Source organism: Chinchilla lanigera, unplaced genomic scaffold (assembly GCF_000276665.1).
Source record: "Chinchilla lanigera isolate Chin_1 unplaced genomic scaffold, ChiLan1.0 scaffold00076, whole genome shotgun sequence".
In the NCBI taxonomy this organism is placed as follows: Eukaryota; Metazoa; Chordata; class Mammalia; order Rodentia; family Chinchillidae; genus Chinchilla; species Chinchilla lanigera.
In genome coordinates, this window is record NW_004955477.1 from 9,948,226 (window position 1) to 10,017,272 (window position 69,047).

The window sequence follows — 69,047 nt, forward strand, 5'->3', positions numbered from 1 at the left end:
AGCCGGGGCGGAGCCGAGGACAGGGCGGGGTCAGGACGGGGCGGGGCGGGGCCCCGAGCGGCGCTAGCGCCGGGATTGGGGGAGGAAGAGGGGTCTGGGCCGCGCGCGAGTGAGGGTTGTAGCGCCGACTAGGCTGTGGGGACTATAGCGAGAAAGGTCGGGCGCTGATCTCCCGCCTCCGCCGCCCTTCCCGGAAGCCCCGAAAGGCTGAGCTCCCGAAGGCAGGGACGGCTCTACCAACCACTGTGGCGGAGACCTGGCTCACCCACCGGAGTGTTGTGACCCGCGGTGACTAGGGGGTTCCCTTGGGCCTTACCACTCCCACTGCCTTCGTGGAAAAAAGACTTGCGGACTTCTGCCAGCCGATTCGCAAACTTCGGCCTGCGGCTGTGCACTTTGCGAGGCCAGTCTCGGGATCCGAGATAAGGACGGCGGGAAGCGGCAGCGCGGGTCCGTTCCAGGGCTTGGGTTTGGACGCCCAGCCACGCGCAGCACTCCAGTCGATCCTCTCCGGTGACAGCAGACGGCGCCCGAGCGCTGCTCCCCGGCGGGTGGGGGCGGGGCGGACGCGGAGCCTGGCGCGCTCTCGCACTGGGGCTCGTGGCAACGCTGAGCTTTTGTGTCATTTTCAGGTCTCTGGACATGGTCTTTAGTCATCTCCCAACGTGGCACCCCGGGCACCTGATCCCCCCAGGCCTGCCCTGGAATCACATGCCCAAGTCGTGCAGGGTGCTCTGATCTTAACGAGATCCTGCAGGGGCCTTGTCGCTAACAGCTGGATTCTGCGCGCGGCCTTTGCTTGTACTCGGGAGGCTAGGGGGCGATTTAACTTCCATGTACTTCTGCCCCTCACAAGGTCAACAAATGACCAAAGGAATAAAGCGCTCAGCATTTGAGGCACAGCTCTTCGCGTAGTGGCTGGCTTCCCAGGCCTAATTATTTTCTCACTGAAGAATCATTTTTTAGTTATCTTTTCGAGGCATCTGCTTCTTGAGGTTCTGTCCTGTGGTCAGGCAACAAGGCCGGCCGTTCCAACTCATGACCTCCCAGAGGGGTGTTGCTGTTGCTGCTGCTGCCGCCACCAACGAGGAAGAACAGGTCCCCTGGCTGACTTACAGGCTGCCCTACTGGTCCCTCCTCTGCACAGGCGTACAGCCTTCAGCCACCATGAGCTCTGCCCTCGCTACCACCTTGGAAATTTAATGAGGCACCCTAACGTGCTTGACCAATGACGAGTGACATGTCCTTTCTGGGTCGACATTTTAGGGGCTAGAAGGCAACTGGCCATCTATAGCTCCTTGGCTAAGGGGGAACCCATCTCTTGGGAAGGTCAGTGAATGCAGCCACCTGCCAACCCTCTTGGACACAGATCAAGGAAGACAGCAGTAGAACCTAAGTTGGCCTTACCGACCATGTACCACAAGCCTGACTGCCCTGCACGCAGAGATAGGTTGCTGGCCTTTTTCTAGTGAGCGCTTAACAATTGTCATTGCCACTCTGAAGGGTTTGAAGGAACCAGGTGCAATGCCTGCCCTAAGAAGGTTCTCTGAGTATCTCACACAGAGCCAGTGGAGGAATATTTGGGATGGGGTGAGGAGGCAAAACAGCTCCTCCCTAGCACATGGGAAATCTCAGGGGCTTCCCCCAGGACAGCAGCAGCTTCTGACTACTTTACCACTCAGACCTCTGAAAATGACTGAAAAAGAATAAAAGGTACAAATACCCCACACACCATTGCACACAAAAAGACACAGAGAGAACAGGAGAAGAAAACTTCATGTTGACAGAGTAAAGAAACTGGCTGCAAATGTCACAGTGAAGGTTGAGAGGCTGAGGACTTGCAGTTAAGAGGGACACTAGGGAGAGCAGTTACCAGAGGAGGACTGATACATCTGTTATGGCTTGTGTCTAATGTCCACCCAAAGCCTCATGCAGTCATAGATGGGACTTTTTCACAAGTGGCTAAATCTACAGTGTGTGATTGATTCATGGGGCAGTGCTAGGATTAAGGGTGCTGGAATTAAGGATGGGTGATTACTAAACCAGTCCACTGATTGGCTTGGCATCGCCCTTATCCCTGCAGTTTGGATACAATATAAGAGACAGAAAGAGGCTGGTCTTGTCCCTTGCTTGCTTGCTTTTGCTGTCTTCTGCCTGTGATGAACTCTTTTTTTCTCTGTGATGTCCCTCTTCCAAGCCACCCTACCTTGGAACCATCCAGTTATGGACTGAAACCTCTACAAACTGTGAGCTCAATAAACCTTTACCCTTTTAACTTGCGCGTGTCAGGTATTTTGTCTCAGCAATGAGAAAAGTAACTAAAACAATGTCTGAATAAAGAGCAACAGAATCCCAAAGCGCCCTACCATGTCCCTGAACTGGGGTATTTGGGTTTTGTTAGTCCTCTATATAGACAGACCAGAAGGGCTCCTGACACAGGAACACCAGGTGCAGCAGAAGACAGAGTGAGGAGCCTGGAGGGATTCATGGGGATACCTGTATGCTGAGCTAGGAGACCCTCCATCCTCACCCCTGCTAGAGCCCTAAACCCAAGTCAGATGCCTGCCCCCAAGTGAGGAAATAGAATCTTCTGTAGGTAAATAGAAGCTCCCAAAGCTTCCTTTGACAACTCCCAAAGGAAAACTGGGTCCTAAGATTTGTCAATCCTCTGCAGGCTCCAGGATGAAAGGACAGCTGGCAGTGGAGCCCTACATCTGGCCAGTCCACTCAGGGCATAATTCTCTGTCTGGGTGTCCCCATACCAGGCTGAGTAGACACAAGACAAGAGCTGCTGCACCCAGAAGCATTCCATGCCCAGCATCCTACAGTGCAGGCCTGGAAGTTCTGGGGTGTTAGGAGGGACTGACACTGGAGCTAGGGCTAACCGTGAATGGAAAAAGGACATCAAGGCCAACAGACGGCTATTGTGCTCCTCGGCCTCCTGGAGGGTCTCAGTCTTGACAGCATGAACTCTTAAGTTCAAAATCTCATCTGAATATTTTCAGCTCTAAAGTCCCACAGCTCATGATTGAATCAGGTATAGTTGTCTTCCCTCATCTGCAGTTCTACTTTCTATGGTCTCAGTTACCCTCAGTAAATTGCTCTCTGAAAATATCAAATAGAAAATTCCAGAAATAAACAATATGTTTGAAATTGTACACCATTCTGAGTAGTGTGAAGTTTCTCACTGTCTCCCTCTAACCTGCCCAGGACTTTAATCAGCCCTTTGTCCAGTGTTTCCATGCTATGCTTCCCACCCTTTAGTCACCTACTAGCTGTCTCAGTTACTGGATTAACTGTAGAGGATCACAGTGTTTGTGTTCAAAATGTTCTGATTTTACTTAATAATGACCCCAAAGTGCAAGAGTGGTGATGCTGGCAATTTGGATATGCCAAAAAGAAATTGTAAAGTGCTGCCTTTAATTGAAAAGGTGAAAGTTCTCAACTTAATGAGAAAAAATTGTATGCTGAGATTGCTAAGATCTATGTTTGTGAACAAATCTATCTGTAAAATAGAGGAAAAAAAATCTGTGCTAGTTTTGCTGTTGCACCTCAAACTGAAAAGCTTACTACCACAGTGTGTGTTAAGTGCTTAGTTAAGAAGAAAAAGCATTAAATGTATGTATGTAGTTAGGTACTGTCCTCAATTTCAGGCATCCACTGGAGGGCAGTGTCTTGTGACATATTCCCCTTAGATAAGGGATGACCATATGTTTATTTATTTATTTTTGGGGGTGGGGTTGGTTTTCTCCGGTACCAGGAATTGAACTCATGACCTTGTGCTTGCCAAGCAGGCACTGTGCCACTGAGCTAAATCCCCAGCCACAGGGACGACCATATGAATGAGATTCTGGGTCTCACCCATCCTGAGGCAAAATCCCTCTTCATCAAAAGTCTGTCTTCATCTATAGACCTGGAAACTAGAACAAGGTATCTGCTTCCAAGCTACAAGGGTAGAAGAGGCACAGACCAGACATTTCCATCCCAAAGGGGGAAATAGTATGAAATAAAGAAGCTGCCTGTCCCAGGCAAGTTCAAATGCAGCAAGGAAAATTCCACTGGGTCTCAAGCCTGGCAAGACTCCTCTGTGCTCCATGCCCTACCCTCTGGACCCATGGAGCCCCCAGTGGCATGGACCTTCCTCAGAGCCATTCTCCCTTTTTCTTAAAGAGTAGTACACATGTGCCGCAGAGTAGTTCCAGCCATTTTCCTACTTAAAGAATTTTGAAACTCTGACAGCCCTCCTCACTTTGTCCTGAATCTGTTTCTTTCAGTCCAGACTGATCCCATTCATGCAGATTCAACTTTCTCAAAAACTTTGTGAGTCTCCTATGCAAGTGAGGAGGGTCCTCCTTAGTTCTTCCTGGACACAGCATCCCTACTTCAGTCTTCTGCAAAAGCAAATGAGTGGATTCATGACTCATTCTAACATCTTCAGCAAAAGATTGTCCAGGCACACACTCACCCTCTATTTAGGATGTGTTTTTCCAAAATGGACTTCCTAATTTTATCATCCTTTGTTACCTCAGTAGCTCAAGAACCTCCCAAATAATTAGTGCTAGTTTGTTTTGCTAAACAAATATTCCTTTCTTTATCTCTTTCCTCTCACATTTTATGATAAGCAGCAAGAAGACAACAGCCTAGAACTTTAGCACTTTGCTTAGAAATCTCTTCAGTCAAATACCCTGCTCCTCACAAGTTCCGCCTCCCACTTAACAGCAGAACATAATTCAGTCTTGTTTTCTGACACTTTATAACAGGGCAACTTTTCTTCCAGTTTCTAATAATGCATTCCTCATTTCTACCTGTATCCTCACCAGAAGAACATGTATAGCCCATATTTCTCCTAACCATCTTTTCTGGCCATTCAACTGTTTGGATGACATCCACCTGGATTATCAAGGATCATGTCTTTCTCTTAAAGTCCACTGGTTATAGGTGTTAGCCATTCCTACAATACTTTGATTTGTGTTTAACTAAGCAACTCCTTGAGAATTTGCCTAAAACCAGCCACTACCTGTTAAAGGAACAATATGCATGGGGAGAGAAGATTAGCCTGTGATTCAGATGGAGGCATTTGGGAGGACACAGGTGAGGCCAAGAACTTTGAGCCCTCAGTCTCCCTTGCCACAGAAGCATCTTCCAAGGGAAGTGGCCAACCTCTGCATCAAGCTTTACCCTCAACGTCCTCATCCTTCCAGACCATGAGAATGTCACGTGGTTAGACGTCAAGAAAGCATGGATGCACAAGAACAACCTGCTCTGAGAGGAGACAGCCTTTATTCAGAAATATGGCAAATCTCACCTGTCATATACAAGGACAAGTATAGAAGTAGATTCTAGTTGCCTTGATACAAGAAAAGGGCCAAGTCCATTGCCATGGGCACACAAACCAGCATCTAGTATATTAACTTGGGCATTGGAAGGGGCATTAATCATGGGGCAGTCTGCTTATGGGAAGTCTGGATTCATTGGGAGGCATCAGTTTATGAGGTGGAGATATCAGAAACTCCTAGGCCACTGAAGCCTGGCTCCTCAATGAGTGGTCCCATTGTTCCCTAAGAACGTCTTCAAAAAGCAGAATCTCAGACTGGTCCTTATACCTAAGAAGTCAGAATATGCATTTTCAAAGATCCTTAGGTGATTGTTTGCATATTAAGTTTGGAAAGCATGCCAAAAGAAGTAGGCTAAGGTTCAGGGAGATGGGAACTGAGGAATGGACCAATCCCAGGCCTGCCCTCCCTCCCAGAATGAGGACACACTCCCATTGCCTCATCCGTAACATCCCTGGGAAGGTGCTCTCCAGCATTCTCTGTAGACTAGAAATGACCATGGGGTACTGCAGTGGATAACAGGAGTAGTGAGTGATGCCCAAGGGGATGGATAAGATGGAAGCTCCTAACTGACAGCAACATGCCTCCACCATAAGACTAGAACGAGACCCGATCAGATACTTGCCTCACAGGGATCTGTGAGAACTCCTGATGGACCAGAGGGTCCCTAGAAATGGGCCTGACAATAGTCCTGCTGGTGGAAAACTAACTTAAAGCATTGTAGGAACATTCACAGCCTCCTACCTTATTCCCAGCAGGTTGAAGCCAGTTCATAGCTTGAGCTCTCTTAGTTGTAGGGCCAACAGGTACTTCTGAGGAAGGGCCCACAATGCAACCAAGGCAAACATCATAAAAACCTCAACCAGAGGGACCTTCATCCATTTGCCCAGTGAGCCGGACTACAGGTTTTAGATACAGATTTTGAGCTGTTTCCCAGAGAACCAACACGCTCCTGTGGGCCTCAGAGTCAGGGCTTTTAGAGATCAGGTGAGAGTTCAAGTCCATCTCACAGTGAGTGTAGTGGGACCACACACCCTCCCTTGGCTACCCCTCCCCATCTCAGAGTAAACATGCTTAGTAACTGCCAGACTCCCACATGTGGAAAATGATGGAAGGAGGGTGGAAATGCGGTCCCCATAACTAAAGCCTCCCTTGCCCTAGATGGTTGGCAGCTCCTAGGCACTGCCGCCTGCCTTTAAAATCTCTCTTTGAAATTCCTGCTCTCAATATGCCATCCATTTCCTGCTGCTGATGTGCCACCCACCATCCACTTTGTGAAGGGCCCACAGGGCCTTCAGCACTGAGATAAAGCCCGGGATACCAGAATCTGCAGGATCCCATGAGACATGGTATAGAGTGCTGTATCCTTGGAGTATAGATGACAGTGGCAGGCCTGTCTTAAGAGTGGTATGAGAAACCATCCCCAGGAGGATCCCTAAGAGGATGCCAGTGAGCCAACTTGTGGTGTGGGCTCCAACTCCATTCTGCTTTGGTACATCAACTTAAGACCGTCAATGAAAAAAGTGTTCATGCTAGTGTACATCCAGTTGGGTAAAGCAGGCCTGCTAGCAGTCAGGAGCTTCCTGACCACTTGCTGAAGCCCAGCCCAGCCTGGCAGTTTGGGTATGGTGCTGACCAACAGGAACTCCTCAATGGAGGAAATGTAACATCTTGACTGTAAGCCCTGGAGAGAGCTGAGAGAGACTCTTTTATGGGCTAACAAGGACACTATCATACAGACCCCACAGACATTTACTGAGCACCTAGTACATGACAGGTGCAGTGCTAGACATTATTCAGTGCTAGATAATTTGCTATGAGCCACTCAATGAGAGAGATGAACATTCAGCAAAAAATGGCCAGCCTAATGTGAGTCAGCAAAGGGGGACTGCCATGGGTTATGGGACACAAGGAAGGGAAGCCATCCTGAAGCAGGGATATCAGAGGTGACATATAGAAGGTGGCCAGAGGAAGACAGGGGACTTGCTTCCAGGTGGAACAAATATAATGCTTTTAAAGAACTGAAAGAAAGGCCTAAGTGGTTAAGCTGGAGAGATTGGGGAAGGAAGTGGCAAACAATGAGGTTAAGTAGTTGGTGGGGGCAGGTATGGGAGGACAGCCTCTATATCTCCATGCGAGGATCCAGCTCTGGCTTGCTGAAAGATTGCTGACAAGGGGACCATTAACAAAGGCAGTGAACTTTGCTTCGCCTTCATCTGTCCCACAAGAGTTCCAAGGCAGAGTTTGTTTTTCCTGTCCACCTGGAGATATCCGATATAACCAAACTTCTCCAGGTGGTGAGTCAGCTGTGCGGAACCTGCCAAGCAGCAGATTGTGTCTCCATGTGATGTCATGGCCAGCATGGTAGGGTCCTGCCTCACATTGCTCCCCATCTTTCTCTCTCTGCCCTTTCCCTCACTTTACTGACCTGGGATTATACATTCCACACAAAGCTCTTTATCTTTAATGAAAGCTAATTTTTCCAGGGAATCAGGGCCCAACTAGTTATAGTTTTGTATACACCATGTTTCTAGAACAGGATGTTCTACTTGAAGTCTTTCCATCTTTAGAGGCACCAATGGGTGGCTGAAAGACTTTTATGGGCTTCGGTTCATTCCATCTCCTGAATACATAAGTGAAAGTTGAAAAGGGAAAACATAATTTCTTTGCAGAGAATTGTAGAACACTTGATGCTTTCCCATCAGACCATGCAGTTATTTCTCCTTAACACAAGCTAAGTGACAAAAGATTTTTTTTCTTTTTAAGAAAACCGCTTAGAGAGGTTGAGCTGTATCTCTGGAATTTGTGGCATAAGTAAGATATTTCCAGTCGCAAACCTGAAAAGTCTTTAAGGTGAGATTTCTACTTCCAGTTAAAATGCAGAAAAATGTGAAAAAGTTTTGCTTTTGTGGTAATTAGAATTAACCAAATACAACAAAAAGCTATACTTTTCCATGGGTCATCAAATAATGATGGATGTATTAAAACCTAATAAATTGAATTCTGGAGAATGATGAGGAGCTTTTCCTGGGTAGGCAGAGCTAAGGCTCCTGTTGCCCTGGGCAAAGATGCAGGAGAAGAAGACTTGCCTAGGTCAGGGCCTGCAGGAGCTGAGACATGTGGTCTATGATGAAAGTGTGGGCAGTCTGGGCAAAGTGGGTCTGTCTGAAAGGGACCTAAATTCAAAAACATGGAAGCAGAGAAAATGACAAGAGATATTTGTATAGTCTTGGTCATTTGGAGCTTAGATTCTGAGACCCATGAATCAAAAAATGAGCCAAAATTGAAGTAAAACTGTGACCCATGTTCCTTCCAGCTCAAATTTTGAACCCATGGATTCCAAGTTGGGTGAATGGAAGGTGAACTCAATCTATTGGAGCGCAGTAAGCCTCAGACCAGCTGACCTTAGGATACATCTAAATCGCTTACCCTTTTTTTCAACAGCACAAAGAAACTCTCCTTAAAAAAAAAAAAAACAGCTATGTATTATGCTTCACACCTGGTGCCCTTTTAAAACAATGCCCAGAATAACATAAAAATTATGAAGTATGTGCTAAAACAGAAAAATGTGAAAAAGAAGATCACTAGAAGCAGAATTCCAGATTGTCCAGATACTGGGATTAGAGAAGGAGTTTACCAATTACAACAATGTCAGAAGATTTATAAAAAAAGATGCACATAATCTTCATATCTCTTATCGTATAATCTTCATATCACATAAGTGAAGAGATAAGTAATTTCAGGTGAGAAAGGGAGAATCTAAAACCAAATCAAATGAAGATTTTTCCTGAAGTGAAAAATATGATTTCTGAAAAAAAATGACATACTTCAATATTATATTGGCCAAAGTAGACAAAAGAGTCAGTGAACTTGCAGACAGATAAACAGAAGTGACCAACCATGTATATAGAAAAGTTAAAATAATAAGAGTTCTTGAAAAGTGTAAAACATGGCAGCTGACATTTTATTAGAAGAAATAGAAGCCAGGGGACAATGGAACAATGTAGGAAAGTGCTAAATATTAGCATAAGTAATGATGGAGCAACACACTAACTGTACAACAACTGTGGAAAAACTGTCATACTGTACTTAAAGAGAATGCCCTTAAAAAAGAAATGAATGTAAAGACATTGTGAAGTAAACAAAGCTCAGAGAATTTGTCACCAACACCTTAAGAAATGCTAAAGAAAGTTCTTCAAGATAAATAGAAATTGCTGAGCATGGTAATGCACACCTGTAATCCCAGTAATTGGGAGGCTGAGGCAGGCACAAAATGAGCTCAAGGCCAGCCTGAACTGCACAGTGATGAGACCTTGTCTCAAAAAGACAAAAAAAACTATTATAATCCCAAATGCATACACATTCAATAAGAAAATTTGACATACAGCAAAACTTGAGAGCCCAAGAGAAATAATATATAAATCTACAATTACAATGAGATTATAATATTAATATCTCAGGAATGGACAGGACATATCAACACATACAAAGTTATCAATTTTTACAGGTTTGGAAAATATCATTAACCAACGACCTAACTGATATCTATAGACCATTATAACTGTATAACATAGCGTTTTCAAGTACACAAGGAATATTCACGAACGTAAGTCATATCCTGAGACCAAATGCAACAGTAGGAGCAGCGACAAACTTCAGTAAATATCAAAGGATTAAAATCATACATAATATGTTGTCTGAAATTAAGTTAGACACCAATAATAGAAGATAACCCAATGTTTAAAAATTAAGCAACAAACTTCTAAATAATTTATTGATCAATAATAAGTCACAAGGAAATTCAGATATCTTTTTAAATTGAATGCTTATAAAAACTAATATAATAAAATGTGTAGGATACAGCTAGGTTTAAAAGGTTATGTGAGCCTGGAATGGTGGCATATTCCTATAATCCCAGCACTCAGGAGACTGAGGCAGGAGAATCACTGTGAGTTTGAGGGTGAGGCTGGCCTGGGCTGCATAAGCGAGTTCAAGGCCAGCCTAAACTGCATAGTGAAATCTTGTCTCAAAAAAAAAAAAAAAAGGTTATGTAAGAAAAATAAGGGTTTAAAATCAGTAATTAAGTTTTGTCTTCAGATTTAAAAGGAAAATACCTTTCCACAATGTATACATAGCTCAAAACATCTTGTTTTACACCAAAATATATACAACTTGTTATTTTAAAATAAAGGAAACAATAATAAATACATTTTCAAAAGAAGTTATTGGCTTTAAAAATCATTACTATAAGCCAATATAGCAGGGATAGGAAGTTACATTCAAGGGAGAAAAGAATAAAGATGAGCTAAATTTTTTTCAAAAGAAAGAATCTAAATAAAGAATAAATTCAATGTAAAATAGACACCAGCACAAATATATTAAATATAACATAACAAATGATAGAAAAAAAACCAACAAAGTAAATCATGGTCCTTTAAAAAAAAATCAACTAAAATTATAAACCCAAGCATTACAGAGTAAGAAAAAAAGAGAAAGAAATGCTGATATCAAATTAAGAAAAAGATAGTACTACAGAGCCTAAAGATAGTTGAAAGAATAAAGGAATATTATGAAAATTTTATAACAATAAATTCACAACTCAGATAAGATAGACAAATACAATTCAAATAAGACAGAAAAATACAATTCATCAAAACTGACAAAATAGGGGCTGGGGATTTAGCTCAGCAGCAGAGCGCCTGCCTAGCAAGCGCGAGGTCGTGAGTTCGATTCCTGGTACTGGAAAAAAAAACAAACAAAATTGACAAAATAAGAATTATAAATATCTGTAAAAAAAAAAAAATTTGAATTGTAACCAAAAACTTCCCCAAAGAAAACTGAAAATCCTGAGACAACTGAATATTCATATGAAAACAATAAATTTCATAAACAACATTTAAAATGGTTCAGAAATCTTGATATAGGAGCTAACACTGTAAAACTTCTAGAAGAAAGAAGGGGTATATCTCCACAATTGAGGGTTAGGCAAAAATTCTTAGATATGACACCAAATACATGAGGCATTTTTAAAAACCCTCATATATTGATCTTTTTTTTTCATCTATTGCTCTTAATAAATATTAGAAACTTTAATACTGCAAAAGATACCATTAAGAAAACAAAAAGAGCCTTGGCACATGTCTGTAATCGCAATGGGACAGGGAAGATAACTCTCAACCTGTTAGATGTGCCAAATCTGTGTCTCATGATGTTGAAGGAGGAACTCAAAGACAAAGTAGGTAAAGAATAGGAAAACTTTATTAATAGAAAGATCCTGAGAGGCAGGCGGGTCTTGAAAGTGGGTTGCCCTGAGGCTCTTTGTCTAGAGGTTGTTTTATACATTAAAACCACATTACAGGGGCTGGGGATTTAGCTCAGCAGCAAAGCGCCTGCCTGGCAAGCGCAAGGTCATGAGTTTGGTTCCCGGTACCGGAGAAAAACCAAAAAATAAAAATAAAAAATAAAAAATAAAAAATAAAACCACATTACAGGCTACCTTGAGTCTAGCTGAAGACATATAAATGATTGCAACATACATAAAAATGTGATCAACATTGTTAATCATTAGGCAAGTAAAAACTTAAAACCATAATGACACATCTCCTTATACTGACTAGAAAGACAATAATAAAAAGGAGAGATAATACCAAGCATTGGATGTGGCAGATCTTGGACTCACATTTTTGTCGACAGAAATGTAAGATGACACAACCACTCTGGGAATCAATTACACATGATTTCTTGAAAACATAAGCATAAACTTACCATACAACTCAATAATTCCCCCCTGGAAATATAAATTCTATGGCAATCAAAGATATGTATGCACATATTCATAGCAATATTATTTTGTAATTAAATTGTGTATAGTCCAAATACCAGTCCTCTGATGGCTGGAATAACAACTAGCGTACCCATACCACAGAATACAATTCAGCAATAAAGAGCCATGAAATACTGGTACCTGCTACAGTATGGAAAGACCTCAAAATTGTTACACTAAAACAACAAAGCTGTATGAAAAGGCAGTATACTGTAGGATTCCATTTATGTGAAATACACAGTGGGAAGAATAATCCTCTGAACACTAGCCAGAACAACACCATTTTGTTTAGTTGGTTGGTGGGCCCCCACCAAGTGCTAAAGCTGTGTTTCTGACTGCAGTTTGACAAGGCTTGCTGAGACATGTAGAATTCCCGGTATGGATGTGAGGGAACCAAGCTCACACAACTATCTTAAGGACTCTCATCTTTTCCTCCTGGCTTTTTTTTCTGTTTATCTTAAAGTCCTTATAAAACAAGTAGCTCAGTAGCTTAGGCAGTTGGTAACTTCATTAGTATTACAAGTGATGAGCCATCCACTACTCTGGAAATAACTCCTAATAAACTCATTTACTGACCAAGCTGGACTTGTCCAAATCACTCTTTGGACTATCAGGGCCTCTCAATTTGAAGGCAGGTATTTCTTTTACATCTCCCCAGCAAATTCACTGAACATGTACAGACGAGGTGAATGTACAGTGACAAACAGGAGATCAAAGCCTGCCAGGGCTGGGGTGGGAAGGGGAGTGACTGCAGACAGTCTACAGGGCATTAGGGCTTGTGGAGACACTCTGAGTCTGGAGTATGCTAACAGAAGCACTCTACAAACGTGCTAGGAATCACAGAATTGAATCTTTAGAGTGGGTTGTGACCAAGGATCCTTTCCTCCCTTTTGTTTGTCATCTTTATCAAAGTATAATTTATATACTATAAAAACCAGCCACTGTACCTAAAGGCTAATTTTGTAACAGATTACAGTCTAGAGGGTGAGTGAAGTAGTTCTGCTGGCAGGGAGAAGTCACACATTTGCCCTGCCTTGTTGGAGACACCCTAGAGGGAACTGGCCCTGGGTCATCTTGGACATTGTCCTGAGGGTTATGCAGAGGCAAACTGACACAGTATCAGTTGGCTAGTCCCACAATATAACAAACCACCCCAAATTGTAACAGCAAGCATTACTGCTCATACTAAAAGTGACTGATTTCACTGATCTCAGTGATCTTGTCATGCTTGGATTCACTTCAGGTTTGTTGTGTGGATCTCTTATTCTTCTGGGACCAGCAGGCCACCATGTGTTTCCTCTGCAATTACAAGGTGCAAGGAGTCACAGTGAAGGACATCAGGAACTCAGTCTGCTGGCACTGCCCTACTCAAAATCCCACTGACCAATCAGGACTCACCCTGATGGCAGCTGCCTGACACAGAGATGAAAAGGCCAAGGAGTACTAGCAGCTATAGAAACACAAAGCAGGGAGGTCCCAGTGACAGCTGATTGCCACTGCATATGACAGCCCCATCCACAGAAACTCAACAGGCTGTTCACTCTCAGAGCTTGTGTCTCAGCCATTCAGCTCGACTGGAGGGAACAAAGGAAGATGGAAGTATAACAGGGCAAATGTATAGCTGTGAAGCAAGTCAGGCACCTGAGGTGGCCCAGCAGTTGGATCAAGGGTGAATGTAGAGCCATGAATCATCTACCTGCCATGTGGATAAAACTGTGTCTGTTTTATGGTGCAGTTCTTGCATTCTTATACTCTGGGCTGGCTGAATTTCTAGATCTTTTTCTTTGCCAGGTTTTTAAAGTACCCTGTGTTGGGACTTCAGATGTTTCAGTGACCAACGATTGAGACACAGTGTAGCTCTGTAATTTAATAGCTCTGTGACCTTGGAAAGTCTCTTAACTTCTCTGAGCCTGATTTTCTGCATCAGTAGTAATATGAGGGCAGCACTAGGTAAGCACCCCAAGGGGCAGAAAAACAAGGTCTAAAGTGTATTGTTAATAGCCAAGTAGCACAGCGCTTACCTGCCACTTACCCATTACCCTTTTAAAAATACTTCTTTTACAAGCTTTCTTACCTCTGATCTGATTGAGGTTTGCCTGGATAATTTAATGTCTCCTAACAACAAGAATAGAAAATGAATGTAGCAGGTGCCTCCAGTGCATCAGGCTTTCCACATATGTCCTCATTTATTTATTCCTTGCCTTACTGCTGCTATTCTTATTTGTTTTATTAGTTGCCAGTTGGGAAGTTCAGGTTTAAATAGTGTCTGGTACATTGATATGTGGCCACGAGGTGTCAAACTGGCTGAGGACATGGCTCACCATAGCATGCAAGTATGTGTTGCTGGAAGCAGGACAAGCTCTCCTAGTTAGCAAAGGCTGCCCCTCTCTAGGGTCCCCTCAAACATATCTGCATGCAGCATCATTCAGGCTCCTCAGCAGTGAGGAATCATGCCATCATCATCACCCATCCAAAAACAAATCCTGATTTAAACTCATCCGCCCACATTTTCCTTGGGTGTCTGCTGCATCAGAGATCTTAGTGTTAAGCAATGGTACCCTTTCCAGAAACCTGGTCAGTGTGGGGCTATCCAAACCACGATTCCGACCAAGCCTTAGCTGGTACCTCTGCCAGGCAGCCTCAGAGAGCCAGGTGAATCTCCATCCCCACTCGGTGGCTGTGACATAGCAGAAACCACCAGATGGTCTTCTGCAGGCACTGTCCTCTCAAAAACACCAACTAATACTTTAAATCTGCCTCACTAGCTCTTCAGGGGTGAAATGTGGACAGAAGAGGTTTGAGGAAACAATCTTTCCACTTCCTCTCTACATCCACTCCCACTCTTGCTTCTGAGGCAGTTCTATACAAATACTCCCAAAGGCTTCAGAAAAAGGGTCAAGCTGATTTTCTGCATCCTCTAGATTTGGTAGTCTCTAATCCTCTTTTCAAAATAGCCTTATAGATTTCGTATATATCTTATTTATTTTTGAAGATATGAAACTATGGCAAGTTTTGCAACACAATATCAGTCTTAGGAGGTGGGTATCAGAACTATCCAGGGGCTGGGGATTTAGCTTAGTGGCACAGCGCCTGCCTGGGAAGCGCAAGGTCATAAGTTCGATTTCCAGTACCGGAAAAAAAAAAAAAAAAAAAAAAAAAAGAACTATCCAGTTGGGTAAAGACATTTGCCTTTCCTGGGGATTCCCCAGCAGAAGCTTGTGTGAAGAGGTTTAGGACTATTCCCCTGGTATATTTGCTATCCTAGACTTCCTCAGAGAGGCAGTATCATCATGCCTCCCAAGCTGAGGTCAGTCCCCACAAGAGCTAGTCACTTGATGTCTCAAATGTATACACCTCAGCACCCAACAACATGTGGGAAGGTGCCCAGCAAGGCCAGTGAGACTCAGCTCTGGGCCTGCCCAGGACAGAGGCACATGTCAGGAATGGAAACAAGGACCTCAGTAATACTGTTATGCAAGTTCAAACCTGGCCTTTGGTGCTCATGACCACCCGGTGGCGTCATTGTTACTAGCTGAGTTCTCTTAGTCTTATGAGCCTCATCGCTTCTATAACACCAGAAAGAACCCCATAGATAAATCACTTCTTCATTTTAAATTCTTAATTTCCTGTACCTAGAAGAAGCAGGCTGCCTGGATGCTGCACACAGACTCCAGGGCTCAGAACTTGGTCAAATCCCTGAGCTCCTCTCTTACTTACCAGTGAGCACCACAGTTCACCTGTGACTGAACTGCCTCTTAGTTTCTTTCATGTAAAATCAGGGTAACAATCTTGGCTTTCCAGCATCAGTGAGTCGATTAAATGATGTTTGCTGGCCTATCAGGCACTGGTGCTCTACCCATATCACTCACTCAGTGCTCACAGCCATCTTACAAAACACTTTATGAACAGTGTGAGTGATAATGAACTGAAATTAGCTCAATACTTTGGCTCATTTGAAAAATGCAAAGATTCATCACACTCCTCTCTGAAGCATCAAGATACATCTCCCACTCTTTCACAGTAGCCCAGGTCCTTTGATCTTTGCATTTCATCCCAAGTGTTCCTAACATGCATGACCCATTCTTGTGCTGTGCTCTCAGAGGATGAGAAACACAGGCCATCTTTTCTGTGTAGTCCTCTTTTCAAGAAAGGGAGATGTGTATTTCAGCTGTCTGTTTGATTATGGTCATAACAGGCACAGCAGAGGTGCTCAGGGGCATTATGAACATCTTCTAAGAAATAATTTTAGGCCATGTTGAAATCTCTGAAACTTATCTAGAGATGTTTATTGTTCTTATGTTCAATTTTCTATAAAGTAGATTTGAAGTTTCTATTAGTTGTTTTTCTGTTGATACAGAATATTAATTACTGGGAAAATATCAAATATAACTTACAGGAGTTTCCTAAGAAGGTATAAAACAGGAAAAACTAAAACAGTAGCTTTTATTTTCCTTTATTGAAAAACATTAAGTTGCTCTGAGCAAGGTGTAAGTTCAACCTTAGAAGTCCTGATATGATCGTCTCCACTCATGGCTATAATAGATAATTTTTAAAGATAAAATTTAAAAACCAGTAAATGCGGCGGTACATGTCTGTAATCTGAGGTACTCAGGAGATTGAAGCAGCAGGATCATAAGTTTAAGGCCACTCTGGGCACCTCATTGAAACTGTCTTGCAATGAAAAAATATCACAAAAACAAACACACAAAACCAAGCCATAGACCAAAAGTGAGCCAGAAACATAAAACAGAATGGAAGAGCCAGGCATGTGGCGCACTGGGGAGTAGGCACTGAAGCAAGAGGTTCTCTATGAGTTCAAGGCCATCCTGGGCTACATAGTAAGTTCAAGGCCAGTCTGAACAAGCAAGACACTGTCTCAAAAAAACACAAAAAACGAACACACAAAGCGAGAATGGAGGACCAAGACTTTGGGCTTACAGGACTCTTCCCAAAAACAGGCAAAAGTGGCTTAGAAATGCTGTCCCTAAAGAGTAAGGGGATAAAGTGCCCCAAGAGGAGCCAGGAACAACAGCCAAAAGGATTCCTTAAAGCCAGAGCTGGAACAAGCCTCCCACCTCTAGGAAAGGAAGCTCAGAAACAAAACAAAACAAAACAAAAACAAAACTTCTGCAATTGCCTCAGAATCAAGCAGCGGAAGGTCCTTAGCTCAGCCCCTGGCTGGCACCATGGCTGGGGGTGGGAATCCTGAGCATTCACTGTAACCCTGCAAGGCACCTGCAGGACCATGGTACAAGACAGAGTGAGCCCAGGAAGAAAGCAACATAGTTCAGTCTTCAGGTGGACCTGAAGGCCTCTATTCCAGAACACCTAAAGCTGGAAAAATAGGTAACAGTGTCACTGATTATCAGATGGATCCAGCCAGATGTGATGAGAATGGAACAGTCTGGTAATTAAAACAACTATGTTTAAAGCAATTATGTTTAGGATTCTTGCTGTGGATAAAGAGAAAATATCCATGAATATTAAAGAGATCATAGAACAACACTGGGTGGAATGAAATAAGAACAAGTGGATATAAAAAAGAAAGAATTGCAAAATGAGGTCATTTATAAAAACAACAGAAGCAGCAGCTCAGTGGTAAAATACTCATCTAGATGTTGGTGGCCTGGGTTTTAATTCCAAGGGATGCAAAACAAGCACACAAACAAATAAAAAACATGAATACATGGAACTCTAACTGGACATCAGTTAAGACAGATTTAGTGAACTGGAAGATCGTCCACCCAGAACTCAGAACACAGACATACAAACCTTAGGAAGGGCTATTCTGAGACATGGAAAACAGATTAAACGAGTTCTACCAATATGAGAATCAAGAAGAGGGTGCAGAAATGCTATAGGATGAGAGGAAGGTTGGGAAGGGCTAGAATCAAGGACACAGTTCTCAGGAGGCACACATCAAGTGCTAGGCAACATAACTGTGTATCAGTCAGCATTCAGAAATACTGTAGTGAAATTTCAGAACGAGGACACAGAAGAGAGAGATTTTTTTCACTCAAACGGCAGTTAGATTGGCAGCAACCTGCTCAGCAGCAGCCAGTGAGTAATGTCTTAAAAACTGTAATAAAAAATCGCTGTCAACAAGGAACTCTGCACTGCAACTAAACAATCATTCAAAAATCCACTCAAAATAAATACTAAGTATATTCATACTTGTTAGAAAGAATTGTCCAAAAACACTTGCCAAAAGAACCACCAAAGGAGACATTTTAGCTGAATAAAAAATGAGCGCTGGAAAACGACAAAATATGTTCAGACATACAATTAACTGTGGTCGACAAAAATTAGTCTTTTAAAAAGTGAAACAAAAACTTGAGGCAATGATAAGTAAGAGGAAATGGGATCAAATGGTTAGAAAATGTTGCTTTGTTAGAAATGCAGAATTGTGCTGACTCTTCCACTTCACTCAGAGCCACTGTTCACCCTGTTGCCTTGCCTTGGCCGGGGAGGCCCACTTCAGCTCTGCCTCCCCTGGGCCTGGTTACAACACCAGCACTACTGTTCTTTGGAGTGACTCCACGCCTTCTCTACACTGTGTGAATGTCCCCAGTTAAACAATGTAAAGGCTACAAACTTACATTGCCTTTTTAGATAAGGCAATCTGACTCATAGGAAGGAGCCAGAATAATAATTCCAAGGCCTTGAGCTCTAATGAAGATCTTCCAACATGTATCTTGGTAGACTTCAGTGACTCCACTGGGCCTATTTTCTGCCTTTTGACAAGGAATTTCTATCGCAACCACACTGCTTTTGTTGCTGTTCTGCAGATCACCTAGAAGTTGCATGTGCAACTTCCAAATATCCTAGTTGCACGTGCATTACAAATGCCCTGCAAGTGCCTCTTGGCTGTTGTGCCAACCTATAACCAAACAGAAAAGTACTGGGAGAAACAGAGTTGGTAACACCTAGGTAATGCAGATGGGATACAGGAAAGAAGCGTTGTTCATGATTAGTTGATCAGAGGCCACTCAGCCACATGCACATTAGATTTGCTCACTAAGTCCATATGTCTCTTTTGAGTTTTCTAGACTTCATCTCTTGCTTATTTGAGGGTATTTTCTTCTGACCTACTTTCCATTCCCTCCCTCACTTCTAAGTAATTTGCTAGTTAACCAATCTGGTTATTTTTTGTTGTTTTTCTGTTCCAGACTTCCACTTTGGTTCTTTTTTTAGTGCCAGTGCTATTCTTGCTTTTATTGCCTTAAACATGCTCAGTATAATTATCTTAAGGCTCATGCTTGTTGATTTCATTATCTGGACTTCCCATGGGCTGGTATTTGGTTTCCATGGTCTTTTTCTGCCCACCCCCCCCCAGTACTGGGGACTGAACCCAAGGCTTTCATGCTGTGCTACATCCCCAGATCTTTTTTGTTTTTTATTTTGAGACAGGGACTCACTAAGTCACTAAGTTTTCCAGACTGGGCTTGAACTTAGAATCTTCCTGCCTCAGTCTCCCAGAGTGCTGGTTCCACAGGTATGCACCATTATGCCCAGCCTGTGGTTTCCTTTGAGTCATGTGTTCATTGATGTTGTCCCTTGTATGACACATTATACATTAGGAAAGTGTGCCTCACTTAAGACCTCAGGTGAGGCCCCAGCCAGCCCGGTGGGCCAGGCGCAGCACGGTGACCCTCAGAAGCGCTATGAACGTGGCGTTGCAAGAGGCCGGGAGCGTGCGCGCCGAGGCCCGAAGCCCATGTGCAGCCTCGATGCCTCCACGCCCTGCCCAATTCTGCCCTGGCAGCTGTGCGTGGGCGCGCGGTCTCTGCACATCGGACCGACTTTGCTCGCGGTGCGTAAAATTACAGACAAACACGAATGGATAACAACAGAAAATGGCGCTGGAACAGTGGGAATCAGCAACTTTGCACAGGAAGCTTCGGGAGATGTTATGTACCGCAGTCTGCCTGAAATTGGGACACAACTGAAAAAGCACGATGAGTTTGGTGCTTTGGAAAGCGTGAAAGCTGCCAGTGAACGCTATCTTCCTGTCAGACGTAACAGAAATTAATGAAGCACTTGCAGGGTTCATCAACAGATCTTCTTATGAAGATGGCTGGCTGATCAAGATAACAGTGAGTGAGCCTTCTGAACTAGATGAGCTCATGGGTGAATAATCGTATAAGAAATACGTGAAATCGATTGAGGAATGAAGTGGCACCCAAAATAAACTAGTGTGAAGTGACTTCTTCAGCACAGTTGTCTGCAGTTAATGGCAGACAAAAGACTTGAGATAACAACTTTTAGCAGCACTGTAATGATGGAAAAGAAACCACTCTCATCGCTGCTCCTGGAGGAAAATACCCCTTAACTCCCTAGTGATTGCAGATAAACACAATGTGTATCTTTTTATATATACCTTCTGATTTTTAGACAAGGCTGTAGGTTCAGATATTCAGAATTCATTAAATTATCCATGGTAAAAACTAGTTATAAGAATTATCTAATTCAAGGATAATACTGTTATCATAAGCCTTATGTAATACTGTAACTTGCTTACACTTCTCCCTGGATTTGGGTGGAAATACTTAAACAGGGTGTGTGTCAGTTATACAATGTCCAACAAAGAACGACTTTAATTTTACAATAGACTGAATAATCTGGGGCTGTTTTTACACAGTGAAGCAACAGCTTTGCAGCACAGTAAGAAATAAAATATTCAACCTTAAAAAGAAAAAGATCACAGATGATATATCCTTCCTCTTCCATAAAGCAGTGAGGCAACATTGCAGCATTTCAATGCAATCAAGATCTGGTAATATTTGCAGCTGAGCTTCTGTCCCCACAAAGTCTAGTCTTTCTTCCAGCTCACCCTTTACCTAGAGTCCAGTGTTTCAGGCCCCTACTTCACCCCCGGGTTTGCCAGCTTCTCCCTCTCCTTGGCAGTCTCAGAATAAAAATTTTCCCTGTGGCCATTGGTCTGTTGAGAGCTTTGCTCAGTTGCTTAGCCTTCCAATGCTTCTTCTAGATGGGCAGATACTCATGGGGGAAACATGACATCATAACAGAGCTTGCCTTTCTGGAATTCCTTTGTTCTTGACCCCATTATTGACTCCTTTGTTAGCTACAATACCGTTTAATCCTTCTCCCCTCTTTTCTTTTCCTTTTTGTTTGTTTTGCAGTAATGGGGTTCAAACACTAGGTCTCCCACATGGTGAGTAAAGTGCTCTACCGTGGAGCTGTATCCCAAGGCCAGTGCTTGTGTTTTTTGTGTGTTCAGCCTTTCCAATTTCAGTGAAAGGGTTTGTCTGACAGGGCTTGCTTGCCCTTACAGAGAAAAACAGTGATCTTACCCATCAGTGGCTCATGTGGCTAATACATTTCGTTATCTGCTCAGGACTCCTTTTCTTTCAGGTATTGTGTGGCTTCAGGATGCGTCACCGCATTGCACCATGCTCCCAAGACCCCCTGCCCTGCCTGCTAACTGGGTGTACAGACGTCCTGTTGAGATACGAGAGCACCAGTGGCAGCTCTGGTCAGTGCTGGGTACCGGGCCGCTGCAGCAGATATCCACGCGGCCCCGCGCGGGCGCTGGAGTGGCGAGTGGCGGGCTGGAGGAGTCCCGCCTGGCAGCCTCGCGGAACGGTGGGTGACAGACGCACCCGGCCGAAGGGACCTGCGGAAGGGCACTGTCTCACACGAAGGGCACAGGGCACGTGTTAGAGGGACGGCTGCCCTGCGGCCTTAGGAAGACGGGCCACCTGCGAAGGGCAGCGACACACCACGGGGAAGATCGGCGGGACCGAACCGGGGCAAAGCGTCGGACGCCGCGAGCCCCCCGCCGTGGCCGCGCTCGGCCGGTGCGCGGACCGCCTGCTGCCGCGCCCGTCCGCGCCGTCTCCGCGAAAGGCGGCCCTGTCCGTATGCTGTCGCCACCTCCTGCCCTAGCCTACCTTGCGGAACTCGCCTGCCTACCCTCCCGCACTTTTTTGGGCGTTCTCTCGCCTCTACACCTCTGCGTTACAGAAGCGGCCGAATGCGCATCTGCACCACAGTACCGAGTCCTCCGCGGCGTGGCCCCCGCGGGCCTCCGTACGGTGCCGTCTCCATGGTGACTGTGGGGCCGCGAGCCGTCTATTGTTGGGTGGTGTCTGAGTTTCTCTGCGTTCGGGCTCTGGGAGTGCGAGCGGGGGTCCCCAGGTGTGACAGGCGCGAGCCAGGGAATGGGGGGCCCGGGGGGCTTGGGCTGTGGGGTGGGTACAGGACCCGGGTCCCCGGCTGTAGGGCGGAGCAGAGTGCACCGGTTGTAGGGCGTGGGCGCGGTGTCTTCCCGGTGGGCGGCTGGGTGAGGCAGCACTTTAGCTCACGCCTGCAGGCAAAGAGCACTTCTCGCGCTGGGGACTTGAAGCCCAAACTTCGGGTCTCATCCAGCTGCGTCAGATGGGAAAACAAGTCAGGGGGGCGCCAGGATGCTGCAGTCGGCAGGGTGCATGAAAGCCTCCGGTTTCACTCTTACCTGCTGAGGGGTTTGTAGCAGTCGGAAGCTCCGGTCTGCTAGTTCGGAGAAAAGCACCCAAACACCCACCTTGCAAAGTCGCAGAGCTCCCGTGGCCTGGGACAAGCCCTGTTCTCATCCTGCGGACCTGGGTATCTCATTAGTTGTGCCCCCTTGAGGTTGCATGACTGACTGGAACTCCTCTTCCCTACACAGGAGTGAAAAATACGCACATACCAGTCATTAGGGTGCGCGGGGGATGAATACACGTAAAAGCTGTAGGAATCATTGGTGGACAAAGTGGAATTACGAGTGGAAGTGTGCCTCAGCATTTGAAGTTTTGATTAAAAGTTAAAATCTTGGAATTCTATGATAGGAGAAAGTTTATATGTGTGTGTGTTGTTTGCTCTTCAGATGAGGTTTCGGTAAGTTTCCCGGGCTGACTTCAAGTACTCATTCCTCCTGCGTCAGCCTCCCAAATAGCTGACATTACAGGCATGTGCCACCATTCCCAGCTAGGAGCAGAGAATTTTAATCAGAATAAGTTTTCTTGTATTTTACAAATTAAAACGTCAAATTTACGATACTGTTTAAATGACGGGAGTTAAATCAAGTTAGTTAAATCACTGCAGATAAGCAAGTTAAAGCAAGTTAAATCACTGCAGATCTGACACAGCTGTTCTATTTGGTTTGTGTGATTGTGTCTGTGTAATTTGCCATTGCCCGCTCCTCCATCTCCTTTGCTATGTTTCCAGATGACTCCATACTAAGGAGGATGAGCTGTAGCCACTGGAGGGCGACAGATGGAGGGAAGCCGCAACGACGGAGCTCCTGCAGGAGCTGCTGATAATCCCAAGGAGAATGCTGGTCAAGCCGGGAGCTTGCCAGACCCCCGCTCCAGAGATGTTCAAAAGAATAGTAAAGGGGTCATCTTTTCATCTCCATCAACTTTAGACTTGAGTCAGAGTGGTCTGCGCAATCTGGAAAAGGTCTTTATAATCCCCAGCCTTCAAGTAAGTGGTCTTTTTCTTGGGAGACCTTAGAGACAGATGCTGCATTGACAGAGTGGAACTTTCAGCACTGAACTTTTATTTGTGGGCTTTTTTCTCTGTAGAAGAGATTCCAGAATGAGACAGAGGGAGGGTTAATTTGGGTTTCATGTGCTGATAACAACAAAGAGAAATTGAGATAAGGGCACCAGCTGACAGAAATAGTACATCTGTCTAGAGAGGGAGCCAGTTCTCCACCTTGCATGTGGTCTCTCTTCAAAGGAAAATCTCTGGCACCAAAAACAAAAACAAAACCTGCAGTAGAGACAACTGCCCACACAACTGTGGTCTCTTATTTAACACACATAACCCTTTAAAAGCCCCAGCAATATTAAAACAGTTAAAAACTGTTCCTCTTACTGTTGTCTATTTTGTCAGTGCTCCACAGCCAATTTCCTTTGTGCCAGGAGCCTTCTGTAGCGAAGTCCCTAGCCAATGCTGTCTTGTTCTTGTGCTTTTGGAATACCCTCAGAGTACTGTGTTGATGGTAGACAAAACAGGGTGCTTCCCAAGCAATGCCCATCATTGCCCCAGAGCCACAGAATTTTATTAAACCTCATTTGATTTCACCTGGAATCTGGGAAAAATAATAGTTTCATGAATTACTGTAAAGTGAAATAATTTATATGAGGACAGTGTCTGGAACAGTTGTGATGTTGATTGACATTTCTTAGTACTTTTACGAAAGCTGCCTTCTCGGATTTTAAGTGGCTGCTTGCACTACTAAAGTCTATTATTGCCTGGTTACATTTGCCGTTTTTGCTGACAGAGCCAGCACTGGTCTTGCTATTTCTTTCATTAGCATTGACCTCAAAGAATGCATTACTGGCCTCATGAGGTCTCCTATTATGCAAGTATCACTTGTAATGAAATGAATGTTCTCAACTCTGAGGAATCCAGCCAAGCTACTAGGTTCATGTTACCTTTATGCATACAGAACTTTATAACTATTTATATCTTTTGGCAGACACATGTCACTATGAATTTTGTTACTATGACAACAAGTCATTAAGTGAGGTAACCACTCAGAGTTTTGGACTGTTAGGGGTTGTGAACACTGGCAACAATCCCTGGAATCATTGGTAGCTTTTCTAAAAAGCGCTTATACTCAGGGGAGACAGAGAGAATCCCTGCCTTCACATCCCAAGACCTATGAGGAAGGAAACGCAGCAGAGTATGCTTCCCATCCCACCAGCTTCAGATGCAGAGAAGTACCTGCTTTTCCCAGGATGCTAGGGATGGAGAGAGGTTTTTCTTGTCTCTGAGATTTCTTTTACTAGCATTCAAGAGGACCTGTGGTTTCAAGCTGAGCAATAGAATTAGCTGGCAGGAGGGTAAAAGAGGAGACGTGAGAGGCTTAACACCTTCACACCAGCAGAGGGCCACAAAGAGTCAAATGTAGATGCATGTACGTGTAGGTGCATGGAAATACGTGTCCTTGTGTACCTGAAGATATGCACGTGTATGTGCACAGAGGTATGCATCGTCAGGTACCTGGAGGTAAGTATGGGGTACCTGTAAGGGCCAGTCTGCTTTTCAGTGAGCATGCTAGCTTCCAGTAGGCAGAGACTGGCACTTTCTTAATAGAGATATGTTATTCTCAATGAACATATAAACAGTGTAAGTTTTATAGGAGTGTTTCTCAGAAGCCTGTAAATTATTGGAATTTGAAAGATGGGGTTGGAGGTGGAATTGGGCGTTGTGAAACTGACAGGAAAAGAACTGCCTGGTGGTTCTTCGAGTGAACAATAGCATCATCATAATGGCGGACACTTATGTACTCATTTGCTGCTACCACGCAAGGTCTGTCCCATACCCCCAGTCTTAAGGCGAGGACACTGGAGCACAGAGAGGTTTAGGAACTTGCATGAGTTTACATAGCTTATAGCTTTCAAAACCTAGATTAGAACCCAGGAAGTCTGGCTTCAAGGTCAGTGCTCCAAGCATCTGTTTGTGTCCTTTCTGTAAATATAGGCATAGATTTACAGAAATAAATATGCATATTAGTATGTATAGCATGTAACAACAGTATCATGAAGGTTTTTAAAACATGACCTGTAATCTAGTCATGCTATGACTATAAAATTATATATGCAGTATACCCCCTTTATCCAGAAATATTAAATAGGGCTGGGGATATAGCTCAGCAGGGCACTGCGCCTGCCTGGCAAGCGAAAGGTCCTGAGTTTGACTCCCAGTACAAAACAAAATAAAAACCCAAAAATATTGAATAGAAAAGTCTAGAAATACATAGTTCTTGTTTTAATGACTTATATTGTTATAATCATTATATTTTACTGTTTTTGATAATGAATCTTTTAGTTCTTTATTTCTTACTGTACATAATTTAGAAGTTAAATCTTATCATAGGTATGTACATACAGGGAAAAAAATATAGTATATATTCAGTACTATCTATGGCTTCAGACATCTACGGGGGCCCTTAAAATGTATCCTCTGTGGATAAAGGAGGACAGCTGTATATTCTATACTCGGTATACATGGAATTTATCCGCTAGCTCCTCTTATTTTTGATGGTGACTATAATGGTTGATACAGTGTGTCAACTTGAGAAGTTAAAAAGTTTAACTCAGCAGGGGGTTAGGGCCCTTACTTTGTAAACATCCTGAGCTTGCGGATGTTTACAAAGCTTGTAAAAGAGGACTGCAGGGAGATGGCCTGGGCAGATAGCAGATGTAGAATATAAGAGAGGCTTGCCTTTTTTTTTCTTTTTACTATTGCTGCTTTTGCTGTCTTCTGCCACCTTAAACTGTTGCTCCTGTGCCAGGCCACCCTGCCCTAGAGCCATCTAATTACAGACTAAAATCTCCACAAACTGTGAACTAAATAAACCTTTGCTTCCTTAATTTCGGGTGTGGGGTATTTTGTCCCAACAATAATAATAATTAAAACAAAAAAATAACCAAGGCAGTGACTTAAAAATTCCACTAAGTTGATATATCAAACTATTCCTAAAGTTCTGGTTCCTGAGATGATTTTGTGCGGCTATGTGTCAGCAAATGCCACAGCAAATATCTCAGTGCCTCTGTCATTTAGTTTTCTCTTAATTATTAACCTAGGGCCAGTCTCTCAGACCAGACATGGCTCTTGCTGTTAACTCACTCAGCAGAAAGTTTACTGGGGCTCCTCAGAGGTGGCCCACGAAAATGAAGAATTATTTTTAAGATCATTGGGATTAAGAATGGTGGCAAGGGATATTTGATAGAGGAATTAATGTGCTGGGGGGAGCACATGAACCATTTAGGAGGTCGCTCTCAGCTCTGAAAATGGCCTTCTCTTTTTTTTTTTTTTTTTTTTTTTTTTGATACTGGGAATTGAACTCAGGACCTCGTGCTTGCCAGGCAGGCACGGCACCACTGAGCTAAATCCCCGGCCTCCAAATGGCTTTCTAATTCTTGGTCCAACCGTTTAAATTATTTAAGGGCAAAACATTATTCTTTAATTGAGATGTATGGTTGCAGTTGTTAGAAGTTCCTTTGGAAGTGCTTTTGAATATGTCACATTTTAACATGCAGTTGGTTGACAGAACATTCTCCGATTTTCTCTTCTTTGCTCTGGAAGCAATTGCATCTTCAGAGAAATGCCCTCTGCATGATTCCTAAAGATTTCTTTCAGTTACTGCCAAACCTGACTTGGCTCGACCTCCGGTATAATAAAATCAAGGCACTTCCTTCTGGGATTGGCTCTCACAAGTAAGTTGTACGTTTATATTCCAGATTTTTTAAAAAGTGATCTTTTTAAAATGTATAACTGCCTGTTCTTTTGCAGTCTGGCTTCTACTGATTAGTGAGTTTTTACTTTAAAATAGAAGCATTAAATAGTTTTTTAGGGCCAGCTCAGAGGTACCAAATACCTAGCCATGACTGTAACTAAAGCTATTTGGTACCATGAAGAATGGCGGGAGCTGCGGTTGCCTTAATGGTCAATCTTTGCTGTTTTTGTAACAGCTAATTCTACCTCTGACTGTACTTATGTGAAGCTGCCTTCATGTCAAAAATACCTCTGATGAATTAAATCCAGCTACTCTGTTCCCGTAGGCACCGTGTAATCTGCCCTAGTTCCCGGAAAGTATTGGGAAATTCTTCTCATTTCGGAAAACTGGAAACCCCTAAGCAAGCAATGCTTGCTGTCCTGCTATATTCCTGTCACTCTGATTCCAAGGATTTCTGCACATTCCCAGTTATAGGGCACAATCCAGTCCCATCTTTGAGAGTCACAGCTCTATCTGGGCCCCCACTCAGCAGCCAAGACTTTTTGCCGTGGAATCACACTCCTTCCCTGAGCCCTTCTCTGTGCCAGTGTTCCTTTACTCTTGGAAACTCTTGTGTCCTTGTCTCTTGGCAAACACTTCAGATCCCTTCCAGTAGCAGTACATCTGTGCAGAGGGACAAACACATTCAAAGGCCCTGAAGTCAGCATGTGCTTGACAAGTGCCAGGGATGGCCAGTGTAATTAAGCACACCTGGGGACATGGTGAGAGATGAGGCTAAAAAGAGTCACCAGAGCTCAGAGCCCATGTCTCAATTTTGATATTTATTATGAAGAACTGGGAAGTCATAGGAGGGCTTGAGTGGAGAGGGGTGGAATTGTACTTGGCCTAAGATCACTCTATGAAGAAAGGAGCCTGTGGGACGAGAGTGGGCACAGGAAGACAGGCTGGTGGCCACTGTAGCCATCCATGCACGAGGTGGCACACTGGCTGAGGCAGAGCCTCATGTGGACTGAAAGGCTGGCAGGGTTCAGGTTGGATGTGGGGTGAGAGGTACAGAGGTATACAAGAGTGACGTCAGTTCCTCTGTGAGTAATCTGTCCCCAGTGGTGGTGTCATGTAGGACACTGGGTAGCTGGCAAAGGGCTTGTTGAAAGCCCTTAACTTGCCCTGAATTCATGGTGAGTTGTCTGCCCCCTGAGTTACTTCCCCATGGTCTTGGTTCTGCAAGGAAGCAGCTTACTCTGACAGTAAGCTGGTGTTGAGGCAGGTGGAGACACAACGACAAACCTTCTTCCTGGAGCTCTGGGTAGCTTGGGGTCTAAAGCGTGGGTCACACAGACCAGCCGTGGAGAGCAGTGCCTCAGGTGGCCCGTGACCAGTTGTATACAGGGCAAGAGCTGAGCGGGATGCCCAGGCATCTTCATAAGTCTCTGAGCTTGCAGGGATAGGGAAGCCTTTCCTCCTCAAATTGTCACCTTCTGTGTTTAGGATAACTAAACGTTTTGTGTCCACAAATTATTTTAACCTCAGCCCTCAGTTCTGGACAGTAATTGCTTCTCAAGAGTAAAAATAAACTAAAGCCTATTCCCGTAAGTACTGCGTCTTAAAATAAATGCACAGTTCTCAAATTTTGGAATTTTTCGATTTTACCAGTCAAAAACAGCTGTTTTGCATTGTTTAAGATATAATTTGGCCTGTGATTTATAAACCATTATATTAAAATTGAATCAGCTTGCTGAAGAGCTGAAACATGTTAATTAGAAATTTTAAGTAATTATGGCCTTATTAAAAGCCTTAAATTGCTCAAAAAACATAATTAAAACAATGACTATTAATGTTTTCCCCTTCTTGGTGTTTTAGATATGTGAGCTTGCTAGCAGAAAGGGAAGATTTAAAAAATTAGATCAGTTGCGCCTTATGGCATACAAGTGCAGTTCAGAATAGAAATGTATCTGTTTAACTGAAAATCAGTGAAATGAAGTAATCAATGAGTAAGTTTTAAACTACTGGTAGAATATAAGGGATTAACATTAATGAATTCACCATGTAAAGTGTGAACACGAATAATTTAGTATACTCTTACATAAGGGTAGGATATCTCTCATTAGAGTTTTAGTTTTGTATTTGGTAGACATCCTCCTACCTAACCCCCCAAAAAAACCCACAACCCCGGTGGCCTAGAACTTCCTTGGCTTTGGCACCGGATCAGCTGCGGGTGTGTTGCTGCCATTTTCTGCCGTACTATCTGGAGGCCCCGGTTTGTTAGCCTTATAAAAGTAGTGCCGTCTTTGGTGGCTGTTCCTGTATAAGCAAAATTAAAAGGGAGCTAAATAAAAGGGCCGAGGGCTGGCGATATAGCTTAGCATCACAGTGCCTGCCTGGCAGGGACAGGGTCCTGAGTTCGATTCCTGGTACCAAAAAACAAAGTAAAAGTGATGAGCTGAGGTATCAGCCCTGAAATGATCCACTTTGTGCACATCAAGAAAAGATTTTTTTCGTAAAGTTTGCTCCTTGAAAACTTCAATTAGAAAAGAAAGCCCAAAGAAGTATGTCAAAAAATTTTATCTAATCCTTAACTAATCTGATTTACGGTATTATTGGGTTTTTTTTGATACCAGGAATCAAACTCATGACTTCACGTTTGCCAGGCAGGCGCTGTGCCACTGAGCTAAATCCCCAGCCCTGATTTACTGTAAAAAATTGGGTTTAATTTAAGTGAAATACAAGTCTCAATTTTGTATGTGTGAAATTGTGTATTTCAGAACTTTGAGCACCTGATAAGCTATGATATGGGTTTTTTTGTTTGTTTGTTTGTTTTGGTTTTTCTCCGGTACCAGGAACCGAACTCACGACCTTGCGCTTGCCAGGCAGGCGCTTTGCAGCTGAGCTAAATCCCCAGCCCCGATATGTTTTTTTAAATAAAAGAAGGAAAGCATATTAACAGACAGACATCCATTTACAAAATAGCATAAGAATAATACAAATAAAACAGAGTTACAGATAAAGTTGTAGGAAATTAACCATGGTTGTTGTATTACTTACTGATAACTTCAAAGTCATTTCTCAGGAAAACAGAGATATACAAGATTGATCAAACAAGTAATCATTAACTGTTCCTTTCTGTAGAGCAATAGAAGACAGTAGTATAAGTATGTTAGCTGTCCTGTATATACATACTTACATAATTTCCCCTTCTTTCCCTTCTTTTTTCCCATACCCCAGTTGCCCTTTACTTTTGAGCGTTTTCCTTTCATTTCGTGATGTCAATCATACCTCCTAGTTTTTATTCACTCTTTCAGGTCTTACACTAGTGAGACAATACGATGCTTATACATGCAGATCTGATTTATTTCACTTATGAGTATGGTCTCTAATTGTGACCATTTACCTATAAAAGTCTCAAGTTTATCTTTCTTTATAGCTGAGTAATATTCCATTATATAAAATACCACAATATTTTTATCCAGTTGTCAGTGGATGGACATTTGGGTTGCCTCTACAATTTAGCAATTACAAATTGCACTATTATGAATATGGGTGCACATATATCACTGATATGATGTTTTCAGATCTTCTGGGAAAATACCCAGAAAGGGAATAGCTGGGTTGAATGGGACCTCTAGACCTACTTTGCTGAGGAATCTCTGAACTGATTTCCACAGTGCTTTCACTAGTCTGCGTTCCCACCAGCAGTGGAGAAGAGTTCCTATTTCTCCACAGCCTCACCAGCATTTTTTATTGGTTGATTTCTTAATGCTAGCCATTCTTACTGGGGTGATATTATGTGGTTTTAATTTTTCACTCCCCAAGGCAGAATGAGACTTCAGACAACACCTTCCTCCAAAGTGCTACTTTACTTATGGAATGTGAATGTGCACAGCTGCCTGTCATACGTGACTCTCCTCCTGAGAGTGACATTTTGAGGAGGAAAAGCTGCAGAGGTAGAGCCTCGATTGACTTCCAGCCGTGCCACAGCTCCCCTGTGGTTGTCTGCGCCTGCTGGTGCCATCCAGCCTTCCATGAATCAGGACCACATGTGGTTCCTATGATACCATAGCAAACAAAAAAGCCAGCAGGGGCTTTTCTCCAAGGATAGCATGCTGCTGTAGCAGTGGGGGTTCTCTTCTTTGCTGGGTGCTTGTACCTAGACTGCTGGCAGTGGCATGAGCAGCAAGTCAGCCCTGGTGGCTGAAAGGTGCAGAGGTTTCCAGCAGCTGTTCTTCACAGTCTCAGTGAAACCCAGCTGTAGCAGAGGAGACTAATGAAGGGTCAGGAGTCTCGCCCTCTCGTAGGGGTGCCTCGGTAAAGGGAGCCTCAGAGGCCCCAGTGTGCAAATGATTCATCTCTGAGCATGTGGGATATCCTTACAGCAGAAATCTCCCAAACATCTTTAGAAGCACTGCTATGCATTGAGGTGCTTCACACCCAAGGTGCATGGGACAAACCCCCACAGCTAAGAATTACCTGGTCCCAAATGTCAGTAGTGCCAAAGCTGAGAGAGCTTCTTCACCTGGGTCTGTATATTGGCTAATGGCATAAACATATTGTGAATTTATGTGATGTATCTCTACTGCGGTTGCCCTCTGAAAAAGAAGAAAAACAAAGAGATGTGATAGTGTATTTTAAGGATGGTTATTTTTCTGCTCTTTAAATTATTTTTTGTTTTGTTTTGAAGGCATTTGAAAACTTTGCTTTTAGAAAGAAATCCTATCAAAACGTTACCTATGGAACTGGGTAAGTGTTAAAACAATAAAATAAAAAGCGATTTTAAATTGCTGTCCTTGCCGGGCATGGTGGCGCATGCCTGTAATCCCAGCACTCGGGAGGCTGAGGCAGGAGGATTGTTGTGGGTTCAAGGCCAGCCTGGGCTACAAAGTGAGCTCAAGGCTAGCCTGAATTGTGTCGTGAGACCCTGTCTCAAAAAAAAAAAAAAAAAAAAAATGCTAAATTGTTGTCCTTTGAAGTCACTGGACCTTGTGACAGAAAAAGTAGCTGAGATATAGGAGGGTAGGCTAAATGGCATTTAAAATGCTTTCTATCTCCACTCTAGGATTTTCTTAGGAACCTTTAACACTGTATCATGTATTGTATATATACAGATAGGATGTATAAACATAGAGGAGCGATGAGACAGAAGTGCTCTGCAAGCAGCGCACAGCCTGAAGAGACTTGATGTCCCTGTATCTTTGGCCTGTGTATGTGCCTATGATGTCACTTTGCTTTACTGAATGGGACTTGCATCACTTCTGTGTCCCCAAGTGTACTGCTGTCATTTAAACTTTGTCATTTAAACACCGTCTGTATGCTTGGTGCTTTGCTTTCGTGGCTCACCACTATGCTTTTGAGGTTTGCCCACGTGGACATGTAACTGTAGTTCATCTGTTTGTGTGCATGTTCCTTGCTGTAAATGAAAAAGGTAGATAATTTCCTACATTATACATCTGTTTTATCTCAGATTTCTGCTATCATTTTTATGTTTAGGTTTGATTTGTTATTTTTTTCTAGTTTATTGAGTTGGAAACTTAGGTTTTGATTTTAAATCTTCCTTTTCTAATATATGTACATACAACTATAATTTTGCTCTCAGCAATGCCTTAAAATGTTTTCTTCATTCAGCTCAAAATTTTTTCTGGTACCTATTGACCCGTGGGCAGCTTAACATGTACTGCTTAATTTACAACTGGAGATTTTCCAGTTATCTTTATTTATTTGTCTTTACTGACATCTAAATATTCCATTTAAAAGTCTGAGGCTGTCAGGCTAGATGAAAAACCCCACTGTATACTTCCTACTCACAGTGTTTTAAAAATACAAATAGTTTGAATGCTGATAGGGTAAAAGTAAAAGAATGGAAACACATACCATACAAGCAATAAACATAAGAGGGTTTGAGTGCTACCGTAATGCGTATCACAGGCTCAATAACTAGATGCCAAAGTGCTCAATGTCATTAGCCATCAGAGAAATATATATTAAAACTGCGGTGAGGTACTATTACCCACTTACCAGAATACCAAAACTGAAAAGATGACTCTGTGTTGATTGGATATTTATTTAGATTTCATTTTAATTTATTTATTGACTTCTTAGATATAATTTGTATACTTCTTTAGTAGTTTAATAGTTGTAATAGGAATTACAAAATACACTCAGTGTTAGCATTATACCGTAACACATAAAATGTAACTGCAGAAAACCACTTACTCCACTCCTTCCTTATGCAGTAGTTTGCTGGTGGGGTATGTTTGTATATGTTATAGACCCACAATGCAGTGTTATTTTTTTAACTTAAGTAGTCTTTATATTTTAAAGAAATTAAGAGAAAAGAAAAACCAATTTTTAATATTTATAGTATTTTCTGGGTTTTGTTTTGTTTTTTGGTTTTGTTTTTGAGACAAGGTCATCTTGCTATGTAGTCCAGGTTGGCCTTGAACTCACTATGTAACCCAGGCTGGCCTGAAACTCACAGCGGTTTTCCTGCCTAAGCCTCCCAAGTGCTGGGATTACAGGTGTGCACCACCATGCCTGGCTCATATTTATAGTATTGTAATATTAGCTGCTTTCAAATTGTGACCTGCTAATCTAGATTATGTCATGTTTGGGCTCCATAGTGTATACCCTTGTCCCAAATTTCTCTCAGGAGTACATTTTCCTGTTCCTTCCTATGTCTAGTCATTTGAGATCATATTCTGGGCTTTGCAATAGACACTTTGTAGATTCTGGTGTGTGTGTGTGTGTGTTGTAACACAGGGTCTCATTGTGTAGCCCAGGTAGGCTGACCTTAAACTGGTCTCTAACTCATGATCCTGCTGTCTCAGCCTCCCAAGTTCTGGGATCACAAGTATGTATCACTATGCCCAGAAAGGTTTATTTTCACACTTTCTTTTGTTTTATGAAAAAATAAAAAGTTTGTAACAAAATAATAAGAATAACAATAGTTAATATGCTGTGTATCATTACCTTCAGAGCAGTTACTCAGAGAATGACATAGCCAAAAAGGGTTCTCTCTTATAAAGAAGAAACAAGTAGATAATAGCACAAAACTTTCCTTTTGAGAAACTAGTATAAATGAAACAATTAGCTTATGCATTCAAATATGTTTGAAACAGTTGAATAGGTAATTTGAAGAACGATTTGAACTTCTCCATACTTCCTATTTGTCTACCTTCTATTTTGCTCTTTATTTGTGTGTGTATGTATGTATATATGTGTGTGTGTGTGTGTATTTTTTGTTATATTCTTTTAAAAAAGTAACTTAAGTTCACAAGAGTGAGACTCCAAGCTATGTTTCTTGTGGTGTGCAGTAAGCAAATCTGTCTGCAGTCCTTTTAGCCTGGGCTGGATGCTTGGAGTCTGCCCATGCCTGTGAAGTTCAGGACGCAGCAGAGAGTTTTGTGTAGAATTTATATGCATAATACTAGGGTTCTTTTATGTCTGTTCTCTTCGTTCAGGCTTTCATTTAGCTCTGAGCTCTCTCCACAAGCCTTTTAAGTCATGATGGCAAGTTTCTCTCTGCATCAGAGCTCCAGTAGAGGCCCTCTCTGAGCCTTCCACAGGTAGAAGTCCTTCCAGTATTAAACTCATCCACTGTCGTTCTGCTCTGGAAGGTATCATCCCTCCACTAGGTTCAGTCTGGTTTTTGTTGCCCTGCCACATATATGTGGTTCCTTTTTACATGTTGCCCAGTGTCTAGTTATCTCTAGGAAACTCAGTCTAATTGGAGCTGATTGGACTTTGATGGAGGAAGAACCACTCATTGCACTGCTTTATATTTTTATTTCAGTGATTAGCCTAGAGATTTTATTGTACATCCTTAACTTACTACAGTCTAGTTGAAATGAGCAGCTGTACTACTTCCCAAGCAGGGAACCTTATGAATGTTTAGCTGTATTATCTACTTACTGCATTTTTTGGGCATCGTTTTCATATATTTTGCTTTTATATGTAATACAGATCCAGAGGACACTTTAAAACTGAGTACTCCGGGCGTGGTGGCACACACATGTAACCCCAGCACTCGGGAGGCTGAGGCAGGAGGATCGCTGCGAGTTTGAGACCAGCCTGGGCTACAAAGTGAGCTCAAGGCCAGCCTGAACTGCATAGTGAGACCTTGTCTCAAAAAGACGAAAAAAAACAAAACAAACAAACTGAGTACTTGTTCATATTTTCTTACTTGTTCTCCCTTTTCTATGTTTGCACTTCTCACAAAGTTCCTGCTTCCATCGGAGCTACATCCTCGTCCCAAGCTTCTCTCTCCAGCAGTATTGTTGTTGAGTCTGCTGGTGACCAGTTATTCCAGTCTGTTTTTTTCTGAAATCATCTTTATTTTGCCTTAATTTTGAAAGATATGTTGGCTGAGTACAGAGTTCCTGGATTTTAGGGATTTTCGCTACTTTAAAAATGCCCTTACGTAATCTTATTGCTTCTTTTATTTTCACTGAAAACAGTCTTTCTGTTTTTTTCATCTAAAAGTAACATGTCCCTTTTCTCTGGCTGTCAAAGTTTCTCTTCATATTTTGCTTTCAGTGCAGTGCATTGTCTTTGATGTTTCTTGGTCGGGTTTTCTTTGTATTGACCTTGTTTGGAGTTCACTGAGCTTCTTGAATCTGTTTACTGATGTCTTTAATCAAATTTATAAATATCCAGACCATTATTTCTTTCTTTATCTTTCTCTGTCCTTCCAAGGCTCAAGTTAGACATGTTTAAGTTGTGATTCTGCCCCACAGGCTTGTATACTCCTTTTCTTCTCGTTCTTTTTTCTTTTTGTGTTCCAGTTCATATTATTTTCTTTTGGGCCTCCTTTGAGTTCACAAAGTCTGTCTTCTGCTGGCCCAACTGGCCTTTAAACTCATCTTTTTAACTCCATGGTTTTCAACTGGCCTTGAGATTGGAGATTGGGGGGTGGGAATGAGATTAATTACTGTCATTTTAAGAAGTTGTTGTAGGTCCATTCAGACTTCCTATTTCTACCTGTGTCAGTATTGGAATGCCTTGATTTCCTGTGTGCTGTTGAACGATCATTGTGCTGGATGTGGAGAGCTTGATCAAAGGGATTTTCTTTCTTTCAGCACTCTGAATGCCTTGCTTTAACCCTCTTTAGGCTAAGTTGTTCCTGACTGGAAGTCAGGTCTCACTGTCATGGCTCCCTTTGGTCATGAGTTCTTTTCCCTCACTGTTTAGGTGGCTATGCATTTTTCTGTAACTTTCAGTATTTTGCTTATAATGTGTCTAAGTGTGAATCTCTCTGCCTTACCACCCATGGAATTCATTAAGCTTCATAGATGTGTAAATTAATGTTTACCATTGGGACCTTCCAGCCCTGATTTGCTCATATTTTCCTGCTCCTTCCTCTTTTGTTTCCCATTATATAGTATTTACTGGCTAGCTTGATGGTGTCTCTGAGATTCTGTTGTTTAATATTTTTTTCTTTCTAATCTTTGGATTGAATGATTTTCATTGCTCCATTTTCAAGTTCAACTGGTTGTTTCTTCTCAAGTTTCATATCTGCTGTTGAGTCCCTCTAGTGAATTTTTCACTTCAGTTATTGTAATTTTCTACTCTAAACTTGTAACTTGTTATTTTTTATAATTTCTGTTCTTATTGATATTCCATATTTATTGAATCATTTTATTATATTCACCTCTGATTATTTAAATTTAGGTTATTTCATTTCCTTGGACATACTTATAATGGCTGTTTTGAAGACTGTCTGCTAAATCCAGCATCTAGTTCTGCCCAGAGACAGCTTGTTTCCTGAGCATATGTTACATTTCCTGTTCTTTGCCTGTCTTGTAGTTTTTATGTTGAAAATGGGCATTTTAAATAATATAGTAACTATGCACTATGAATTGTATGTGAGGATTGCTGTTGCTGCTGTTTAATTTTATTTCACTAACCTAGTCTTGATCTGTGTGGAATCTCTCTTCCCTACAGAGTTTTTAAAAAGAAAACCTCAGATGTCCATCGTCTCCTTTTATCCCAAATACTGACTAGAATCGTTTTTAAATGTGAACAGTTGCTTTCATCTCCTCCTGGTATTTGTTCCACCGAACAGCAACAGGCACTGAGACTTCTCTCCTCTGTTGCAGGGAACCTAGCCACACTAAGGGCACTGAACTTAAGACATTGCCCCCTGGAATTCCCTCCTCAGCTGATTGTGCAGAAAGGAGTGGTAGCCATCCTGACCTTCCTGCGGCTCTGTGCAGTAGAGCGTGACTTCCCTAAGGATGCAGCTTCTCAAGGTTTGTAGGGTGATTATATACTACGAGCCACGTGAAAACTGAGCTTAGAGCTTTTTAAAGCAAGGTAGGGGCTGGGGATTTAGCTCAGTGGCACGGCACCTGCCTGGAAAGTGTGAGGTCATGAGTTCAATTCCCAGTACCAGAAAACAAAACAAAAAAGGCAAGGTAGGACCTAGCTTCTCTTAATGGTATCCTAGAGACCTGGATCCCTTACATGTCTTCTGCTGAGCTCATATGACAAATGCAAATCCATGTCCACCCAGTCATATCCAGCCCTGTTTTGGTTCAGTGTTTGTGAACTTATACCCTCAGCACCCATTACAGAGCTTGTCTAGAGTGGGGTTGGCAAAAGATCATTGGGAGAAATCAAAGGAAACAGCCATTGCCTCTATGCCACCAGCAAGCAGCTACTTCAACAGGTAGCTCTGTTACACAACTTTAAAAATAAGCACAGTGAAATGTCTCCTGTTCTCTTCTCGGTGCAAAAAATAGCATTAACGGGATTTATAACCATATTTTTCTAGTTACATATCTTGGTGGGAACTCACTAAACCATTTCATTTTGTCTGCTCATTGACCAGCCACATATTTTCCAATAAAAATAAAGAATCATATAGAATGTCCAGGGCCAGGGATATAGCTCAGCAGCACAAGCACCTGCCTGGTAAGAGCAAGGTCCTGAGTTCGATTCCTGGTACAAAAAAATTAATTATATATATATATGTATATAAAATGTTCAGCAAAAAAATAAATGTACTGAGAGTATGAACTTGACAATACCTAAAATTTTACTACTTTAAGTCATTGACATTATACTTAAGAACATGCCTACATTTGAAGTAATTAGCCAAGAGAGTTATATATGTAAGATAAATAAAATGTGTAAATAATTATGTCTGTGTCAGCAGTGTAACCTTCCACTGTGACCCAGATGGCTATATTTGGAAATAGTCTAAAATGATCAAGAAACAATAGCTGAACCTGTACTTTATTCCATTTTTGTTGTTTTGTTTTGGTTTTTGTTATCGTTGTTCATTGTTTTACAGTACTGGGGATTGAGGCCCTTACACTGAGCTACAAATATGCCTTTATTTATTTATTTATTTATTTTTGAGACAAGGTCTCACTATACAGTTCAGGCTGGCCTTGAACTCACGACGTAACCCAACCTGGCCTTGAACTCATAGTGATCCTCCTGTCTCATGTCCGAAGCGCTGAGATTACAGGTGTGCATCACCACACCTGGCCTTTATTTTTGTTTGTTTGTTTTTTATTTATTTTTAAAGGCCTTTATTTTTTATTTTGAGACAGAGTCTTAAAACTTGTGACCCTCCTGCCTCAGCCTCCTGGAGTGCTAGTATTTGTTTTTTGTAGATGTACTTGTAAGTGCTCCCAACAGATTTCCACTGTTCTAAAGCTGCCCAGATTTGCACACCCTTCATTTCTTCGTGGAAAGAGATCCACAGACATCTAGGTCTCAGGTTAGAAGTTAGGCTTCAACAATGGCTGCAATAACTCCCCTCAAGGTTTTGAGTCAGGTGGAACATTCCAGGGAACAGAGTTTATTACTTTTAAACAAAAGAGGAGTAAAGAAAGTCATTCTTTTCTTAGTGTGCTTCTCATACTTTATAAATTGAAACTATTGACTTTAGTTTTTTGTATCTGTGTGTTTGTTTTTAGTCATTAAGATAGGCTTTCTAGGAATGCCTCAAGAATCTTCTCCTGGGGGGCTGGGGATTTAGCTCAGCGGCAAAGCCCCTGCCTGGCAAGCTCAAGGTCGTGAGTTCGATTCCTGGTATGGGGGTGGGGGAAGAATCTTTTCCTATAAGGCTGGGGCGGGGTGCACATCTATAATCCCAGCACTGAGGCAGGAAGATCATGGGTTTTTTTTTTTTGGTTTTTCTCCGGTGCCGGGAACTGAACTCACGACCTTGCGCTTGCCAGGCAGGCGCTTTGCCGCTGAGCTAAATCCCCAGCCCCTAGATCATGGGTTTAAGGCCAGCCAGGGCTAAATAGCAAGACTTCCCTAAATAAAAGAAGACGCTTGTCCAGTGACTTACTCTAGTTTGTGGCACGTGAGAGAGGTGATCTAGAGACACTGGTCTGCGGCCCTGTGGGGGAAGTCCTGTAGTCTGGTCTGAGGGGCTCTGAGGAGACCAGAGCCATGGAATGGTAGGGCCTAGCAGGAGGGAGGAAAAAGGAGCATTGTGCTTTTCTGGTTATGGGTGGCACTAGAAGCTGGATGGGAAATGCTGTGTTCCCAAGCGATGGGGTCTGTGCTTTAAACGTTGATCATATTCCAAAGTGTCTTCACACAGCCCAGCTTCCCAAACACAGCAGTCAGTAGGCTGTGCAAGGGGGGTGCAGGGCCATCAAGCAGCAGCTGGGGGCCCTGAGGCAGTGTGCTGGAGGAAACTCCCACCCGACTCCAATGGAGAAACAGTCCAGGAGATAGTCTGTGCTCTTCAAAAGAAACTACAGCACAAAAGATTTGAAGCATTGAAAGTCTTTCCAGGTTGGAGCCCCGTTTTCATGAACAGGCCCATATGAGGACTGGTGGGAGTGATCCCCCCAAGCCCTGTCTCGGCAAAGCAGTGCCACCCTGGGCTGCCCAGGTTGGTGTTGCAGGGTACTGTCGATGTCTGCGCTGCTGAAGTGGCATTTTATCCCACCAGAGCACTCACCTGTTAAAAAGATGGACCTAAGTGAGCTTCCAGATCTCGTGCAAGATTTATCAAAATACAGGATGTCTACTAGAGAAATCATGAATCCTCAGGACTCAAAGGCCGTTATGACGAAAGAGAAAGTGGACTTTCCCCAGGCTGTTATAGACTTGAGTGAGTTCAGAAGATCCACCGAATCCCCAGAACCATGGCCAAGTGAGGAGGAAATCAAGCGCTTCTGGAAGCTGAGGCAGGAGATTGTGGAGAATGAAAAAACAGAGGTTCGTGAAAACCAGCTCTTACCCGTTGAGTTGCCACCAAATATCAAGGCAGCATTAAACAAGGAGAAAGAATACTCAAAGCCAAGGCACATGTTCAGGTAAAACTCAAAAGCAAAGGTGAATTTTCTTGATTTTTGCAGTGTTGTAAAATAATTTTATAATCGTCTCTTAATACTTGAGGTCTACCTGTAGACATGTGTGGTGTGTATGTGTGTACATGAGTGTGTGCATATATAAATCTGCATAAATAAAGAGAATGTGGGAAATAATAATTGGTGAATCTAGAGCACACTTTCTCTAGGGTATGTCATCATATCCAAGGGGATAATTACAGGATTTAGGGGGTATATCAGTTACATTCCTCTTGTTGCTGAGACAAAATACCCAATGCCCAAAATTAATGAAGCAAAGGTTTGTTTAGCTCACAGTTTGTGGAGGTTTCAGTCCATACTCGGTAGGCTCCAGAGGGCAACAGTTCATGGCGGCAAAGAGCAAAGCAACAAGAGCACAAGGGAGGAGCAGCGGCAAGCAGCCTTACATTATATGCAAACTACCCACCCCAGGGCAAGTGTAGCACTCACATCCATAATTCCAACATTGGACCATGAATCAATCATAAATCTAAAAGCCTGCCCCATGACTGCATGAGGATTTAGAGGGACATGCAGACACAAACCATAAAGGGGTGAAAAAAAATATTAGAGCTAACAGTGGTCTCTAGTTCCCCAGAACTATCCCCAGGGCAGAAGGAGCAAATGCATTGTCTACCTGTAGTTTAAAACCTTGTGGGGCTGAGTGTGGCACATGCCTGTAATCCCAGCACTCAGGAGGCTAAGGCAGGAGGATCATAAGTTCAAGGCCAGCCTGGGCTACAAAGTGAGTGCAAGGCCAGCCCAAACTGCATAGCAAGATCTTGTCTCATAAATAAATAAATAAATAACTTCATGGGGAGACTGTTGGACACCTGTCCACAGGCACTATGGGCAGTGGAAGGTGGCTGGCGATTATGGCACTGATCTTCAGCTGTCCTGCAGTTTAATCCTTTTCAAAATAAAAGAACCTTGAAGGATTACTGACAAATCTATCTTGGAAGTCCTGACAGCAATCACTGCAGGTTTCTAACTAAGGTGTGATTTCAGAGGCCTGGAACTGTTGGAATATTCTTAGCATAGGCGCACACTGAGCGAACAGAAATATTCTAACCTACTATTTAGAAACCTCTTTCCTTCCTTCACTTACTGTTATGAATAATAACAATGATTTATCCAGGTAAATCACGGTAAGCTTATTAATAGTACTTTATAATTTTATCTGTGCATCAGATTTAAATACCAGATTCCAGCCTTTGGAGACTTATTTGGGTGGCTCAGGAGGTTGAGGCAGCCAGGCTGAGCCTGCTCATTTATTCAGGCCCACTTGCTAATGCTGTAAGGTAGGAATGATTTAAGGACACCTTTTCCTGAGAAGTTCTGTTTTAGTGGCTGACTTTCAGTGGTGGTCATTTGTTGCAATCAGTCTTTGTAGTATTTCCTAGAATCAACATAATGATACTATGGCTTTCTGTAGGGCCACCATACTGTAATTTTTAATGGTCTTTCAAAAGTGCAGTTGACCTATAGCCATGCTTTTAAGTTTTTAAGAGTTTATTTTGTAACAGTGTAGCTCAGGTGGATGTGAATAACCATCACAGAGCTTTGTTACATAGTTAGATAAAGACATTGTCATTTTAGAAGGAAGAGGCCCTCTTTCAAGAACATCTTACCTGATCTCTCATCACCGTACCAAACAATGATTCCAACAAAAAGACTCGAAGAGCAGCGAGTAGCAGCGCTCAGAGAGCTCCGAGAAAAACAGGCTCTGATGGAGCAGCGGAGGAGGTGCGTCTGTAGAGCAGGGTGAGGTCTTCTCACAGCCCCTTGCCACTGGTGATGGTGTGGGACTGAGGGTGGAGCCACAGCTGGATCACCAGGCCTTTGATTTGCTTTTCTCTCTCCCTGGTCCTGGGCCAGGATTTGTTTGCCTCAAGTGGAAACTGGCTGGACAGTACTCCCCTGTGTCTGTGACTGAAGTGCATGAGCTCTTGCTTCAATCCCTCCGAGGCTGCCCCCCCGCGAGGCCAGCATGGGTCATTGTGATCATCATGGTCGTCCTTGGTGCAGGTCTCTGCCCTGCCTTCTCTCCACACTCGGCTGCCTTCTTGTGTTTTCCCTAGTTTCCTGTTCCTCCTCAGTCCTTTCCTCTTCACTGGACACTGCCTGACCTCCTGTCCTTTCCTGAGGAGTGCTACTTAGAAATGAGAGTTCATTCTTGCTTTGCTGACCACACTAATGCATCCCCTGCCCTTGGGTTCATGGAAGCCAGCTTGCTGTCAGGAGGCTTCCTGGGCCCAACTTCAGCATCTTCTCTCCTCTACCCTCCGACTCTGCAGACCCCCTAGACGCACTCCACTCCAGGCCCTAGGAGGCTACTGGCACAGACTTTGTCCATGGTGCCTCTGTGACCCTCACCTCTTGGTGGGGTTTAGCCAGTGAGGGGCCCCTCAGGCATTCAGGGCAATGGGGAGAGTGAGGGTAGACTCTATTTCCCCAAACCTTTTGTGAGCTTTCTGGGACTGGCTGCACCCCACACACTACCAACTCCAGCCTCTCTTCTGGCTTCCAGTAACCACTCCTTCCATGGCATGCTAGTGGGCTTGAGGGTGCCTAGCTGTGCATTGTGGTCCCTTCTCTCTGCGTTCTGGGGCCCAGCTGTGAATAAACGCTCCTGACACTGTCCATGGGGAGTGTGCATCTGTTTCTCTGAGAACCGTGGGTACACACTGCTCACAGGGCGCATGTGTGGTGGTGTGCCGGCCAGCAGTGGTACCTCTACACACTTGTAGTTGCTTGTCTTCTTTCAATAACAGATCACACAGCTTTATTGAGAAAAATAGTTTGAATACAAAGAGCAGGTAGGACCTCTTGTGGTCCTGCCTCGAGCTCTGAGAGACCTTGCTTCGTACTCCTTGCTGAACAGCCTTGGGAGCCTTACAGTGAGCTTCAAGATTCCAGGCACGAACACATACCCGCTTCATGTCACCTAATTAGGAATGTTACCCCCTTCTGAGGGGCAAGTATATCCTCCCTGTCCTGTGTGGTCAAGAGGTAGCAGACACTACATGGAGTCCCTTGGCCAGGAGCTGCATGGCGGATATAGGGAGTGCCAGCCTGCTGGAGCTGGGGTCTGGGACCCATCCAGGCAGGTGGCAGAACATGGCCTCACCTGGAAGGAAGTGCCAAGAAGCACCTAGACCTGTGCCTTGAAGTTGAGCCTGGGGGAGGATGGGGACAGTTCTGATGGCATAGGAGGTGAGGCATGGGAGGAGAAGCACAGTGGCCAGACCCCAGAAGGGAGGAGCTACTGTGCCCACAGGAAGAGAGCTTAGGAGGTGGTGGGTGGGCAGAAGGCCAGAATGCATGTGGAATAATGCCCAGGGGTCTGCTGAGGAGGGGAGATGAGAAGAGGCTGGATCTCAGGGCAGAAGGAAGGAAGCCGTGCACAGGAACTGAAATCAGGAGTTGGGGGGCTGGGGATTTAGCTCAGCGGCAAAAGCGCTTGCCTGGCAAGCGCAAGGTCGTGAGTTCGGTTCCTGGTACCGGAGAAAAACCAAAAAAAAAAAAGAAGTCAGGAGTTGGTTCAGAGGAGCAGGTGGGCCCTGGGACTGCAGCAGTGGCTTCAGCGTGGACAAGGCCAGGGCCCATCCCCAAATTTACAGACAACTTAGGAATTCTGCACTCCTGTGTAGCTATAGCCCTTCCTGTGGGCCTTGCTGTAGGGAGCTCCCAGCCACAGGGCAAAACCACACAAAGGAATCTGGCCCTACCTGAGAAGTCAGGAATTCTGTCTGAGGAGTTTGGAAGGACTGAAGATGCTCAGTTTTTAACGCAGAAGGCAAATATCTGGCAAGAAGTCAACTTGTGAGTTTCAGACCTTCCCTAAACAAGCACCTGAAGGCCTGCAATGTGAATACCTGCAGTGCCCAGCTGATACCCTTCCCAGACAGTGCCCAATGCCTTTACCCTGGGCTCCAGGCACTGGGGCCTGGGGATGCCCGCTGCCTTGACCAGGCATCTGTCATCACACACAGACACACAGAGGGCCTCGCATAAGAATCTGCTCTTCCTAACTCTGCCCAAAATGTGTGGGAAAATCCATGCATGCCCTGTGGGGATGAGCAAGCAGGAGGAAAAAGGCTGTTTAAGCAAAGCTGAAAATGACAGCTAGAAATCCTTGCAAGCTTTGCTAGAAACTGCTTATAGCTTATGATATTAATATAAAAATGTATCTTCGACAGAGACAAAAGAGCCCTGCAGGAATGGAGAGAGCAGGCCCAGATGCTGAAGAAGAAAAAGGAGGAACTCAGCAAACTCCTGCCTTCACCTAGGCGTATGGTACGTGCGGCCTGTGGGCAGGTCCTGCTAGCCACAGGGCTTGTACTCACAGTCTCGAGGAACCCTGTAGGGAACGTGGGTGCTGGACTTGGCCCTTGCACAAACTGGGACTGAGTCTGAGTCTAAGTCATTTCTCCCAGGCCCGAGTTGATAAGGCTGGCTGGGGTTGGAGCTGGGCCCTGGCCTTGGAGGCTGTCCTCTTTGTTCACTGACTTGTTGGCTTGGTCTGATAAAATAGGCATTAAGGGGGATGAAGGCAGAGGAATTAAGGGTGAAACAGTTGAAAAATAAAAACACCACTAGGCTGTGGGGTTCCTGCAGGCCTTATCCTGGGCCCCTCACTTGTCTCAGCCTTAGGAGGCCAGTCAACCTCAGAACCCAAAAATGGTGGCTTTGGAGACCTTGTTCCTCACCCTGGATTGTTAGTTCTTAGGGCACTTTGGGTACAGCACGCTCTTCCCATCTCCCCTCAGACCATTGGGAGGTCTTGTTCCATGGGGCACAGGTATTTGGCAGGAACTTGGGAACTGTCAGCTCCTCCAGGATGTGCCTGGCATTCTCTGTACCACGAGCACAGTCAGGCGGGTAGGTTTGACATGGTCACAGATGTTTCTTCAGTCCTTTCTTTTAAGAATGGTCCCTGTGTGTGCCCAAGAAGACCAGGGGTTGCGTCTGTAGCCCCTTAGCTGGGGTGGGTTCTCAGGGCCTCTCCCAGGTTGCCTTGAGCCCCTGCCTTCACCACCCCTGCAGCTGGCAGTGACTGTGCTCCTGCGGGGAGGTCAGCTTGCGCAACTTGAGAGTTGATTTTTTAAAAAATATATATCAAACTAATTTTAAGACTGACAAAAAAGTTGCAAAATTAGTGCAGAAAGCTTCATATACCCTTCACTCAGCTTCCCTGATGCTACCATCTTCATGATCACAAAGTACCTAGAATAAGCATTCACAGTAGTGCAGTATGAAGACCCAAAGACTGCGTCTCACCGGTTCTCACCAATGCGCTTTTCTGGCTGGGTCCCCCATGGCGCATAGTCCTCACATCACCTCAGTGTCCTCCAGGCAAGAGTGGTTTTTCTGTCTTCCCACATCTTTCGTAACTTTGACACCTTTGAGTAGCACTGGTCCATTTTTTTGTGAAAAGTCTCTCAGTCAGGATTTGTCTGACATTTGGATTTGGAGCAAGAATACCTCAGAGAGGACATCATGTCTTCCTCTGTGCAGCATATCACGGGTTCACATATGCTTGACCTGGATCCCTGTTCAAGGTGGCATCAGTGTTTCTCCCCTGCAGTCTCACTGCCCCCTCCCCCAACCCCAGTAGCTGATCAGGCCTCAGGGAGAGACCTGGAGGCTTACACATATGGATCTCTGCATCTGGTAGGGTTGTGTCTGGCAAGTAAGCCTGCTGGTGATGTCCCATCAGGAGTCTTTGTCACTGAGTTCTTCTATGTGATATTTCCCAAATTGCTTTTGCCCATCCAACCAAAACAGTGGTTTATTAATTTAAGAGAAAAAAAAAGTAGAATCTTTTATCCTAACAGAATAACCCAGAAGAATGACAAAATTTATATAAGTGGGTTTTTCAGATTTTGGTTCAGTTGGTGTCCCTGGGCTCTGCCTAATAGTATGGGTCACTGTGACCAGAAGATATTATGATGGCTCTGTCACCCCCAAGGCTCACCCCCCTGCTCACACACACTAGGTCAGTGGTGATAAGCCTATGGCTCACAGGCTTACATTGGACTGTTCGTATCCTTGAAAGCTCTGAAAAGTTCGCCATCACTGCTCTAGGTGAAGGAACGGCCATGTCCTGGTGCTGCAGCCTAAGACGACTTGGGTTCCTCCCTTCTAAATAGATCTGTTAATTCGTGACACAGGTGCTTCTTGCTAAAGAGACCATTCTTAAGAGTAAAATTAGATTGATTTGTTCCACATCCTAGACCCTGAAACATGTCTTCTTGTGAGCTTTGCTCCTTTGTTTGAACAATGTCAATTCTCTAGCCGCTTTCAAAAAAAAAAAAAACTGTGCTGAAGCCCATCCCCTTCTCACTCAGTTCATTTACAGGCATGCATGTTGTTCTCCACATTTTGCATAATATTACAGACAGAATTTCATGTTCTTTATTTACTTAACACTATTATACCAAATTTTCACTTTCGCTATCATCTTTTTTTCTAATTTCTCCAGTGTTCCCTACATGTGTAAAAGTTTAAAATATGTATTGTATCACTTCCAGGAATAAAAATACATGCACAACTAGATATCCTCAGGGATACTTTCAGAGCTTGAGTATAGAAAAAAAAAAAAGGCATTTAATAATTTAAATATCCATAGATGGAAATTTAATAATTTAAATGTCCATAGATGGAAATGGCTTACTGTCACAGCTAAACTATTGGTTACCTAAGTGGTGTCCAAAAGGTTAGGATAGGTCTAACATCTACTGAGTTGAAGATATCTTGAAGAAGTTAAAACAACACAAGTTTCAGAATATGCACAGAAAGTCCTGTTTTTCTGGAAGAACATACTACAGGTTGCTGGCCTTGGAGGGGTGTACCTAGAGGAGGAATGAGGGTGTAGTTAAGAGTTTCAGGGTATACTCCTAGATCTGTGAGTCTGTATGCACTGATCCTGCAGCTTCTTTAAAATGCAGAAAATGAGTTGTCTGAAAACTCATCTGCATTGAGATTACCAAACTGAACAGAGAGGACTGGGCTCCTGCCCTCCCCAGGGGGCCTGCTGCAGCAGTAGGGGTAACTGGTGAAACAGCAGTGGCAGTCGAAGGCCAGTGGTGCAGTGTGCTGGAAGGTGGCAGCAGGGGCCCCAGAGTAAATGGCTGTTAGTTCCTCGTATCGCTGTGGATCCTGAATGGAGGCCACAGAGTGTGGGAACCACACCCACTCCCAGGCCTGTTCCTGCCTAGACACTGATAAAATATTTTATATGGCCCCAAATACTATAATCAAAGTCCAGTGATAGGCATAATATGTGTAATAAGATGTTGATATCCAATATATAAAGGCTACAGAGTATTATTAAAAACCCAAAGACTCCAATGGAAAAATAGGTAAAGGGTAGGATAGTTCACAAGAGAAAATCCAAAGGACCACAGCAAGCATGCATAAATAAGGCCCAGTATTTGCATGTTGGTGATAGGGCACCAGTTACCTGCCTAGGATGCCTGCGTGCTGCCAGATAGGGGGAAATTCTCCATCTGTGCCAGCTCCTGTAGTTTGGAAGAAGGACATGAGAGGGCGCCAGGACTCTGTGCATGCCCTGGTGGTTGCTTGGAACCCAGTATACCAGTGCAGGGAAACGGGGCTGGGCCTATGCAGTAACAAGCCTGCTGGCTTTGCAGCCTGGCCCTGGGGTGTGCCCAGGTGCCCTGCATGTGCCTCAGCTGATCCCTAAATGTACAGGTCACACCCCTTATGCATTTGATAGGTTAGTAGCCTGTGAGGCTTTGTTGAAGTAGCTGTAGAGAAAAGAGCTCTACTGCTGGGCAGGAGTGTCCGATTCTTTGCCCTCTTCGTAAAAAGCACACATTTCCATTTTTCCTATTCTAAAACCAGCAGTTTAGGCTGGCCATGGTGGTGCATGCCTGTAATCCCAGCACTTTGGAGGCAGAGGCAGGAGAATCATTGTGAGTTTGAGGCTACCATGGGCTACAAAATGAGGTGAAGGCCAACCTGAACTGCATAGTGAGACCCTGTCTCGCAAAACAAAGCAAAACACAACCTAGCAGCTTTACCAGTGATCTTTGGTCTGCTTTCTGGGACTTCAGTGCAATTATGTGTTTGACATTCCCCATGTAAAACTTGATGCGGAGTCCTTCACAGCCACTTACGGCTCCATGCCTCATTTTATGACATTTATGTTCTTCCATTGATTCTTCATGTTCTTATCAGAGAATTAGATATTTGGATAAATCTTTCTCCATATTTTATAGTAATAGTAAACTATGTCTGGGTGAGATTCTTTCTAAATACTTGGTTTTAATATTTTTCAAAACAAAATGTCTGACTTTAAGTGGGGAACAAGCCCTAGATTGAGCATTGTGCACTTCTTTCTGCTGGAATAATCTTTGGGAGGCTCTTGATCCCTGAGAGTGTGTTAATGAACAGATTTGGTTCTGCTATGTCCACAGCCCTGCATGCATCCAGTGGGCTGGGGAGGGTAATAGCAAAGGGGTGTAGTGGCTCCAGTCCCCCCACCCCAACCTCCCCTTTCTGGCTTGTTAGGCTTTTCTAAGTTTCAGGCATGACCAGGATTAAAATGACAATGCAGGCAGTCGGGGTCTCAGCCCTGGTAATTCACTTGCAGGTGAGAACACAGATCAATGCTGAGTAAGCCCTAAATTGGTCTTACAGAACACTAGGCTGAAGTAGCCCTGCGGGTGATCTTCTTACCCAAATCCTGCCACATACTGTTTTAGTCATCCTTTGAGTGTGACAATTTCCCCAGCGCACAGACATGTCTGCACAAACATACACAAGCATGTGAATGTATACACACTCACATGGACACACAGACCAGAAACTCCCTGAGCTCAGGGTCAGTCTGGCTGTCAGGCTCATCCACTGATGCAAGAACGTTGAGAATGTCAGGCTAGGGATATAGCTCGGCGGCACAAGTGCCTGCCTGGCAAGCGTAAGGTCCTGAGTTTGAGTCCTGGTACCAAAAAAAAAGAACAAAAAACTATGAGAATGTCACCTTTGGTAAGTCAACCCCCTCTTGTCTGTGTTGCACCTGAGGAGTGTAAAGCCCCCAAGTCTTTCCAGGCCTTGGTGCTGATGCTGCTGTCGCAGGGGGTTCCCTGAGTGGAAGTGCTTTTGTGCCTGCAGGAAGCTGGCTGCTGCAGCAGAGGGGTGGGAGGCAATCAGGCAGCACAGTTTCTAAAAGAGCAGAGCAGAGAGCATGGGTCATCATGCACTTGTGACAGGGAAAACAGATGGCTGGAGGAGGTGGTGTGGAGCAGGACTGCAGAGTCGCCAGTGCAGGTGACAGCCAGAGGAGTTTCAGTGACTGTCCTGGAGTGGGTATACCCTCTGACAGGAGTAGAGAGGGTCCTGAGGCAGCAGCTGTCAAGAAACGGGAGCCAGAGTCTAACCAGCCTCCCAGGGGAAGAACATGCAGGAAGGAGAGGAAGGGCCAGGTGTTGGGCAGGGAGCTGGGTATTTCTGCAATGACCAGAGAGTGGGTAAGGACATCCAAATAGGACCTCCAAAGGATGCTCCTAGGTGATCAGAAATCTGAGTGGGATGTGTACAGTCTGTCAGAAATAGGGAGGATTCCTATCAGAGTGGTGATGTCTAAACATTTCCCTTGCAGTGCTGTACCTTAGAAGTGGTAGAGTCTATTTTGATGTATTAGAGCGGTCCTTGCAGAGAGCTTGTTGGTCTCTGCTCCTGGCTGGGCTACCCCTGCCTCTCACCATGTTGAATTTTTTTTTTTTTTTTTTCGGTACCAGGGATCGAACTCAGGACCTTGTGCTTGCCAGGCAGGCGCTTGTGCGACTGAGCTATATCCCCAGCGCCACCTCTCACCATGTTTAGTCCCCCTCCCACCACCACCCCATCACCCATCCATACCCAGGAAAATCAGGTATCAGCCTGAGCTGCTGTGGCAGCCCGGTGCAAGGGCCGAGGAATGTTCTGGAGGACAGTGCAGACAGCTGCAGGTCCTGGAGGTATCCAGAACTGTCTCTGCCTTTTTTCGTCCAAGTCCTGGGACCCCGATGGGAACAGCTGCATTGGTACAGCTTCTCACCAGCAGATGTATGGCTAGGAGTTGCTGCTATACTGGGCAGTGCAGTGCTCTTTATTGGAGGAAATAACATTGACCTTCCAAGTTTGCAGTTATTTGTACTGATTCTTCATGCCATGGGGCCAGGCCAGTGAGCTATAAATGCAGATTTTCTAAGTAAGCTTGTTCTCTGTTCTTTTCTCCTCGCTTTATTTATATTAGTGATAGAGGGGAAAGAAACTCCCAACTTGCTAGATGTCCAGTATGAGTTCATGTTCTCTAAAATCAAAGAATGAGTTTTAGGAACAATGGAGATTAAGAGCAGAATATATTTATTAGGGAAAGAAAGCTTCCATCTGAGAGAGATAGAAGGGGTCCTAAGCGGGTTGCTGAGGACCCTGCCTTTTCTAGGGATTTTTATAAAGCAAAACCATGAGGTGAGGTGGGGTTGTCCAAGATGGGGTACAAAGGGAAATCACACGGTGGGCATGAGGTGGGACAAAACCATGGTCAGCCAATAAGATTACGAGCATAATTGCTCAGGTAAAATTGATTAAATGGGAATCAAATGGGGAAGCAAGTCGCATAACAAGCCCAACCATGCCTGAAACACAACTCGGGCTTTTCCTGGAGGGGGAGGGTCAGTGGCTCTTCCTGGCTTTCTCAAGGTATTCCATACCTATTTAGAATATTAATCACTGTTGTTTATCCTTAGGGGAAGTAGGTGGGTGCCTTTGTTTTGTCTTTTGTCTTGAGGTCTGGCCCTCAGTGAAGGTGTCTGTCTCCCCACAGTTGCAGTGTATCTCATCTTGTGCACTGGCTCTTTTGAGGACCTAGCCCTGTGTGACGGCTGATAATATTTCTACCTGACTTTGCTGTCTATAACACCAGCACTTATATATTAGTTTGAAACTTTAAAAATAATTAAGTAATTAAAAATATAATCACAGCTGTATAAAAGGCTTGGGGCCTGTTTTTAATATATTAGTATATTCTGTTGTGTGACAGTTTCAGGGGCTGTCACAGCATCTGTCCAACCAACGATTGACCTCTTAAGGGGAAAGCGCAAGCTGATGCACTGGGTAGATGTGCTTATGTTAAAAGCAGCATTTTCTTGGATTCCTGAAAACATCTTGTTGCATTTTCCTAGGTGGCATCAAAGATTCCATTTACTTCACATCTGAAAGATCATGGGAGGATTCCAGTGAGTCCACGTGGCAAAATGAAACACAGCAAAGAGAGCTCATCCCAGGCGAGTGAAGAAATAAGGTTGGTGACTAAGGCTGCAGTTCAGTCCTTCCGCAGCTCTGTCCTGCTCACTGGCAGATGCTTTTGTTCATCTCACAAGCAGGTGCTGAATGCCCTGGCTTACGGAGGGACCTCGGGGTGGAAAGATGATTCTGAAAGACATGTCCTGCCCTTCTGTAGGCATCCACTGCCAAGTGACACCAGGACTTAGAAGGTTACACAGGCTGTGTGCAGGGTTGTTGCTGCCTGACCCCATCCTTCCCTAGTCTTCCCGTGCCCGGAGGTCGCATCTTACTCTTCAGCCCCAGATTTCTTAGACCCAATCTTGTGATAAGGTGCTAGGCAAGGCTTCTGGGGCCCCAGTCACAGAAGAAACTGGATGGAAGAGAGACCAGTGGGGCCATAAGGCTGGGCATTCACCAAGGTGGAGAAGACAGTGACCATGGCCAGATCAAGAGGTCCCAGTACAAGGTCAGCTTGCAGGCACTGAGATGCTCTAGGATTTGAGTCTCTGGCCAGGTGATGTCTGGGCTGTGGGGCTGTGGTCCTGAGAGGCTAGATCAGGAGCTCAGGAGAGCAGGGAGGGATCTCAGGGAAGTGTGGTGCCAAGCAGGGAAGGAGAGAAGAGTGGGAGCCCTGAGCTGGGCCTTTAGGACACTAGGGTTGCAGAGCAGGTGCTGAGAAGGCCCCAAGGAGCAGGAGGCCCACATTCAGCAACAGGCCTCTTCCTGCCACCCTAAATTGTTATTTTTACAGTTAAAGAATGCTAGCCCCAAAACTCTGAGCCCCAGTTCTAACAGAAACATGTTTCAAATCCTAGTGTAATACACTTTTAGTTGCTGTAAGCTGTGTTTTTCTTATGAAAACAAAGACATGCTGTCTTCATATGACACAAAGAGCAGCATCCTAAACATGTACTATTTCACATGGAGTTGAGGGTTTAAAGTACAGAATGTGGCCTTGCAGCTGTAACATGTTAACGATGGAACCATAATTTGTTTTTCTTTCTGCTAAGTGGTTCTGATTTGAATTCCACTTTCTGATGTTAAATAGCTACCAGTGGTGACTGAAGCCCCCCGGTGGGAGAGTCACCCATGTACTACCAGTGGCTTGAGCTGGCAGAACATCGAACATCATCTGAGGAAGGGAAGGGAGAGCAGTAGGCCCTGGGCCTCAGCATCTAGAGAGGGGTGCAGTAGCCTCTGGGAGCTGGGGTACAGCCCTCAGAATTACATGTGGTTTGGAGGAAAAAGGAAAACAGTTGGAATAGTACCTGCTAGGCCTATATGCCTCATGTCCAAGCACATTGGACTGCCCTGTATTCCCAGTGCCTCCCAAGTGGCAGCAGATCTGGAGGAAAAGCTAAAGAGGCACATTGAACAAGTACATGCACGCAGGAACTTCCGAGGTGTACCCGTGCTGCAGGAGATGAAGACAGCCGCCCAGGACTTGGACATTGTGAGTATTTGTCAGCTTTGTTCAAGAACTTGTTTCATTAAGCCAAATGTGTAGATCACATCCGTAATTCCAGCATTCAGGAGGCCGAGGCAAGTGAATCATGAGTTTGAAGCCAGCCTGACTACATAGTTCAAGGCTAGCCTGGACTGCCTAACAAAATCTTGTCTCAAGAAAAAAAAAAAAAAGAAAACTAATTTGATTCATTAAAATGGAAGTACTTTGCCTCTGCCTCTGTGGAGTGCATGCTGATACAGGGTCTGTGTTTGCTGTGTCCTGGCAGAGAGACATTTCAGAATTATCACTGGTCTGATGACAAGAAAATGTCCCAGCTGCACTACAAGCCCTCAGATTGCTGGAAGCCAGCAGTACCCACATCAGGGTATCTCATGGCAGCAGCAGCCTGGGCACAGGGACGGGGATTGCACCTGTTCCCCTTCACCGTGTCTGAAGTCCTTGCTTGAAGCTTTGCACCCAGGAGAACAGGCTCAGGTCTAGGCCTCGAGGGTTACTGCTGCAAAGATGGGTTGGAAGCAGCTGGCCGGACAGTGGCAGTATGCCCAGTGACTGTAATAGGAAGGCCAAAGTGCATGGAGATCCAAATGCTGCTGTCCTGGAGGCTGCCTAGAGTTGTCCCTGAATTACTGCCCACCTAGCTACTGATGGGTAGTTAGCCCCTGCCTAGCGCTTACTTGGTACTGACTGAGATGTCCTGACCTATGAGAGCAGCTTAGTGCGATAGGAGGGTCCTTTTCTGCCCTGCCTGGGACACGGCCAGCCCATCCTGCTGGTTCCAGGAAACAGCTGCCCTCCTGACAGTGACCGCCTGGATGCCTCTGTCCCTACTTGGTCACCCACATGGAACACTAGCCTGTTCTCCTAAGTCACCAGAGCCCTAGCCTAGAGGGCTCTTTCACATCAGTGTACCCTATCCCACGTAGCCACTTTGAGGCTCTGTTCCTAGATCAGGCTGCTTCTGGGCCCACATCCAGGCTGCTCCAGAATGAGCAGCACGACATGGAGTAGAAAGTCTTGCCTGTCCCCATCTGTGTGCTCCATCTCTGTTGTCTTCAGACCAACAAAAGAAAATGTTGATGAGGATGCAAAGCAGCAGCAATCCATAGCAGAACCTAAGCCTCTAGGGCTGGACACTGTCCTCTCAAAAAATCCTTCCCACTCATTTTTAGCTGCTGTCATGTAGGCGTTTGGCATAGCAGCTGAGCCTTTATCCTAACCCATCCAAGGCCAGCATATTTTGCAGGAGGAAAGCCACCTTGGAATGCAGTGTTAAGGTCAGCTGAGAAAAGTGCCAACAAGATGCAAGATGATTCATTCCATAGCACCTAAACAACATGGGAATATAAAACTAGGAAGAAAGGGATTGAAAGCTGAAAGTCTATAGCAGGTCACATTAGGTCCCCAGGTTAGTTCATTGGCTCCACTGGCCTACCCAGCAGTTTTGCCCCTCCCTAGAGAAATAGAGTGACCAAGTACCACAGGGATAGTAACAATGGCCACAAGTTACCTTCCTGAGCCCTGAGAAAGGGACGTGTACACACCAAGGTATTCAGGCTGCTGTAGGGTCTGGCACATCCTCTTCAGCTCCCTTAACTGGCCAAGGCAAAAGCCACATGGTTATCCCCAGGAAAACAACCCTGTGCTGAGTGACCATCAGTGGCCCACCTGCCAGTGTCCACAGTGTCTGTTCGGGGTCTCAGGGCCTCATCCTGAGTAAATGTCGAGCTAGGAAGTATTGGCCTTTGGAGAGAGCCCCATTGTGAAGGAGGGGCCTCAGCAAACCAGCTGGAAAAGTGAGCTTCAGATATTGAAGACAAAATTAAAAATCACAAGCTAGCATTAAAATCCTCTGGGTGATAATAGAAAGTACTGCTACTGTGAAACGCAACAAGCTGTTATGAAAACTGAACACTCTGGTACCCAAGAACTCTTGGAAGTAAATTAAAAAGATGATAATTTTTTTTTTTAATTTAGCTGGGTGCAGTGGTGCATTCCTGTAATCCCAGCACTCAAGGGGTTGAGGGAGGAGAATCACAGGACCATCCTTAGCTATATAGCAAGACCCTGTCTCAAAACAATTTTTTTTAAATCAGTAAGTGAAGAGGATTGATCCAAGAAGTTTAGCATCTACCAGCAGGTATTCAAGAGCGATTCTAAAGTAAATGAAAGGAGAAATTAGTTAAAAAGTAAATAAATAAATAAAGTTTTCCACAAAGAGATGTGGCTCCAGATTGAAAAGCCCACTATGGCTCAGCATCATGGCTAAGGCAGGTAACAACCCTGAGATCAGACTTCCATGGTCAGGGATCAGTATGATAAATGCATTTTCAGATACACAAACGCTCAAAAGCATTATTTTCCACACAGCCTTTCTCTGGGAAATGCATTCTGTCAAGCCAGGAGTTGGGGGTCAGTGGCGCAGGAAAATGGAGCCCAGCCTACCTGCTAGCAGGGCTGGAGCCCACCGGCTGAGGTCCACTCCCAGAGAGACAAAATCTGGCCAGGAGGAAGAAACATTGTGGGATTTTATAGTTTGGGAGGATGAATGACAGAGACATAGAAAACAATAAAATTTCTAAAAGAAGGTGATGGTTACTTACACACACATACCAAAAAAAAAAAAAAAAACACATTAATGTTTACATAAAAGAAAATAATGGATGCATATTTATTAGATCAATAGCAAACAATGTTTCCTTAATCTTACTGATGCAAACCTGAATGACAATGGAACCTCTGACTGTGCCATAAAGGTGGTAAGAGTCTCAAGAATCCTGGGCTGGAGGTAGAGGTCCAGCTGTATCCCTGGGCAGACAAAAGGAAAGCAGGTGGGAAGGCCCTAGGGCCCCCCTCCTGGGGTGGGAAAGTAGGGGCCTTACAGGTCCCAGTGCCCCATGCAGAAGTAAGAGAGCCTTCTCCTCAGCAGCTAGTGACTTTATTCATGTGTGATAGCAGCACTTCCTCTTATGTTCTCTTGTTCTGGCCATTAGAAGGGCTGGGAACATGGAATGTAGAACAGAAAGCGTGCACCTGAGCCCAGGTGTAGCACTTTCCCTTCCCTGGTGGGAGCAGGCTGGTCCTTGGTTTCTGTGTCCATGGGTTTTTCTGCTCGCTGAGCAGTTGCAGGTCTCAGGTGGGACCGTGAACATGGTATATTCACCTGAGGGTGGTACCAGTTTCAACAGGATTCTCTGTTCACCCATTCATTCAGACTGCCATTTGCACTGGACACCTGGGTGGGACCGCTTGGGGACACTGCGATGAATGGCCCACACAGTTGATGTCCTTTTGTGAAGGGACAGCAGGAGAGCCGACTGGAGCAGGCTGCACAGGCTGCTCAGAAGGGGCTGCACCGTGACTCAGCCCAGTGGATGCCTTGGGGTTAGGGCTGGCTGTCCTCACCCTCGTGTACCCCTGCTCCGCAGCGAATTCACCTGAACCTGGAGAGGACAGCATCGAAAGTCCTTCCTTCCTCACTTTCCCTCTCCTCTTCCCTCCAAAGGCCAAGAAACTACAGGATGAAGTAATGAAATTAAAATTGGAATTGAACAAAGAGCATCCATTTGCAACGCTCACTGGAAACCTTTCACTTCACCCACCAGCAACACAACCTCAAAACATATTTTTTAACACGAAATATTAGGAAGATGTTTATAGTACCATGTCAAGGTTCTTCAAGCATGAGGAACTGGCTCATCTCTTGTATGGCAATAGGGACTAGTGTTAAAATATTCAATGTTTTCTTGATTTATTTCACAAGCTGCCCTTTATTGTTTTTATATAAATTTGTGTTTCTTTTCTGAGGCTGTGAAAAAGTTTTAAGCTGCATTAAAAGAACGAGAATATTGCAGACAAACCATATTGTTTGCATTTCTGTCTCCATCTTTTTCTGCCGGTCCATCTGACAGAGGCTCATTTGAAAGTCCCTCTTCCTTACCCCATGCAACCCTAGTCATAAATATAATCATAGTTTTCATTAATCTATTTGTTTTAGTGTAGGAATCTAGTTTGCCTGATTTCTTGCCACATCAGGAGTCCCTGCAGGTTGTCGAAGGTGTTTGCCCTTGCACTTGACCCTTCAGCTGCCTAGGGCAACCTCGGCCCCACAGGACCCCAGACCTTCTCCTGGCTGAGCAGGCCTGTATTTGATGTCCTGTCTGCCCAGGCTGCTCAGGTGCCATGCAACTTAGGTTCTTGCACTGAATGTTAAATAAGGGTGTTAAAGAAGGGCTCTGTCCTTTAACAGATATAGGACCTTTAACAAATATAGGACTTTTCAGACTTTATTTCCTTTTGTGTCAATTTTAGGAAATAAGTTTTTCAAAGAATTTTTCCATTTTATCGAAGCTGTCAAATGTATTAGCATGAAGTTCTTCATAAAATTCTCCATTATCAGTCTTGCTAGGGATTTATCCATATTTTTTAGTCTTTTTAAAAAATACCAATTTTTGGCATCATTGAATTTATTGTGTATGTTTCATATTTCACTGATTTCTCTACATTTCCTTTTTTCTGCTGTCTTAGAGTTTATTTGGTGCTTCTAGAGAACTTTATCGTTTTAAACCCATGTGTGTGATCAGTGCTCTAAACTCCCAATTCAGGAAGCTAGAGAATATATTAGTCCCAAAATTTATCAGCTAGAACAACAAATATTTATTTTTCACCCTGTGTTTGAGGGTCTCAAGTTGGGAGCGGCTTAGCTGATACTTCTGCTCAGGGCCTCTTGAGAGTTGAAGTCAAGCTGCCAACCAGGGCTGCACTCACTGCAGCCCCAGCTGGGCTGGAGGCTCTGCCTCCATGTCACTTGGCTGAGTATTGATCAGAGAACACTTCCTCTGTGATCCCAGTCCTTTGAAATATGTGAGGACTTGCATTATGGCTTACTTATCATAGAATGTATTTGGTAAATGTTCCATGTGCATTTGAGAAGAATGTATTTTTTTCATTTGCAATGATGGTCTATAAATGTCAGGTCAAGGTGACCTGACAATCATACTGCTCAAATATTGACCAATCATACTGCTCAAATATCCTGTGTCCTTAATGATTTAAGCATATTCTCACAGGTATTGAAAGAGGTGAAACACCATATAACTGGGCCTTCTTTTCTTTGTCTAGCCTTCCAATCTTTGTCTTCTAAATAGGGTATTAGTCCCCTTACATTGAAGATGACTGTACACATGTTGATTTTGTATATTTTCTTGTTGTTTCGTGTGTCCCATATGTTTTTATTCCTTTACTCATACTTTGCTTCCTGAAAGACTAGTGAATTTTTTTATTATTCTCCTTTACCTCTTCTGTTAGTGATATCTTTTTGTATTATTGCTGGCCAGGCGATTACGGTGTGCATCCTTGGTGTTATGGTTTGTGTCTGTGTGTCTCCCCAAAGCCTCATGCGGTCATGGGGCAGGCTTTTAGAGTTTGACTGATTATGGGTGTGAGAGCTACACCCACCCTGGGGTGGATAGTTTGCATATGTAAGGGAGAGGAAGAGGCTGCTTACGGCCATTCCTCCCTTTTAGTGCTTGTTGCTTTGGCTGTGTTCTGCCGCCATGAGCTGTAGCCCTCTGCCATGTGCCACTCTGCCTTGTAACCTGCCAAGTATGGACTAAAACCTCCACAAGCCGTAAGCGAAATAAACCTTTCCTTCCTTAATTTTGGGTGTCAGATATTTTGTCCCAGAAAGGACAGAAAAGTAACCAAGACACTTGGTTTCATACAGCCTTTTAGCTACTTCCCAAACAGTGCAGTAACTCTTCCGAAATAACCTGCACCTTCTCCTTCCCTCTTGGTGCTCTTGTGTCGCACATCTTCCTAGCACATGTTTGAAGTACATAAGGTGTAGGCGCCGCTTGGAGCAGTGCAGTGTCGGGGTATTAATACGCACTGATACCCTTTTCCCATATACCCTTCCTGGTGCTCTTCACTCCTCCTGCATTTTCATGCTCCACCAATTCCCAGTCACTTTTCTTTAGTATTTCTTTGTGCTATTGTTACAGTTCAAAGGGCACTTAATTCACTCGGCTTTTTTATATCTGAAAACAAATTTAGTTTGCCTTTGTTTCTGCTTAGGATAGAATTCCAGGTTCACAGTTTTTGTCGCCTCCAGAACTTTAAAAGTCATATTCCACTTCCTTAATGCACATTTTGTCATATTGTTGCTACTTTGAAGGTACTGTATGCCCACCACCACCACACCAGTACTGGAGATTGAACCTAGGCCTTTTTACTGAGTTACATGGGTCTCAGTCACTAAGTTCCCCAGGCTGGACTCAAACTTGTAGTCCTCCTGCCTCAGCCTCCCAGAGTGCTAGGATTGTAGGTGTGTGCAACCACACCCAGCTGTTTCTAGCTTTCTTAAAAGTTTTACTTTCTTTATTGTTGGCTTTCCGCAACATTTCTGCATTGTGCCTAAATGTGATTTTCTTTTTACTTATCCTTGGAATATACCAGAACTTCTGAACCTAGGAGTTTTTCCCTATTCTCTTTTTGCTTTCTGGGACTCCAGTGTTGCTGACACAAAAACCAATAAGGTGGTTTTTTTGTTTGTGTGTGTAATTGTTTTGTTTTGTTTTTTGTCTTTTTGAGACAGTGTTTCACTATGCAGTTCAGGCTGGCCTTGAACTCACTTTGTAGCCCAGGCTGGCCTCAAACCCACAGCAGTCCTCCTGCCTCAGCCTCCTGAGTGCTGGTCAGTGAGTTTTTTAAATACCAAAAATATCAGGCTAGGAGCTGTGTATGGTGTATCTCAGTGCTACAGCTCTTGCCTAGCATGTATAATAAGGCAGGGCATTCTATCCCAGAACATCTCCTACCTCAAGTTCCCCAGGGAAAAGGGCTACCCCCACCTCACCCCAGATCTTCCAAGGAGAGAGGCTACCCCACACATACTGTCTTGGTTACTTTTCTCTCATTGCTGAGACAAAATACCTGACGCCCAGAATTAAGGAAGGAAAGGTTTATTTAGCTCACAGTTTGTGGAAGCTTCAGTCCATACTCGGCTAGCTCCAAGGCAGAGTGTCACATTGCAGAGGGCAACAGTTCATGGCCAAGGAAGACAGCAAAAGGAACAAGAACAAAAAGGAAGAAGCAGAAAGAGTAAGTTCTTTTCCTTCCTTATATTGTATGCAGGCTACCTGCCCCGGGGTGGGTGTAGCACTCACACCCATAATCCCAGCATTGGGCCAAGAATCAATCACAAACTCTAGAACCTGCTCCCATGACTGCATGAGACTTTGGGGGGACATCTAGACACAATCCATAACACATACCTCTAATACACCAAGGAGAGAGACCACCCCACCCAGATACTCTGAATGCACCAGGGAGAGGAGGAACCCTCCCAACCCCACTCCACATCTACATAATTCAAGGGTACAGAAGCCAGAGGTGGGGAATTGGCTGGTGGCAAGGCCCAGTCAGGGGTAGGCCAGGTTAGGATGGTTGAGTCAGGGGGCCAGGGCTTCCAGAATGTTCTCTCCACCAGCTTGTGAACATCTTCCAAGGAAGGCTCAGGAGTAGTTTGTCACAATAGGATGGGATGGGATGGGATGAGATGGGGGCAGATGAAGACATTCTAAATGCCTCATCTAAAAGGAAAGAAGGAAAGGGAAATATAAGGATTAGAGTGAGGGAAAGTAGCTAACAGGTAATTTTCAAAAATAAGAGAAACAGCCACCTGAGTATGAGAGAATGTAAAGGGACTAGAGAGGAACTTCTGATGGAAAGGGTAATAATGGAATGAACAGCAATTTGACTACAATTTTTTTCAAATACAAAGATGAAAGGAGTAAGATCGAGCACATAAGTTACTCAAAGTACAAATGAGCTGAAGCTTTCTATTTGCTATGATACAATCTTACAGCCTTGAGTTTCACCTATGCTCTGTTCATCGGAAACATACTTAAAGCATTTTAAAGACATTGCAATGAATAGAGTTTGACTTGAGGCAGGATAAAGGATGAGCACCTGTTCCTGTAGTGACTGAGAGAAACCAGACGGGAGGGGGAGGCCCTGTTTGAGGAGCACTAAGGACCCTGCGGAGCAGGAAGGATTGGGAAGGCCTCAGGGTGAGCCAAGTGGCTGCCAGTCTCTTTGGATGATGTAGGCCTTGGCTTCTGCTTGCACAGGTGGTCAGAACCACACAGAGTGTTGGAGCCCTGTGGGAGGTTTCAGAGCTGCCCACAAGCACATCTGGTCTCCCTGAGTTCTATGCAGAGTGTGGTAGCAGCAAGGGAGCTGAGGGCTGTCCTGAGGATAGGGTGCAATCTCTGGCTGCCTGGTCATGTGGAAGGAAGTACCCTGTGGAGGGAGAGAGCAGAAGTGTGACCGCTCTTGGCAAGACCTTTGAATTTGAAGGCAGTGGTAAACTGAGTCTGCCTGAAACTGCAGCCTAGCCTCATCTACCCAGCTCAAGCCCTTGACTAGATTAAAGCTTAAAAACAAAACAAAACAAAACTTCACCCTCTTTTCTGCTAAGCAGAGGAGAAGACTGGTCTTCTCAGGGGAAAAGGACCTTGTCTGCAGTTTCCATGGTCAGCTTATTTTTTCACACTGCAATGTTTGGCATACACTAAAAAATTCTGAGACAGGTATACATAATATAGAATATAAAGGAAAAGAGATATAAAATAGATGATGAGGTGGAGAATTTCAACAAGAAATTGCCATCTATGAAAAATACCAAATAGATACCTAGAACTAAAAGTAGAGTATCTGAAATTTAAAACTCATTGGAAAAAATTTTTTTTCAAAACTCATGATTCAGATGTTAAAGGGTCCAGTGGAAAAAATGAATGCCATACATTAATAGACTTGGAATTTCAGCAGAGAGAAGGGGACATAAAAATGAGTTAAATGGGAATGCTAGAAATAAAATCAGGATATCAGAAATGAAGAATTCCTTGATGGGATAATCAGTAAACTTGACTCAGCTGAGGAAAGAAAATTGTGCCAAGTGCCCAGTTTGCTACTTCTAAGTTTTTCAGTATAGTCATCACAAACCCCATGTTTAACTCATGTTGTCTTTTCCACTACAATAAAGCCTGATATTTTTTTCCATCCCACCACACACACCTGTCACATAGCCAGGGGGCTGAAGGACCTAGATAAACATCTGCCCTTGCCCTGCCTCAAGGCCATGACAAAGGGCAGGCTAGGGGTGCCATCTCAGAATGACACAACAGTCAGAAAAAAGTCCTTCCTCCTGCCCTGACTAGGAGGCCTCACTTGCACTTCATGTTCCTGAATTCCTTAGAGTCCTGTATTCAACATGAGTATGTCTTGGTTACTTTTGTTGCTGACACAAAATACCCAACACCCCAAATTAAGGAAAGATTTATTTAGCTTACAGCTTGTGGAGGTTTCAGTCCATAATCAACTGGCTCTAAGACAAGAGTGGCATATGGCGGACAGCAACAGTTCATGGCAAAGCAGCAAAAAGGGAGGAGCAGCAAGACCAAGCCTCTTTCCCTTCCTTATATTGTATGCAGGCAACCTTCCCCAGGGTGGGTGCAGCGCTCAGACCCACAATCATCACAGCATTGCACCATGAATCAATCAAAAACTCTAGAAGCCCACTGCATGACTGCATGAGGACTTGGGGGGGACATCCAGACACAAACCATAACAACTATCAGGGAGGGAGAGCAGGGCCACTTGGACCACAGCAGACAGCCTGACATGTCCTGAGACATGTCCACAGCGGAGTGCAAATCCTGTCATGTGGCCTCTGTGACAGACATGACCAGAGGGGCAGGGCTCTGGGCTGGGCATGGGGAGGCACTGGTCCTGTCAGCAAGGTGCTGTCTATTTTGGGCAGGCCTACAGGCAATAGAGGCTCCTGTCCTCCCTTACTCTGGTGGCCAGGAAGAAAGTAGGTGCTTTGCTGTCCCCTGGCACAGTGAGCCTGATGCAGAAAGCACAGAAGTGAGCAATGTCTCAGTGGTTCAGATTGGATATTGCAGCCTGCATCTTCTCATGTGCAGAAAGGCACATTTTCTGGTTAAGAAGTGGTGGCATGGGCCCCAGGCAGAACTTAGCTTATGGGGTGTGGGGCAGAGCTGAGTGGAAAGCCTTGCCCTAGCAGGAGACCACCAGCCTCTTCCAGGTGGGCGCAAGCAGGTGGCCCCAGTGCTGAGTGAAGGGCTGTATGCCCCTTTCCCCTGACTACAGATCTGAGAACCTTCCCGGCCTCTATACCCACCCCTCTGGGCCTCCCCACTGTGTGCTTCTGAGGCTGTTCAGTGTAGGTACTCAGCTTCCAGTGAAGCAGCCTGGTTTGGTTGAAAAGATGAGGATGGAGGTGGAGTAGCTTCCTTCCCACAGGGACAAGGGGAACCAAGCACAGCTGCCTCCTTGGCTGGCCAGCACCTACAAAGGCTGGCAGGCCTCCCTGTGGTCCCTAGGCCTCAGAGATGGGGTGGGTGCAGAGCCACACCTGCTGAGAAGAGTTGAGAGGAACCCCACTGAGTGTGGACAACAGGGTCTACAGAAGCGCCATTGCCTGCATTTCCACTCCATCTGGGAGGAGGAGCACCATGCCTTCCTTGCCCACTGCTGCCGCCACACCTGTTGTGCATCTGGCACCCTGGATGCTGGTCAGGTACCTGCCCTTGAATTAGGGGTCTAAGAGCAAGAAGTGTGATTGTGCCCCTGAAAGCTGCAGCCTGAAAATATTTATGTACTCCAGGAGGTTTTTCTTTTAACAGTCCCCAGATAAGGACAGTAAAACTAGTTTAATTGTAAAATATCACAATGTTTTTAGCAAAAGAAGTCTCAAATTTTAGTATGAGGTTGGAGAAGACTGTTACACACACACACAGAGGAAGGGAGGATAGGAGTTCTCCTAAATACTGGAACATGGTTAATTTCCAACCAGGTAAAACAAAGATTTGGACAGTGCAGACCCTGAAAACACCTTTGGAGGAGAGAGAGCTAAATGCCCATGGAGTAAATGAGGGCTCAACCATCATTCTCAGTGACCCAAAGCCAACTTGGGATGTTTGGCATGGGTTGATCATGAAGAACATGTTCTTGTCATGGAGAACACACTTATCTCAAGGGAGAAAGAGAAAGGCCCCTGAAAAGGAAAAGGGCTACAAGTCACTTTTCATTTTGAAACTAAAGCAGTCATTTAGTGGCTTCTTCAATCTTGGCCTGCTGAGTGCCACCCTGACCATGGGGGCCTCTCAGGATGCAAGGTAGGTAGGATTGTAGGGAAGTTCTCTGGAAGCACTCATCTCCCAGGTTAGTCAACAACTTCCACTGGCTTCAGCTAAATACCCATGAGGGCAGATCCTACACAGGGCATGTGGGCACAGGTTTGCTTCTTCAGCCCAGCCCTAACCAATTTAGGGCTTTGGGGTAGGGGGTCGGCCTGAGGTCCCCACTTCAGGCACAGCTGTAGGGAAAGACCTATCATGGTGGAGATGAGAGAACTATCACGCTAGTGATGGTAGTGATGGTGAGTGTGGAGGTAGTGGTAGTGACAGTGGTGATAATGGAGTGATGATGGTGATGATAGTGGTGGTGATAGTGATAGTAATGGTAGTGCTAATGATGCTGGTGGTGGTGGTAATGGTAATGGAAGCTGACTCTTGTAGATCCTTGCTGGGGGCTGGTGCTATGATAAAAATCCCATGAAGATTACTCAGTCTGGAATATAAGCCTATATGGTAGGAAGCATCATTATTCCCACTTTACAGGTGAGGACCCTGAGGCACAGAGGAAGCATGCAACCCCCCAAGGTCACATCGAGGACTCTACAGTCTGGCTCAAAGTCCATGCTCTTAACCAGCTCTCTGTACAACTTCCAGTACAGTTCTCACAGACTCTGTTTCCAGCCAGGCCTTTGAGATGTTTCCTCATGAGAAAACCTTAGCAATGCATGGAACAGGGACAGAGCTTGAGACCAGTCCCTACAGGCTGTCAGATAGAGCAAGTCTTGTAGACCCAAACTTTCCAAAGGCTCCTTGATGGAAAAAATCTTTCCAAGTCTGTGACCTTGGGAGGGTCCAGGTTCTCTGGCTGCAAAGACTCCCTTGAGGTCTTGCCTTGAGGATATCCCAGGACTGTGCCCCAGCCTAGCCTCAGGGAAGCTTGGATGCCTTTTAAAGTGCCTTGGGGAGGGGTTGGGGGTTTAGCTCAGCCGCACAGCGCCTGCCTGGCAAGCTCGAGGTCGTGAGTTCAATTCCTGGTACTGGAAAAAAAAAAAAGTGCCTTGGGGAGAGGTCTGGTGTGCTCATGCACCTCTCCACCCTGCATACAGCATGGCTGCATAATGAAGATGACCTCAACAGGTCTTGGTTCTCCAGAGCCTTTCCTTCCAACTGTCAGCATGAAGCCTGACACAGGCAGTGGGAGCCAAAGTATCAGGGCCCACCCCACTTCACCTCTGGGAACCGGGTTCTGGAAGAATCTGTCATCTCCAGCGTATGGTTATGATCCCATCTCAGAAGTACTCATTTGATAAAGTCAGGTGGCCTGGCAGGACACCCACTCAGCTGGCCAGGTTTTGGTGAATTCTTCAAATAGAGGTGGAAAGTCAGTCCAGGGTGTGTGTGTGTGTGTGTGTGTGTGTGTGTGTGTGTGTATGTCACTGGCTCTGTGTGTGTGTATATCTTTGTATGTATGTCACTGGCTGTGTGTGTGTGTGTGTATCTTTGCATGTATGTCACTGGCTGCCTGGCCATGCAACCCTGGGACAGGCTAGTGGTCATGGTAGCATTGCCACAATCATGCACACAATCACTAGTTATGTAGTACAGTCAGTGAGACTCTAAAAGGGCCAATGCTGGGTTGGGTCTGGGCTGAGGTGTTCAAGGAAAGGCCATTTAAGCCAGACCCTGAAGGATGAGTCACCTTGCCAGATGGACAGGCGCAGGACTGGTGAGTAGGGGCCAAGCAGCTGAGGGCAAATCCTGCAGCAGAGACCAGGGCTCTGAGGGGACACACCGTTGCCAGCCTCTCTCTCTTGTTTTCTGGAGAGAACCCTGAAACACCTCCTCCAACCCGAACAGCCTAGAGATTCTGCTAACTCCTAAACAGTCACCCTGTTTAGGTCCCAATAAGAGTTCCATATGGTCTCCTGGGCACCCCCACTTTGCTCCCATCTGACCCTCCAGGGCTAGCTCTGGAGAGGCAAAGAGCTGGTGCCTCCTGGGCTTGCCAAGGTGGTACCTGCAGCCTGCAGGTCAAAGGCTTCAGGGACTCAAGTCTGCTGAAGTCAAAGCCTGGAGACCAAGGGAGGGACTTACTTTGGGGGGGCCCTCTGCAAGCTTCTCTGCAGCCCAAATCAGGTAGCCCATGTGCCCCAGGCCTTTTTCCCAGGATGGGCCAGCATGAGCAGGGGACTTTAGGGGGTGCTCCCAGCAGTGAGCACACAGGCCTGGCCTGCCCAACTAAGGAGGACAGGTGGGGTGAGGAACCCAGGACACCTGGGCTGACTCGGGCAGATACCCTGGGTCATCTACACTCAATCAGGGACTTTGGAAACTCCCATAGTCTTCTAGAAACAAGAAGTGAGGGAGCCAGTAGGGGGTCGTGGGCAGGGCGGGGGCTGAAAGGCCACTATTTAAAACTGCAAACCATCTCCCTGTCTGCTGTCTAAAATATTCTACCTAGTGAACAGCTTTTTAAAAATGACTTTTAAATTCACTTAAAAACACACAACACACAACACAAACCAGCCAGCAGGGGCTTCTTCCTGGTCTCTTCCCTTTTGCTGCTTTGACCACCAGGCTAGGAACTTCCAGGCCATCGGGAATCCCAGGGACTTCCATCCCCTCCCCAGCCCAGCAAGTCCTTAGGCCTGTCCTCCACCACACCCGAAACTGCTCTTCCGGCAGACACCTGGGGAGTGACTAGGAAGCACATTCCTCACAACAGACCATCCATCCGGAGGCGTCCATTCTGACCATCCCACCCTTTCACAGACTTGCACTCCCCAAACTGTTAGGCCTCCCTCCCGCTAGCTGGGTACCCTCTCCTTGGTCACTTGTTTATTCAAGCACCTCCCTACACTCTTCCTGGTCTGCCCTTTCCATACACGGCCCCTCTGCCGTGATACTCCCAACCCCACATGGTCCCCACCAACCTGGGAGCTATTCAAAACTAGGAGGTTGTGGTCTGTGGTGGTGCCCAACAGGCAACTCCAGCACGTAGGGAGAGACGCTCAGTTGGCCGCTGTGCTGAGTGGGTAGGCAGCCTCCAGCCAGTCCCCTAGCCCCACCTGGGACCAGTCATTTCTGCTCCAAAGACAGCCCCCTCAGCTCCGGTGGAGGCTGCAGTCAAGCCTTCCCATCCTCCCTCCCTCGGCGAACCCCAGGCCCTGTAGGGCACAGCGCTTGAGAGGTGCCCGAGGCCCCGCTGCCTGCCCAGGCTTCCTCACAGGCTCCTTACACCACGGCAGCCCGAGGCTGAGGTTGAGCGGCGCCACGGCGGCCCGACTGTCCTCGGAGGCGCCAGAGGTTGGCGGCCACGGCGCAGTTTCGAACGGGGCGGGGGCCCCATTCCGGGGCTCGGAGGAGCCAGGGCCCAGCAGGCGGACGATCAGGACAGCTCTGCTGTCCCATCCCCTCGCCTCTAGTGCTGGGTCAGGCGCTACAAGCCCGGCTTAGGGGCCTGGGCCGCTAGGGCCAAGGTCACTGCAAGAGCCAGGTCGCTGGCAGCGGTCGGTTGTGGGGTCTGGGGCAGCCGTCCGGCGTCCGCTCGGCGCCACCACCTCCCACTCTATTCAGCCTGCCAGGGCCGGCAGAGCAGTGCGCGCCGGGAGTCCGGCGCGTATTCTGGGAAGGTGCTCTGCCTGCCTTCGGGCGGGGGATCATCAGGACGTATGGTTTGGGCGCCGCAGGCCCTTCGGTCCCTGAGTCACACTTCCGAGACCTAGGGGCGAAGTTACTCTCCTAAATCCCTAACACCCCACCCCACCCCGCCCAGTACACAGGGCGAGCCTGAGCGAGCGTGCGTCCTCCGGTCGCCCCCAAGAAGTCGCCAAGTACACAGGGGGTGACTCAGCCCCGCCCCCTCCCTTGGGGAGCGGGCGACTTCAGGCAGCTGTGGGTGCGCGTCTGCGTCCCGCGTCTCCTCTGCCCGGCCCGCCCGGCTTCCTGCCCGCGCCGCGAGGGACTTTCTTTCCTCAGTGCCCCGGTGGCCACAGTCCCGCGCCGGGGCGCTGTCAGAGCACCTGGGCGCAGACCCCGAGGAAAAGGGACCCAAGGGCATACGGGAGGGAGGGGCACCAGGCAGGGCCGGGAGGGGGAGGGGCCCCCCGGACAGGATCAGGAAGAAGGAGGGGCCCCGGAGCCGAGCGGGGGAGGGGAAGGGGCCCTTGGACCAGGGCCAGCGGAGTGCCCCCCCCATACCCCCTCCTCCGCAGCTTCTGCCTCTCAAGGCCTCCCGAGACGCTCCCAGGCCAGGGACGATCCTGGCCAGCGTGGCGGGGACATTCACGAAGCTCCCTCCCCGCCTGGTGGGCTCCGCAATGCGTTGTCGGTCCCGTCCTGCCAGCAGGCGCGGGCCGCCGGGCACACGCTGTGGGCAGCTCGCCCGCACCCGGGAGCGAAGCCCGCGG

At 45.2% G+C, this 69,047-nt stretch overlaps 1 protein-coding gene and 1 pseudogene across 7 annotated transcripts; both read left to right on the top strand.

Moving 5' to 3' along the window:
* Positions 1-19,820: 19,820 nt before the first annotated feature.
* On the top strand, positions 19,821-20,330 carry LOC102013824 (annotated as a pseudogene).
* A 1,643-nt stretch (positions 20,331-21,973) lies between these two features.
* On the top strand, positions 21,974-57,337 carry Lrrc27 (leucine rich repeat containing 27). 7 transcript variants are annotated; one of them, XM_013503096.1, is made up of 11 exons: positions 21,974-22,228; positions 23,368-23,625; positions 27,244-27,374; positions 32,070-32,128; positions 37,483-37,635; positions 40,311-40,677; positions 42,310-42,474; positions 44,913-45,009; positions 51,906-52,024; positions 53,332-53,461; positions 56,979-57,337. In XM_013503096.1, exons 2-11 carry the CDS (start codon positions 23,416-23,418, stop codon positions 57,117-57,119), a joined length of 1,572 nt encoding a protein of 523 aa, XP_013358550.1. In that variant the 5' UTR covers positions 21,974-22,228; positions 23,368-23,415; the 3' UTR covers positions 57,120-57,337. The 7 variants fall into 7 exon arrangements, with proteins under 7 accessions (XP_013358550.1, XP_013358549.1, XP_005402098.1 ...); XM_013503095.1 differs by having other exon boundaries at positions 22,228-22,317; XM_005402041.2 differs by having other exon boundaries at positions 22,228-22,317; positions 42,310-42,456.
* The last annotated feature ends 11,710 nt before the right edge of the window (positions 57,338-69,047 follow it).

Excerpts from the sequence above, each read along its gene's own strand:
- Lrrc27 (XM_013503096.1), top strand. The coding sequence starts at position 23,416 with ATGGAGGGAAGCCGCAACGACGGAGCTCCTGCAGGAGCTGCTGATAAT. Across the intron at positions 27,375-32,069 it reads TCTGGGATTGGCTCTCACAA|GCATTTGAAAACTTTGCTTT; the intron begins GTAAGTTGTACG and ends TTTGTTTTGAAG. Across the intron at positions 40,678-42,309 it reads AAGCCAAGGCACATGTTCAG|AAGGAAGAGGCCCTCTTTCA; the intron begins GTAAAACTCAAA and ends TTGTCATTTTAG.